Source organism: Populus alba, chromosome 17 (assembly GCF_005239225.2).
Source record: "Populus alba chromosome 17, ASM523922v2, whole genome shotgun sequence".
Lineage (NCBI taxonomy): Eukaryota > Viridiplantae > Streptophyta > Magnoliopsida > Malpighiales > Salicaceae > Populus > Populus alba.
Window position 1 is genome coordinate 18,842,002 of NC_133300.1, and position 72,089 is coordinate 18,914,090.

Here is a 72,089-nt window from a genome sequence, read left to right on the forward strand (position 1 = left end):
TGATGAGGTGTTTGTTGGTGTTGGTGAAATTGTTTGTCATTAATGAGCCTTTTCTTCCTTTTATTTTCTCTTTTTTTCTTTAAAAAATACAATTTAGTCATCTTTATTTTTTATAGTTTAGTTTCAGTTCTTATTCTTTTGAATTTTATTTTTTGCTCTTTTCTCTTTTATAAAAGGTTTATTTGTTTTTTATTCAATCATTCAATTCTAATTTGTCATGTATTATTTTTTTTAATCTAATCCTTATTCTTTTATTTTTAATTTTTTTCCTTGACTATTTTGTTAAAGTTTATTGGTTTTCAATTTTATCATTCAATTAATGTTTATGGTCTATTGGTATTATTTTTTTAAATTTAAGTCTCATTTATTTTATTTTTATTGAAGTTATTTTTATTTTTAATTTAACTCTCCAATTAAGAGTTTTTGGTTGCCTTATAATTTATTTTTTTTTTGATTATCACCCTTATTCTTTATTTTTTTTTATCTTAGATCCTTTTTATAATTATTATTTTTAAAAAATTTTATCCTTTAATATTTAATTTGCTTGGATTGATCCTTTAAATTCAACTCATTCGTATAATAATACATAATAAAACCATATTAAATGCTAAATGTGACTATCCAATTGAGTTCTTATTATCTATTATATTAAATAGTATTTAGTCATATTCTTGAAAAATCGATGACCCCGAATAATCTTGCTCATCAATTCATGTTTTATAGTCAAGGTCAAACAAACGTGTCAAATTATCTTAACTTTTGGGTCAAACAAATGTGTGAAATTATCTTAACTTTTGGGTCAAACCAAACCTAGTATTTGAAGGGTTTTTTTATTATGAGCATCTTAATATATATATATATATATATATATATATATATATATTATATTATATATATATATATATATATATAGAGAGAGAGAGAGAGAGAGAGAGAGTGAGAGAGAGAGGAATAAAAACATTACAATGATAATAATTTTTTTTTAGAAAACTCCATCCAAAAACGACAACCCTCACCCATAGTTTATCAGACCTAATCTAGAAAATTGATCAGGCAAAAAAACCGGGTTCTGCGATTAAACAGGTTGACCTAGTCAACCCGAATTTTAAAAAAATATATTTGAATTTTAATATTTTATATGAAAAAAATAAGAAAGAATCTATGTTAATATAGGTACACATGTTATAAATAATAAAGTTTAAAAGATTATTTCAAAAAGTTTTGTATCTTACAATTAAAAAGATTCTATGGTAGTATGTTATCCTTTTAAGTTAAAATATTTGAACCAAAAAAAGGTTTTTTTATCCCACATTAAAAAAAACATAACTTTTTCTTCGTGAATATAGAATATATATACTAAAGGGCTTCAAATCTCACATTAAAAAAAAAAATTTTCCTCCTTTAAAATATATTAATATATATATATATATTATTTTTAATAATATTAAAATATCAAAATCATAAAAAAACATTAAAAAATAACTTTATTTAATGTTTTTTCAAAAGATAAAACATATATTTAAAAAACATCTAAAGGCGAAAGTTCACCGCATTCTCAAATATGGTATAAATTAATCTTATGTGTTTCCTTAGCAGGTTTGTTAAAGCAAGCATTAACTAATGTAGAAAACTAGTTTCTTGGCATGCAAGATTCAGGAATTAAAAAAACAATATTACTAATTGATCACTAAATCATGACTTCTACCACATACAGTTGTGAGCTACGTGGTGAATACTATAAGAGATGGTACGAGGGAAATTGATCAGGCCTAAAAAGTCAGGTTTTGAGTTACACATATTGACATTGATCAACCCGAATCAACCCAGAAAAATTAAAAAAATATATATATTTAAAATTTTAATATTTCATATGAAAAAATTAAGAAAAATCCATATAAATGTAGGCTAAACATGTTGTAAATAATAAAGTTTAAAAGATTATTTTAAAAAATTTTGTATCCCACAATGAAAAAATATTATGTTAGTATGTTATCATTTTAAATTGAAGTATTTGAAACAAAAAAGATTTTTTATCCCACATTAAAAAACATAACTTTTTTTTTTTACGAATATAGAGTATATATACTAAAGGACTTCAAATCCCAAATTAAAAAAATAATTTTTTTCTTGTGAACATAAAATATATATATTAAAGGATATCAAATTCTATATTGAAAAAATAAAATATTCTTCTAGTATTTATATAGTAAACTTTGAAAAGAGTTAATAACTAACTAAAAAAAATATAAAAAAAGAGGGGTTTTTGGCTAAAAGAAAAACCACATTTGAAAAAAAAAAAAAAAAACGAGTCTCATCCGGGTCTCCCGGATCATGTGTTAATTGGGTTTTGCAGGTTTTTTACTTATCCTGATTTTTTATCTTATCTGGACCGGTCCTGTCACCGAGTTGACTTGCTAGGTCAGTCCAGGTTTAATAACTATACCCTCACCTCTTAATTTTTTTTAACCTTGAGTATGTGTTTTTCTATTTCCATGGCTTATTGTTATTTTGATGGACTAAAAGGTGGCCATGTGATAGTTTATTTTTCTTTTTAATTGAAATGTTTGAATTAATATTTTGATTAATATATGTATTTTTGCACCCATGCCCACATAAGTTTCTCATACAACAACAGAGGAAGTCATTGATTTTTACACCAAGGAGCATGGCTCAAAGCAATTGTAGCGAGTGAAATTCGATCCTGAAATTAATAGGGAGCATAAGCCCAAGATCTTTACCACTAAAATATCCCCTTGAGTTTCAGTCTAAAAAATAATGTTATAATATGTAATCCAAGACATTACAAAACTAACTCTGTACAAATTAATTTGACCTCACAAAACACCTCATTACAAAAAAAATAAAAAGAAAATTATAAACAGCTCTTTTGCAGATTACAGCAGCCATCTTTGAACAAGACCAGTAGTGGCATGAGAAAATCCATTTTTGTAAACGCAAGTCATTATGGATCATAAGAAAGAGTAAGTACATGTTTGAAATTGTGATGTGGTATGTTTTAAAAAATATTTTTTCCTAGAAAATATATATATATATATATATATATATATATATATATTATTTTAATAATATTAAAAATATCAAAATCATAAAAAAACATTAAAAAATAACTTTATTTAATGTTTTTCAAGATAAACATATATTTAAAAAAACAACTAAAGGCGAAAGTTCAGTACGGCATCTCAAATATGGTATAAATTAATCTCATGTGTTTCCTTGGCAGGTTTGTTAAAGCATGCATTAATTAATGTAGAAAACTAGTTTCTTGGCTTGCAAGACTAGTTTCTTGGCATGCAAGATTAAGGAATTAAAAAACAATATTACTAATTGATCACTAAATCATGACTCCTACCACATACAGTTGTGAGCTACGTGGTGAATACTATAAGAGATGGTACGAGGAACATGGGGAGACTGACGGTCGGAGTTAATAGAGAGTGAAGAACTAGAAACATGGGGAGATCAAGGTCCAACATTTTATGTTTCTTGGTGCTCTGTGCAAGTTTTCTAGTCCCAGCAAGCTGCCACAGTTACTCTCATGGTGCTTTATTTATCTTCGGAGATTCCTTTTATGATGCTGGGAATAATATCTATCTCAACACTAACATTCCCAAACTAAATATCTTTCCATATGGAGAGACATATTTTAAGCATCCCACAGGAAGGGCTAGTGATGGTCGATTAATTCCAGATTTTATTTGTAAGTACAGTACTTTGCAATTTTTCTTCTCCCTTTTTAATTTCTGCTCTTTTCTTTCTGTTTTGAATCTCGATATTGATCACTAGTTAATTAATAGATTCTTTTCTTTACAACTTATTATTACTGACACAATATGTTTTTGGCAAAATGATTCTGGTAACTTTGTTCCAGCTGAGTTTGCAAAGCTACCATTAATTCCACTATATTTACAACCCGGCAACCATCATTTCACAGATGGAGTCAACTTTGCATCAGGGGGAGCTGGTGCTCTCGTCGAAACTAATCAAGGACTGGTATGTGCTCCATTGCTAAATCATTCCTGCCTGTTGGACTGGATTTAGCTTGAATAAATCTGTGTGCATAAACCTGAATTCATATAAAGTTATCCATCTCTTAAGTTGCATGATTACTTATACTATATATTTTTTTTCATTTTTCCCGCTTGTTCCTTCATAGATTATGGACCTTAAAACTCAATTAAGTAATTTCAAGAATATGGAGAAGCAGCTAAGGCAAAAACTAGGAGCTTCAGAAGTTAAGACATTGTTATCCACAGCTGTTTACATCTTCAGCATTGGAACTAACGACTACATGGTACCTTTCACGTCAAACTCCACTGTGCTTCAATCCTACTCCAAAAAGGAGTATGTCAAGATGGTTATTGGCAACATAACAACCGTGATCCAAGTAATTAACATGTTAACACCATATGAATTAATTCTTTGTTTCATTTTCTTCCCCAAGTTCATCAAACTAAGATTGCATTAATTTTGGTGTCTCAGGAAATTTATAAAGATAGGGGGAAGGAAATTTGGGCTATCAAAGTTGCTTCCTTTAGGGTTGTCCACCAATCTCTCGAGCACTAGAAATAGTCAGAACAGGTGGCTCTGGCTGCATGGAAGAAGTTACAGTGCTTTCAAAACTACACAACAGAGCACTCCCTAAAGCTCTCAAAGAGCTTAAGAGCCAACTAGAAGGATGTACTTATTCAATTTTTTTGATGCCTACACTGCAGGGAACTGCAATTTTCAATTAACCCTTCAAAATATGGTGAAGCCTATAGCTTACAGAGTTTCCTTTATCTGCTGATATGATGTGAGGACTATCTGATTCCATTTTCACATTTTTGTGTTGAAGGTTTCGAAGAGGTGAAAATGGCATGCTGTGGCAGTGGTCCATTGAGAGCTTCCATTACTTGCGGCCAGAAAGTATACCAACTGTGCGATAACGTTAGCGAATATTTATTCTTTGATGGAATTCATCCAACCGAAAAAGGCCAACTATCAGTTTGCAAAGCTAATGTGGGATGGGAGTCCTAAAATCGTCAAGCCTTACAACCTGAAGACACTGTTCGAGAAATAGTTCGAAACTTATTCCCAGACAGGAGATGACTTTGATTACCCGTTCTGCGCCTCGAATATGATTCAATTTCATGCTTCAAAGCCAAGTTGATTCAGGCTTTAGACTCTACCACTGAATTCTAGATTTGAATTGCTTGAATTGTATTTGTATCGGACAATAAAATTTCTTATGATAATTTGAAAAACTTCATCATGAGTTCTGAGTTGTTGAGGAAACAATATCACTTGGGACAATCCTAGAAGCAAATCAAACTTCTACGCAAAAAATCATTAAAGGTATAAAGGGGTTCAAAACCAGATTGCCTCCTTTGAAGCTAAATTCAAGCAAATAAATGACCCTAATATGCATGATTTAGAACTAGAGGTTAAAGATGGCATGGGGAAGTTCGAGCAATTAATTGGACAATCCTTTTATTTTTTATTATTGTTTGTTTCTCATTTTGACTTGTTTGTCTCACGCTTAACAAAGAATGATACTTGCATTTGAAGCCATCAATTTGATGACAAAATCATTTTTAACTTAAAATATATTAGTTTGATGACAATTTCTTTCAAATAAATTTTTTGGTTTCAAGTAAAACCCGATGGAAACTTTTATTTGAATGGAAACTTTTCAAGCATAGCTTATCAATCAAATATGAACAATAATTTTCCTTCGAATCTTGTTTCAAGTAAAGCTCATCATTTAAATTCCAATTTTCTTTTTAATAGTATTTTATTTTAGAGTAAGTCTATCAATTCGATGGTAATTTATTTTTTATATAATATTTTTTATTTCAAGTAAAGCCTATTAGTTTAATAATAAATTTCCTTAATGTTATATTTTTTTTTTCTCAAATTATGTTTTTTTATTCAAGTAAAGCTCATCAATTCAGTGATAATTTCTCATAAAACACATTTTTATTTCAAGTAAAGTTCATCAATCTAATGAAAATTTTCTCTTAAAAAACATTTTTATTTTTTTAAAAACCTCATTAATAAGTTGACAAGAATAATTTCTTTTAAATTTTCCATAGAGTAAATTCCATCACTTGGATGGAATTTTTTTTTTTCAATTGGCAATTTTTCAAGTGAAGTCTATAATTTCGATGACAGTTTTCTTTTCCATAGCATTTAATAGATTTTGATCCCAATTTGATTATTTCATTCTTTATCCGACGAATCCCAAGTTAATCCTGTCATTTTTATTTATGTGTATCCCAAGTCGAGCCCTTCATTTACATGGATCTTAAGCTGATCATATCATTTCTTATCTGAGAGATCCCAAGTTGATCATATTGTTTTTGTTTGCATAAACTTCAAGTTGATCCCTTTATTTATATGGATTCCAAGTCAATCCTTTTATTTCTCATATGATGGATCATCTCAAGTTGATCAGTTCATTTATATGGATTCAAAATTGATCTTTTCATTTCTCATCCAACAAATCCCAAGTTAATCTTGTTAATCTTGTTTGTGTGGATATCAAATTGATCATTTTCTTTTGCTCTATTGTGGCATTATTAGACACCATGTGTAGCTTTCAAGAAAGAAAATCCCTCTTTTAATGTGATATATATTTTTTTTCTGTATAATTTTTCTACATAAAGTTAAATGAAAAAGATTTTTTAAAATTCTGTATATAGTGAGTATTGTGAAGAGAGGACAATTGTCAAAAACTTGTCTTATTTTTTTAATTTTTATTTAAAGATTAAAAATTTAAAATCGAAAAGGTTTGAAAACAAAAGATAGAGGGGCTTAGTTTCGGAGTAAAGGGGGAGAGAAAACTCCAAGGGGAAAATCAAAAGAAAATTTTGAGAAAGAATATGAGGAAAAAATGAGAGAAGAGATTGATGAGAGCCTAGAGAGAAAACACAGAAACAGAAAAAAGAAAACGAAACAATAGAAAACCATTAAAAAAAAAAAAAATCTTATGTACTAAAAACAAGAAAAAAAGCCGCCCCCTTTCGTTTTTCTTTGACCAGGGTCCAGAATCCATGAATACCCCACTCAACACCAACTCATCCACAAAACACCACCCAGCCTCTAGAGCCTTAATCCCCGACGAGAAAAATAATCTCCGCCCAAATTTACCCACAAACAACCATCAACCCAAAACCAGCAGCAACTCCTCTTCCCCACTGACCAGAAGCAGCCAACAGAAACTATTACAGACCCACCGTACCATTGCTCACTTAGTTTTTGTCTACGTATTATAGGGAGATTGAGGATCAGAGTTGATAGAGAGTGAAGAACTAGAAACATGGGGAGATCAAGGTCCAACATTTTATGTTTCTTGGTGCTCTGTGCAAGTTTTCTAGTCCCAGCAAGCTGCCACAGGTACTCTCATGGTGCTTTATTTATCTTCGGAGATTCCTTTTATGATGCTGGGAATAATATCTATCTCAACACTAACATTCCCAAACTAAATATCTTTCCATATGGAGAGACATATTTTAAGCATCCCACAGGAAGGGCTAGTGATGGTCGATTAATTCCAGATTTTATTTGTAAGTACAATACTTCGCAATTTTTCTTCTCCCTTTTAATCTCTGCTCTTTTCTTTCTGTTTTGAATTTCTATATTGATCACTGATCACTAGTTAATTAATAGATTCTTTTCTCATAAGCCATTTAATGACTGGTTTGACTTGTGAAAAAATACTCTAAAAATTGTAGGAAAAAAAATGAAGCTGAATGTATTATGGAGAATAAGTAGATATTGAGGGAAAGATTTGATCAAGGAACATATTGAGGATTCGTACTGTCTCTCTTGTCATACTGAAACTTGGCATCATAGTGTTTTAGACAGAGGAAGAACAAAATAAATGGGGGCCCGTGAGAAAATTACAAGGATTTATACATTAGGTGAAGGTAAAATAACTGGAGTTTTGGGTGCCCTGTTTGTATTTTTAATTTAAAGACTCCCAAGTCTAAGACTCAAATTCAGCTTTATGAAAAATTTGGAGGGCCAAGGTTCCTTCAAAGCAAGTCTACATACCACGCCCAATTCTAACCGCATCCTTCAAATCTAGTTCGTTTTTGTTTGTTCTTTACAACTTATTATTACTGACACGAAATGTTTCTGGCAAAATGATTTTTGAACTTTGTTGCAGCTGAATTTGCAAAGCTACCATTAATTCCACTATATTTACAACCCGGCAACCATCATTTCACAGATGGAGTCAACTTTGCATCAGGGGGAGCTGGTGCTCTCGTTGAAACTAATCAAGGATTGGTATGTGCTCCTATTGCTAAATCATTCCTGCCTGTTGGACTGGATTTAGCTTGAATAAATCTGTGTGCATAAACCTGAATTCATATAAAGTTATCCATCTCTTAAGTTGCATGATTACTTATACTATATATTTTTTTTCATTCTTCCCGTTTGTTCCTTCATAGATTATGGACCTTAAAACTCAATTAAGTAATTTCAAGAATATGGAGAAGCAGCTAAGGCAAAAACTAGGAGCTTCAGAAGTTAAGGACTTTGTTATCCACAGCTGTTTACATGTTCAGCATTGGAACTAACGACTACATGGTACCTTTCACCTCAAACTCCACTGTGCTTCAATCCTACTCCAAAAAGGAGTATGTCAAGATGGTAATTGGCAACATAACAACCGTGATCCAAGTAATTAACATGTTCAGACCATATGAATTAATTCTTTATTTCATTTTCTTCCCCAAGTTCATCAAACTAAGATTGCATTAATTTTGGTGTCTCAGGAAATTTATAAGATAGGGGGAAGGAAATTTGGGCTATCAAAGTTGCTTCCTTTAGGTTGTCCACCAATCTCTCGAGCACTAGAAATAGTCAGAACAGGTGGCTCTGGCTGCATGGAAGAAGTTACAGTGCTTGCAAAACTACACAACAGAGCACTCCCTAAAGCTCTCAAAGAGCTTAAGAGCCAACTAAAAGGATGTACTTATTCAATTTTTGATGCCTACACTGCCGGAACTGCAATTTTCAATAACCCTTCAAAATATGGTGAAGCCTCTAGCTTACAGAGTTTCCTTTATCTGCTGATATGATGTTAGGACTATCTGATTCCATTTTCACATTTTTGTGTGAAGGTTTCGAAGAGGTGAAAATGGCATGCTGTGGCAGTGGTCCATTGAGAGCTTCCATTACTTGCGGCCAGAAAGTATACCAAATGTGCGATAATGTTAGCGAATATTTCTTCTTTGATGGAATTCATCCAACCGAAAAGGCCAACTATCAATTTGCAAAGCTAATGTGGGATGGGAGTCGTAAAATCGTCAAGCCTTACAACCTGAAGACACTGTTGAAGAAATAGCTCAAAACTTATTCCCAGACAGGAAATAACTTTGTTTACCCGTTCTGCACCTGGAATATGACTGAATTTCATTTTCTTGCTTCGAAGCTAAGTTGATTCAGGCTTTAGACTCTAGCACTGAACTCTAGAATTGTATTTGTATCGACAATAAAATTTCTTATGCCATTGAGATTCGTAAGTTTCTTACTAATAAATGAGCAAGATCAACATACGTAAAGCAAGAATACGATGATCTTCTTTTTAAAGCCAAAACTCTCATTCGGAATTAAACCTCTTAGCTTTTCATTTCTTTAGAATCCATGTGAGCCATGCATTTTCAAAAGATGTCAAAATTTTGGGACAAACAACCAACGCCCATGATAGCAAAACTTCAAAAATTGTATCTTTGTACTTGAATAACATGGTTTTTGTCTTTAACCGAGAAATGAATTTTGCACTTTGTTTCAAATTTACATCTCCACAATTTATTTTATTGATTGGACCTACTTCAACAAGATGGTTACGATTTGTGATTTGATACTAGTTATTCATTTTTGAATTCCCACATAAAAAAATAAGAAAATAAAAAAATATATATTAAAAAAATATTCAAAAGAAATCTAAAAAATAATAGGAACAAGAAAAGTATTCTGGAATGCCCTTAAAATAATTAGAAATTGATTGATGAGGTTCAAAAATATAAGAATTAAAATTTGACAGTATATTTTTGATTGATGAGAGCTTTTTGACAAGGAAAATTCAATTTAAGAAAGAAAAGTTCAAAATCATATGTTTATAAATTCAATTAAATTTTATTGAAAGTTTAATTGAATTTATGGAGGGTTTGATAGCAAGAAACAATTGTTTTTAAGTCAATCTGGTCTTTATTTGTAAGCAATTAAAGTTCAAGGGGTCAAATTATAATTTATCTAAGGACTTCACTACAAAATTGTAGAACTTGAGTGACCAAACTGAAAGTGGCCATTTCACATCCCAAAACGGCGCCGTTTTAAATGACATTATTCATCATCTTCTTCGTTGCACCAGGGAACCGTTTCAGCAGAGGAAACAACTAGCCCCAGCTTCTAATACTGAAACGTATGGCATTTATTCGGCTATAAAGCCAGAGAAAGAAACGCCTGCTAAACGTCCACGAAAGAGACGCCGACCGTTACCGAAAACGCCTGCATCCTTTAGCTATAAAAGCAGAGGAGGGACCGAACCAAAGAGAACAGTGGAGGAGGGAGAAAGAGAGAAAAGAGAGGGAAAAAGAAAAGGAAAACACAGAGAAGGGAGGGGAGGAAAAAGGCAGAAAGAAAAACGGGGAGGCAGAGTGAGCAGGACAGGAGAGAAAGTGGGGAGCAGTAAAAAAAGAAAACAGAGAGGGAGTAGTAGAGGAGAACAAAGGGAAAGAAGAGGAAAAACAGAGGAATGGGAGAGAAAAAGAGTGAGTACAGGGAGAATAAAAAAAGAAACAGAGGCAGACAAGAAGGAGAACTGGGCAACATAGGGAGACGGTAAAAGAGAAACAAAGGAACAGAAGCAAGAGAAACCCAACAGCAACCAGCATCCATCGCTGCTGTCCCTTGACCTGCAGAACCAGAGGCAAGGAAATAAAAGAAAAAGAAACCGAAGCAAAGGAAGAAACACAGAGAGAAAGTCCAGAAGAACAAAAAGAACGCAAGAAACTAAGACCAGAATTGTCATCATCTTCAGTTTTCTAGGAACCAGGTGCGTTCGTTTTCGTTATTCTTTTATCTGCAAATGAGGCTTGGGCCCAGCATGTAGGCCGATTTGGGCCCAACCAGAAAATATATGTGATTTTTCCTCGTATTTTTCTTCTAAATTTTTCTATTAAATTTTGCTTCAGGTGCGACAATTTACATGATCTGAAATTGATCATTTCATTTCTTATCTAACGAACCCCAAGTTGATCCTGTTGTTTTTGTTTGTGTGAATTCTAAATTGATCCCTTTATTTATATGGATTCTAAGTTGATCCTTTTGTTTTTTTGTCCGATGGATCATCTCAAGTTGATCCTTTTATTTACATGGATTCGAAGTTGATCTTTCCATATCTTATCCAACAAATCCTAAGTTAATCTTGGTATATTTGTTTATCCTAAGTCCTACCTGTTGGACTGGAAACTCAATTACGTAATTTCAAGAATATGGAGAAGCAGCTAAGGCAAAAACTAGGAGCTTCAGAAGTCAAGACATTGTTATCCAAAGCTGTTTACATGTTCAGCATTGGAAGCAACGACTACTTGGTACCTTTCATCACAAACTCCACTGTGCTTCAATCCTACTCCAAAAAGGAGTATGTCAAGATGGTTATTGGCAACATAACATCCGTGATCCAAGTAATTAACATGTTCCGACCATATGAATTAATTCTTTATTTCATTTTCTTCCCCAAGTTCATCAAACTAAGATAGCATTAATTTTGGTGTATCAGGAAATTTATGAGATAGGGGGAAGGAAATTTGGGCTATCAAAGTTGCTTCCTTTAGGTTGTCCACCAATCTCTCGAGCACTAGAAATAGTCAGAACAGGTGGCTCTGGTTGCATGGAAGAAATTACAGTGCTTGCAAAACTACACAACAGAGCACTCCATAAAGCTCTGAAAGAGCTTAAGAAGAGTCAACTAAAAGGATATACTTATTCAATTTTTGATGCCTACACTGTAGCAACTGCAATTCTCAATAACCCTTCATAATATGGTGAAGTCTCTAGCTGACATTGTTTCCTTTATCTGCTGATATGATCTGATTCCATTTTCACATTTTTGTGTGAAGGTTTCGAAGAGGTGAAAATGGTATGCTGTGGCAGTGGTTCATTGAGAGGCACCATTGTTACTTGCGGCCTGAAAGTATACCAATTGTGCGATAACGTTAGCGAATATTTCTGATATGTTCTGTTTCGCCACTTCACATGCATGTAATGGCACACATTAGCAGACCACGACATGCAGGCATTACAGAGAAGCAGAGCCACGATGTGCAGTTGTGAAGGGCATGCAAAACCACGATGTGCAGTTGTGTGATGGCAACAGGATTAGCAGAGACCACGACGTGTAGTGGCAAAGTGGAAGACTTAGTCTAATTCCTTTATTTAGTCAATTGTCTGTTGAGTCAGTTATTCTGTTCTAATTTTCAGCATTCCTATTCGGTAGTTATGTTTGTTATTTCATTTCCTATCTGTAATGCTATATCTATATATAGCCTGAAGAATTCAGTAAAAGATATAGAATTATTCTTCTTCAATATTCTTCTCTTATCCTATCTTCTTCTTCACCTTCAAATTAACCATATTAGTGGTATCAGAGCCTGGTTTTCAACCATGGACACTTGCGGTAAAACAAATGCAGAATTCCGCAGTGATGTCAATGACATCTTGGCACGACATGAGAACAGTTTCGATCAGGTAAACGCAGCCTTACAAGCAGTGCTGACGGAACTCCAAGCTCTTCGAGCTTCTCGCAACCCAAACAATAACTCCTCTGAAACAAACCCCTTTGCTCGTGATGAATCCTCACAACCCCATACTTCTCGTTCAAACACCACAAAAGACCACCCTCATCACAACCTCAAATTGTCTTTCCCAAAATTTAATGGTGATGACCCAACGGGATGGATTTACAAGGCAGGGCAATATTTTGAATTTCAAAATATTGTGTTGGATCAACAAGTTCAGCTGGCATCATTCCATTTGGAAGGCATCGCCTTACAATGGCATCGGTGGCTGACGAAATTTCGTGGACCGCTATCATGGGAGGAGTTTACTAATGCTATACAACTTCGATTTGGTCCAACCGACTATGAAGATCCCTCGGAGGCTCTAACACGCCTTAAACAAACCACCACCATTGCAGCCTATCAGGAAGCTTTTGAAAGGCTTTCCCATAGAGTGGACAACTTGCCTGAGAAATTCTTAGTAGGTTGTTTTATTGCAGGACTCAGGGATGATATTCGCATAGATGTGAAGATCAAACAGCCAGTAACATTGGCTGATACAATAGGGGTGGCCCGACTAATTGAGGAACGCAACCAGCTGCAAAGGAGATCAACTCAACCAATCCGTTTCCAGCCAACTTATGCAGCAGCAAAATCCTCTTCCAATCCAGTGGCTGGGGTGCTAGGACCCCCACCAAGTCAGCGACATAACCAAGGTTCTAATAATCCACCAGCAAACTTCCGGAGAATCACCAATCAAGAGGCACGAGAGCGACGAGAGAAAGGATTATGTTATTACTGTGACGAGAAGTTCGTTCCAGGACATCGTTGTGCCAGACCATAACTGTTTATGATTGAAGATTCACCTCAGACGGAGATCGAAGACGTGGAGATCAACCAACCTGATCTGGAACCCTCTGAATTTCTACCTGAAATTTCTTTTCATGCAAATACAGGAACCGAACATCCACAGACTCTACGCGTCCCTGGCAAGTTAAAGAGCAAGAATGTAACAGTGCTGATAGATGGAGGTAGCACTCACAATTTTATTGATCAAGCCTTGGTCTCCAGATTCGTATTACCAGTAACTCAGGGAAAGCAATTACAAGTTATGGTGGCTAACAGGGAAAAGATCAAATGTGCGGGGCAATGTCAGGCACTCACTCTCATCATTCAAGGCCATCCTGTCACCACAGATTACTACATCCTTCCAGTTGCAGCATGCCAGTTGGTATTGGGAGTGCAATGGCTTGCAACTCTCGGTCCAGTCGAGACTGATTACAAGCAACTTACCATGAATTTCAAGCTTGCAGGTATTTCTCACACATTTCAGGGATTAGGGAGAAACGACATTGAAGCCTTGACAGATAAGGAGCTAAATGGATTGCAAGGTTTGGGATTGTTCTTCCAAATAATTCCTTCCAACAACAGCAACAGCAGCAGTGAACCACAGTCCTATCCGCCTGAGATCAGTCAACTTCTATCTCAATTTTCTCAGGTTTTTGAAAACCCGACCAGCTTACCTCCACAACGGTCACATGACCATCACATCCCATTGCTTCCTACAGCCGGACCAGTCACTGTGAGGCCATATCGATATCCTTATTATCAGAAGACTGAAATAGAGAAAATGGTTAAGGAGCTTCTACAATCTGGTTTAATCAGACCCAACCACAATCCGTTTTCCTCCCCAGTTCTATTAGTGAAGAAGGCTGATGGTGCATGGCGATTTTGTGTAGATTATCGGGCACTCAATGACATCACGGTGAAAGATAAGTATCCAATTCCAGTAATTGATGAATTATTAGACGAGTTGCATGGCGCCAAATTTTATTCTAAATTGGATTTGCGTTCGGGATATCATCAAATCCGCGTGCATGATGCTGACATTCATAAAACAGCCTTCAGAACTCATGAAGGGCATTATGAATTTATTGTGATGCCATTTGGTCTCACCAATGCGCCCTCAACATTTCAAAGCCTCATGAATGATCTCTTTCGACCCTACCTTCGACACTTTATCTTGGTTTTTTTTTATGACATTCTACTATATTCAAGATCATGGACGGATCATCTCACTCATCTGCAAACTGTTCTACAGATTTTATCAGCTAACAATTTATTTGCCAAAATGTCCAAGTGTCAATTCGGGGTTTTACGTGTCAGCTACTTGGGCCACATCATTTCTGAGCAGGGAGTAGCGGTTGATCCCGCCAAAATCCAAGCCGTCGTCGACTGGCCACCACCAACAACAGCAAAAGGGGTGCGTGGATTTCTTGGTTTGGCAGGTTACTACCGCAAATTTATCCGTCATTTTGGGGGCATAGCAGCACCTTTAAATTGTCTTTTAGGCAAGGATGGATTTCAGTGGAACCAGGCAGCAGAGAAGGCCTTCCAACAGTTGAAGGAAGCACTGACATCCCCGCCAGTCTTACGCCTTCCTGATTTTACTCAGCAGTTCGTCATTGAGTGTGATGCTAGTGGAATAGGACTTGGTGCCATTTGCTTCAACAGAACCAACCAATTGCCTATTTTAGTGAAGCATTGAAAGGGTCATCCTTATTATTGTCCACATACGAAAAAGAAATGTTGGCGATCGTTAAGGCAATCAAGAAGTGGCGTCCATACCTGTTGGGCAAACCTTTTATAGTTCGCACGGATCACAAAAGCCTCAAATACCTCCTGGAGCAACGAATTACGACACCTGCACATACTCGTTGGCTGCCGAAACTGCTGGGTTACGATTACAAAATTGAGTATAAACGTGGGCCTGAAAATCAAGGTGCTGATTCATTATCACGTGTCATTGAATTCCAGTTTATCTCCATTTCTCAACCACATGCAGATTGGTGGCCACTGCTTCAGAAAGAAATCCAGCAAGACTCTTTTTATGCGGACTTAGCACACAAACATCAACCATCTCAATCCGGACATCAGTTGCTCCTTCGCGATGGCGTTTGGTTCAAGCATAACAAAATTTATTTAAGCCCCAGCTCTCCATTGATTCCAAAGATTCTAGGTGATTGTCATTCATCACCTGTAGGAGGACACTTTGGATTTCATAAGACTCTATCTCGCATCAGACAGAGTTTTTTTTGGTCTCATATGAGGCAGCATGTGAAGGAATTCTTGCAACAGTGTGATGTCTGCCAGCGGTATAAAACAGATTGCATGCAGCCGGCAGGATTGCTTCAACCTCTTCCCATTCCTGCTCAAATCTGGACTGATGTCTCCATGGATTTTGTTGAAGGGTTACCATCTTCCAATGGTTATACTGTTATCATGGTCGTAGTTGACAGATTAACCAAATATGCTCACTTCGTTGCCTTGAAACACCCATTTTCTGCTGTCAGTGTGGCCAAGGAATTCGTTGCTAATGTGGTTCGTCTACATGGGATACCAAATTCCATAGTGAGCGATCGGGACAAGGTTTTTATCAGTGCTTTTTTGGCGCACACTATTCAATCTGCAGGGAACCAAATTATGTATGAGTTCCAGTTACCATCCCCAAACGGATGGCCAAACCGAAGTTGTCAATCGAACGCTGGAACAATATCTACGTTGCTTTGCAGGAGACCAGCCATGCAAATGGGTTGAATGGATTCCCTGGGCTGAATTCAGTTATAATACTTCAATCCATTCCTCCACAAAGATGACCCCCTTTGAAGCTGTTTATGGCATTCCTCCTCCCACCTTACTGACTTATATTCCTGGCACTTCTCGCGTTCAAGCTGTTGATGAATATCTACGTGACAGGGATACCATTCTGCATGATTTGCGCCATAATCTTCAAATGGCCCAAAACAGGATGAAATGCCAAGCTGACCAACACCGGCGTGAGGTAACCTTCAATGTTGGCGATTATGTGTATTTAAAACTTCAGCCCTATCGGCAGACTTCTGTGGCTTTTCGAGCTTCTCTTAAACTCGCCCCGCGTTTCTTTGGTCCCTACAAAGTGATGGAAAAGGTTGGGTTGGTGGCTTATAAACTAGCATTACCTCCGGGTTCTCAAATCCATGATGTATTTCATGTCAGTTTATTACAGAAGCATCTGGGTCCAGTTACTCCTACCTCTCCGGACCTTCCCCCTGTCTCGGTTACATCCGTGGTTCTTCCCCAACCTGAAGTTATCTTAGATCGGCGTGTGATACACAAAGGTAACTATCGTCCTAAATCTGAAATTTTGGTGAAATGAGTTGGGGCACCAGCAGAAGATGCTACTTGGGAAAATGAGTGGCGTTTTTCCAAGTCCTATCCTGACTTTTCCCTTGTGGACAAGGTTCTTTAAGGGGTAGGGAATGATATGTTCTGTTTCGCCACTTCACATGCACGTAATGGCACACATTAGCAGACCACGACATGCAGGCATTACAGAGAAGCAGAGCCACGATGTGCAGTTGTGAAGGGCATGTAAAACCACGATGTGCAGTTGTGTGATGGCAACAGGATTAGCAGAGACCACGACGTGTAGTGGCAAAGTGGAAGACTTAGTCTAATTCCTTTATTTAGTCAATTGTCTGTTGAGTCAGTTATTCTGTTCTAATTTTCAGCATTCCTATTCGGTAGTTATGTTTGTTATTTCATTTCCTATCTGTAATGCTATATCTATATATAGCCTGAAGAATTCAGTAAAAGATATAGAATTATTCTTCTTCAATATTCTTCTCTTATCCTATCTTCTTCTTCACCTTCAAATTAACCATATCAATTTCTTCTTTGATGGAATTCATCCAACCGAAAAGGCCAACTTTCAATTTGCAAAGCTAATGTGGGATGGGAGTCGTAAAATCGTCAAGCCTTACAACCTGAAGACACTGTTCGAGAAATAGTTCGAAACTTATTTTCAGACGGGAGATGACTTTGTTACCCGTTCTGCACCTCGCATATGACTGAATTTCATGCTTCGAAGCTAAGTTGATTCAGGCTTTAGGCTCTACCACTGAACTCTAGTATTAAAGTAAAATCATAAACGAGAACTTAAGAAATTGGGTTAAAATGAAAACCTAGTCCCAACGCTTTATTTCTAGTCTTTCGGGTTGCCCAACACTATTTTTGAGCCTTTATATTTCGTTACCCATATGTTTCTCGGCGAACCAAAAAAAGGGAGAGAAAAAATTATCTATCCCATCAACCATGTCTTCTTCTCCCATATGTTTGTGTGTGTTCGAGCCAAAACAACGAAAGAGGGAAAGTGGAAACCTCTTGAGAAATGAAACCGAAGAGTAATTAATTGAACAATCATTAATTTTCCAAATTAAATTAAAGCATCATGTCTCTTCACTTTACATAGTTGAAGGGGAATGATCAGAAATAAATAAAGCAAAAGACTCGAAATATTCAGAATTGGAAATACCAGACCTTCTTTAAAATGGTGCAAGCAGTTTGCATATCTCAAAAAACAATCTCCTTCCCGTCATTCTTGACAATTTATGAAAACACGAAAATTATCTGTAGTCCTGGTGTACATAATTGCTAGCTGTCACATACCCACATTCCTCTCTCTCTTTTTTTTTTTCATTCATCCGCATCTAAATTATAAATTTTAGTGGGTTTAATATATTTTTAAATATTAGTTTTTATTTAATTACATTATAATAAAAATAAGAACTCACAGAACTAGAGATTGGAAGATGAAATAAAAAAATTAATGCAAAATTTCAATAAAAATAAATATTAAAATATAAAATAAAATAATAATAATAAATAACAGGCGTGATGGCCCAATGGGCCATTGGTTTTTTTTCTTCTTTAAGTTGTTTTCCTCTTATTTCTTATTAAGAAAAAAGATGCATATGATGATGACATATCATCTCATCTACTTCCCAAAAAATATTTTTTAATTTGTTATGTTGAAATGATAGTGAATTTTTGTTATTATTTTTTTTTATGATATTTGAATTAGTTTCCTTACATAGATGCTTTTGAGTGAGCTAGTGTTACCTATCTAAAAAAAAAAATCTCTTACCTCCAAGATTTTTAGGGACTATCTACAAAGAGAGGTTAACATGATAATCCAATGGTGTAATTATATATTATTATTATTTTTAGATTATCTGGTGCTTGGCCCAATAAGGAATGTATAAGTTGCCAAAGGATCTACACAGTTTAAGCCCATAATCTGGTGTAGTGTATTCTCTCACCATGGCTTCGTGGAATGCTAAATAATTCTCCCTTGGAGTTATAAATAATAGTTTATGTTTCCTATGAACTACTTTCTCTATTTATCTATTAAAAATACTGCGTGAAGAGGAAGGAAGGCTAAAACAGAAGAAGAACTTGCAGAAACTTCTCTAGCCATTGAAATGCTCCACCTCCACAAGAGAGGAAATTTGGGACAAAACTAATTTTTGCTTGCTCTTGTTCAGGACAGTCATGATCTTAGGGCAATACCATTAGAAAAGTAGAGCGGCCACTAATTCAACTACCATTATAAAATGTAGAGTTTCGTGGGTGAGTTAGATTTGGATTTCTTCATTAATTAATTACCACTTTCCTAGTTCTGAGCTCTTTTATTTGCTGAATTTTTAATGCAACTGCATGCGTATTGTACAGGGATGACGATTGGCCAATCTTGTGTCACAATTATCAGATTTCAATGTAAAGTTCTCTGTCTTTTCATTCATTCTGAAAGGAAGAATTCAGTCCTCTAAATACATGTAATAATCCCTAATTTGTAGTCTATAATCCCTGATTTGTAGTCTATAATAAATACAATAAATACAATATATTCTGTTACAATTTGGTTGCCATATATTGTTGATATTCTTGCCATATACATTGACATCCCCCCTCAAATTGATGCTGGTCAATCAAGAAGCATCAATTTGTCAATCATGAGTTGATGTCGAGGCCGAGACAAGGCCTTCGTAAAGACATCAACGGTCTGATGCTCGGTGGAAATATGAGGTAGTGTAAGAATATTATGATCAAGAGCTTCACGAATATAGTGACAATCGACTTCAATATGTTTGGTGCGTTCATGAAACACAGGATTAGTAGCAATCTGAATAGCACTTGTGTTATCAGCATGAAGAGGTGTAGGAGTGTGCTGAGGAAAACCAAGTTCACGTAGCAAACCCTGGAGCCACACAATTTCAGAACATGCGGAGGACATAGCTCGATACTCAGATTCTGTGGAAGATTTTGAGATTCGGTCTTGCTTTTTGCTTTTCCATGAAATTAAAGCATTTCCAAGAAACATACACCACCCAGTAACAGATCGACGTGTATCCATGCACCCTGCCCAATCTGCATCACTATAACCTGTTAATTGTAATGAATTATCAGCAGGAAAAAATAATCCTCGCCCAGATGTGCCTTTAAGATAGCGAAGAATTCTTCGAACAACAGCTAAATGAGGTTGACGAGGAGCCTATAGAAACTGACTGACTTGTTGTACTGCAAAAGAAATATCTGGCCGAGTAATGGTTAGATAATTCAAACTGCCCACCAATTGCCTATATATGGAGGGATCAGGTAACAGGTCACCATCATTCTGACAAAGCTTTAAATTAAGCTCAAGAGGTGTAAGAACGCTATTCCCTGATTCAAGACCGCCCAAGAGAAGAATCTCTTGGGTGTATTTGTGCTGATGTAGAGAAATCCCATTAGACATAGAGTGCACCTGGAGACCAAGGAAATAGTGAAGATGTCCCAGATCCTTCATATGAAACTCACTGTTAAGAGAACGCTGTAAATCCTCAATGATTGGAATGTTAGATCCTGTAATGATAATATCATCCACATATACCAGAAGAGCAACAATACCAGTAGTAGTTTGCTGAAGAAACAGAGAGGAATCACATTGGCTCTGAATAAATTTAAGTTTCAGAAGAGTAGTGCGAAATTTTTCAAACCATGCCCGGGGTGCCTGTTTTAGACCATACAGGAACCGTTTCAACCAGCAGACTTTATCAGATGGGTGAGTAAACATACCAGGAGGAGGAGTCATATAAATATTCTCTTTCAGATCTCCATGTAAAAATGCATTTTTTACATCCATTTGACGAAGTGGCCATCTCTTGGAAGCAGCAATTGCCATAATGGTGCGTATGGTAGTCATTTTAGCCACAGGTGCAAAAGTCTCCTCATAATTAATACCATATGCCTGACAATTTCCAAGAGCCACCAACCGTGCTTTATATCGTTCCACAGATCCATTAGGTTGGAATTTAATAGTGTATACCCATTTGCAGCCAATAGGTTTAATACCGGTAGGACAAGAAACAATATCCCATGTGTGATTATCCTGAAGAGCCTGAAGTTCCTCTTTCATGGCCTGTTGCCAGCATTATTGGGTACAAGCCTGCGCATAAGTCTTAGGCACAAAAGTACTATCAATAGTGGTTGCTGAGTATCCATACCTGTTTGGGGCACGTGAAACTCTAGTTGATCGTCTTAGTTGAGTGGAATGATCAGATGTCGGTTCCGTGTCCGGAAGGGGCAAAGTGAGATGGTGGATGACGTCTTTGATTATACAATTCCTTGGCTTAAAATGTTCAAAGATATAAGATGGACCATCATCATCAAATGTAGGAAGCTGGATAGGAGTGGATTCTGTAGAAGGACAAGACGGGAAAAAAATTCTGATTTTCAAAGAAAATCACATTTTCGAGAGATACAAATTTTATGAGCATTTGCATCATAACATACAAACCCTTTATGAGAATTACTATATCCTAGAAAAAGCACAATGAGCAGCTTGGGCTGAGAGTTTATTACGTTTCAGTAAATGGTAAGTGAACAAAACAAACACACCCAAAAACATGGAGAGAATCATACTCAGGAAGAACACCAAATAAAATAGAGTATGGAGATGCAAAGTTTAGAAACTTGAGAAGGTAAACGATTGATTAGATGAACGGCTGTGGATAGAGCTTCTACCCAAAATCGAGTAGGTACTGAAGAATCAATTAATAAAGTGCGAACAACATCTAAACAGATGACGATTCTTAGGCTCAGCAAGTCCATTTTGTTGAGGAGTGTAAGGACAAGATCTTTGAGAGAGAATCCCTTTTGTTTTTGAGATATTCTTGAAATTCTTTGGACACATATTCCCCCCCGGAGTCAGAACGAAGTATTTTAATATGAGCAGAAAATTGATTTTCAACAAATACTACGGAAGTCTGAAATGTTGAGAATACATCAGCTTTAGATCGGAGAAAATATATCCAAGTGAAACGACTGAAATCATCAATAAACGTGACAAAATTATTTATACTGAGCATGAGAGATAACAGGACTTATACCCCATACATCAGTATGAATAATTTTCAAAACATTTAGAAGCACGACTACCATATGAAGGAAATGATAATGCTTTGCTTTTTTTACCCAATTGCAAGAACTACAGTCCAAAAATTTCTGTGGAAAAAGAATTTTTATTCCCCAATATCCATGTTTCATAAGATGAGTCAATACATTAGAATTGGGATGTCCCAATTTCTTATGCCAAAAATGAGGATTATTAATGACAGTAGAATAAGCACAAGAATTAATACTAGGAATAGAAAATTGTATTGGAAATAAACGTCCCACTTTAGGCCCCTTCGCGATCACCTTCCCCGACACTTGATCCTGCACACAACAACCATGACGATTAAAGAGAATTTCACAGTTATTTTCTACCATTTGACCAACAGAGAGTAAACTTGTTAATAATTTCGGTGACACAAAAATATTGTTGAAATAAGACCCCAAATTACCAATTGATAAAATCGGCAGATTATCACCATTTGCAACCTGTATATGTTGATTACCCATGTATTTTCGCACATTACACAAACCATTTTCACTGCTGGTCATATGATTCGACGCTGCTGAATCCATTAACCACGGTTTATTATATGCCAAATCCAAAGAAATGTTAAGTTTATTACCAGAAATTCCAAGTGCAGAGAAGGCAGAGATGATCATCTGCTGCACCATCTCGGGAGTGATCGTGCCCGACGAAGAGCTCACCGACGATGAAGATTCTGGTGCCAACGATGAGGACACGGCTGCGACAGCCATAGAAGTAGCCCCCAATTTTGACTGCACAGTAAACCCTTGGCGATTCTGTGGTCGCAGACGACACTCCCTGATTACATGTCCCCTCCTTCTTACAATAATTGCAGAATTTCTTACTGCAATTTCTGGCAATGTGCCCTAACTCCTTGCAATTGAAACACTGCACGCTCCCACCCCTCTGTCGTCCCCTTCCTTGAGCCATGTAAGCCACATTCATCTCTGTGACAGTGTCCTGGGTCAACTCGTGTTGAGTGGCGAGTCGTTGTTCTTCTCGTAACAATTCCCCCAAACATTCATCCAAGGTGGGTACTGGACTTCGGTTGATTAAGCTAGCTCTCACAGCCTCAAATTCTGGCCGGAGCTTCATCAAGAACTGGTCCCTCTGGCTCTCGGCATAAACAAGGTATAGTGCTTCTAAACTATCCTTCGGTATTTTAGAGTAAATTATGCCAGTATATTCACTCCATAGGTTTAGAAATCCAGCATAGAATTGTTCAATTGAAAGATTACCTTGTTTGTAATTGGCAATACCCATTTCGACCTGAAATTTTTTAGCCGAATTGTTCTGGGAATAAATGCGTCTGAAGTAGTCCCAAATCTCCTTCCCTGTGCCAAACGATCGAAGATTGTTGATCATATTGGGGTTCAACAGACCCCAGTATCCAGGAGACAATTTTGCAACCTTGGTAGTCCATATAACCCAGCTCCTGTGGTTCGGTTGTGCTGGTGAAGATCCATCAAGATGCCCCCATAATTCCTTCCCTTTAACAAACATACGAAACTGAAACTCCCAACTGGCATAGTTTTTTGCCATTGAATCGAGTAAGAAAAGCCTCTCCAGACATCCTAGGAATCTCAAAAAACATATCACCAAATACTGATGAATTCAGTCTATAGACTTAAGAAAAGAACAAAAGATCTAGATTAGAGAATAACCGGCTCTGATTACCATGTCACAATTATCAGATTTCAATGTAAAGTTCTCTGTCTTTTCATTCATTCTGAAAGGAAGAATTCAGTCCTCTAAATACATGTAATAATCCCTAATTTGTAGTCTATAATCCCTGATTTGCAGTCTATAATAAATACAATAAATACAATATATTTTGTTACAATTTGGTTGCCATATATTGTTGATATTCTTGCCATATACATTGCAGTTATGTGGTTTGGATATATTAATTTCCAACAAATCAGTCTTCGATTTGATCCATTGACAGCTTTTGATATCGTAAGCTAGCGTTTCTGTCTTTGAGACCTCGAACCCTATCCTTCTGTGAGGCTGCTGGGAATCAAGATTTTGACTATCGCGTGTCCTTTTGTTTGGTAAGAAATAACAAACAATTTTCATGCATGGAAACTTCATCATTATTCCTTGACAAGGATTTGAACTGGAAAATTCAAATGGTGAGATTACTAGCATGAAAAACACAAGGACAAGATGCATTATTATCATTGAAAAATTTAAAACTCGAGGATAACATTAATCAGATATAAAACTTTCCCAAACCATGCTACATGTGATCCCTCAAAGCAGATGAAATATTCGAAAATAATTTAAAATTATTCAAGAAACCTCGTATAATATTAATAACCAATCTTTCAAGATTATATAGCTATGGTACGTTATTATATCAATCTTAATAACAGCATCTGGTTACTAGAATCTATGTCTTTCTTTCTATTCTTGAAGATTATTCATTCTGGTTTTATCTCAAGCCTATTATCCATGGTCAAGGCGAAACTTCCATGTTGCCAACATTTTCCAACACGTGTTTCTTCAATTTTTATACATGTTATGTTGTAGTTAAATGCTATTCATCTCTGGATTCTCCTCCATCATCGTGGACTCCAATATTTCCTTCGGAAAATCGTACATATTACCAACCAGTGTTCTTTTCAGACATGAACTCGTCGGTTGCCTTTAGGTATAAGTTCTGTAAAATCCCAATATTTCTATATCATTGATTGCTAGTCATCTCATATGTACACGATTTCATGTTACTTGAACCAAAGAATGCATAAACCTAAACCTTATTGGTCATTAGGAAGACCCTAAAATTGGGGAAAATAACTTGTTCAAATCCAACCAATTGCATTGATGGTATTCATCAACTAATTTAGTTTACTTTCCGCCACCAAAATACCTACCATTTCCAATTTTAGTGTCATCTTTCTTTTATTTGTGAATTTGGGACTTTCAATGGTACCTTTTTGGATTCCAATTTGTAAGTGGTCCAACTTGAACCGTGTCAGCTCAGAACTGTTTAGTTACAAGTAAAGAAAATTTAGATCGATTCAAAAATTGCTCCCTGTCCAAGAAACTTCAAAATGGTCAAATTTGGTGATTAAAATGTTAGAAATTTGTTGAAAATGCCAAACACCATGAAGGACTAGAAGTCTATAAATAACTCCACAATCCCCTTGGGAGATTGCAAGCCTTCAACACTGAACTACATTTGAGTATACTAGCTATCTCCCAAGCTCTCAGAAAGTTTAGGCTAAATCTCTCTAATTCTTCCACTTATAGGTCTCTTGATTCCCTCTTTACATTTTTAGCATTTGTTTATCAATATGGTTAATATGCAAACTCCAAGATCTCCTCTTCAACGTCCAGCTCATGGAAACCAAATCACTGTCCTTAGCATCGATGGAGGTGGAATAAGAGGCATTATACCAGGAACTATCCTTGCCTTTTTAGAGTCTGAGCTTCAGGTAGAAAAGAAACAGGGCTCTTTTAACACGTATACTAATGCATGTCAAATAGAAATGCAAGATCTTTGCATGCTTGTGCTTCTGGGCTCAGAAAAAGAAATTAAGTTGAAAGCATGACCTAAGTTTAGCACTTAATAGTTGGACGTGCATCGGTGTATATATAGAGAATTGTAATGTTCGTTTATTTTGTATCTGTTTTTCTCTGACCCTATGGGTTTATTTTTTTTGCCTCCTTCGGGCTCTAATGTATTTGCTTAAGTTTTATCTCCAGCATGTATCACTGAGTAGTTTTTCTTCTCAAATTTACAGAAGCTGGATGGTGCCGATGCAAGGCTTGCAGACTACTTTGATGTGATTTCAGGGACTAGCACTGGCGGCCTCGTGACGGCTATGCTAGCTGCACCGAATAAGCAAAACCGCCCTTTGTTCGCAGCTAAAGACATTAATGAATTCTACCTTGAGAACTGCCCTAAAATATTTCCTCAAGACAGGTAATAAGTAATGCTGATGATGAATTATTTCATTATAACTAATTTTTATTTATCAAGATACTAATTTAAGTACTGTCTGCCAATAGCTCTCCATTTTCTTCAGTTGCAAATCTGGTAAACACTTTGAGAGGGCCAAAGTATGATGGCAACTTCTTGCATAGTATTGTCAAGGAAAAGTTGGGAGATACACGGTTGCACCAGACATTGACAAATATTGTGATCCCAACTTTTGACATCAAGCGCCTCCAGCCAACTATCTTTTCTAGCTATAAGGTGAAGAATAACCCATCAACGGATGCCCTTCTGTCCGATATATGCATTGGAACATCAGCTTGCCCCGACTTATCTCCCTGCCCATTATTTTGAAACCAAAGATCCATCAGGCAAAGTTAGAGAATTTAATCTTATTGATGGTGGTGTGGCAGCAAACAATCCAGTATGTTTATGATTTCCTCAGCATCTTGAATTCATAACTTAATATTACTTACCTAAGGAATCTTATATTTCATTTCTTTTTTGGAATTTGATCAGACTTTAGTTGCCATAAGTGAAGTTTCAAAAGCAATCAATCGGGAGAGTCCTGACTTTTTCCGTATAAACGCAATGGAATATGGCCGATTTCTAGTCCTGTCGCTGGGCACTGGTACAGCAAAATCAGAAGGAAAGTATGACGCAGATGAAGCAGCCAAGTGGGGTATTCTTAGGATGGTTGACTAGTGATAATTCTACTCCATTAGTGGATGTGTTTACACAAGCTAGTGCTGACATGGTTGATTTTCATATTTCCACTGTTTTTCAAGCCCTCAACTCAGAGGAAAATTATCTTCGAATTCAGGTGCTTATTTACCATGCTAATGTTGTCATCCAATGTATTTATTCATGAAGCAAAGTGGGGAAATCTAACTTTATAATACGTGTGAAAAACCAATGCAGGATGACACATTGACCGGAACACTTTCATCTGTGGATGTTGCCACGAAAGAGAACTTGGAGAATCTTGTGAAAGTGGGCGAGGAATTGTTGAAGAAGCCAGTTTCAAGGGTGAATTTGGCTACTGGAGTCTTTGAACCTGTCAATAAGATGACTAATGAAGAGGCTCTCAGAAAGTATAAATGAATGAAATAATACTCTTTGTTTCATCTTGATTATTCTTTTATTTATTATTTCTTAAGGTTTTTTGTTTTGTCGGTGTAGGTTGGCTAAATTACTCTCGAGGGAGAAGCATCTTCGGCGGCAGGCGAAGTCAGCTGTTGGAAATAACAGTGGTAGACATAGTTGTACTTAATTGTTTACTTTGTAAAATAAAGATGCCTTTTCGTGCAGCGAAGTCAGCTGTTGCGAAAGGAATCCAGATTTATGATTTTTTTTTTCAACACATACAAAATGTAATTGTTTCATACCTTGAATAATGAATCATAGAATTCAACCAGAATTTTGTTTTTCCAGTAAAAGCTGATTTTTATTTCTTGGATTGATTATTTTAATAGTATTCAGTAATTTACCCAGTACTGTTTCTTAGGGAAAAAACAAGAACCACTTGATAAAAGTTTCTCCTCTGTCAATTTTTAAACAAATCACTCATATATGGATTTGTATATTCATTAAAAAAAAAAATCTTATTTATGTTCTCTAGGATTTGAATCCTTTAAGCATGGAATAATCCGTTTCATCAACCTGATTAAGTTTCAGGTGTCTTCAATAACATAGATAGAGAGATAGATAGATATTCTTTTAAATTCATTTATTGTCATCAATACTCAAATCCATTTTATCAAAATAACCTAATTGCTATATTATTACGAACTTTGAAGTGGTTTTGAAAAAATAGCTACTAAAACTTGATCGTTGTAAATAATGTAAAAAGGGTAATTAAAATTGAAAAAAAATCTAGGTAAAAACAATTTCGAGGATTAAATTGAAATAAAATTATCATAACTCAATTTTTTGTCCTTATTGTTTTATATATTTCAAAAAATAGAAAATTATCAAAACAACGTGTCTTTCTAATAATTCTAATCAATTTTAAAAAGTCAATTAATGGCTTAATTAAATTATAAATTAAAGTTAAATTAGTTAAAATTACATGATTTTTAGAAACAAGAACTTATAAATTGTAAAAAGCAGCCAAATTAAAGATTTTAATTAATTCAAATAATGATAAAATTAAAAAGAAAATCCAAGATTAAATCCTTATTGAAAGATCCAAGCTTATATAGTTCTAAATTTGTGAATTTTAACCCTTAATTGATCATTAATTTTTTTTTTTATAACTCGAATTCTGATTTTATCAATTTCAGCCTCTATATTCACTTGGTTTTTCCAGTTTGATCCTTAATTTTGGATTTTTTCAATCAAATTTTTTAATTGCTCATTAAACTTTAATATTTATGCAATTAAACCTTTTTACCTCGACCAAACTAACTTCTAAAAATTACAATTCAACCCCAGGACTTTAATTTCCTATAATTAAAACCTAAATTAACTTTTAAAAATCAATTTTTCTTGCAATTAAGCCCTTAATACATTCAAATAAATCTTGAATTCCAACTGAGTCCTTAAACATTTAATTTTAAATTTTCCTCAAAATTGATTTTTCTTTGTTAATAGAGCCTTCATTGGTTAAAAATACACTGTCAACTTTTTTTTTTTTTTTTTTTTATCTTGTATATTTGATCTTCCTTAGCTAATCTTCAATAATTTCTTAGGTGTTTTGTTATACTCTTATATATATTCTTCCAACACTTTTTTATTTTTTATTTTTTTGTATTTAATTTCTCTTTTTCGTTGTTTTAAATTTTTTGTTTATGTAGGCCCCAAAATGGGTAACTATAGATAACAAATATATATATGAAAATTCAGTTGTTGATTATCAAAATGTTTAAATAGATTTGTAACATAATTTTATCATATTTATGATTTTTTTTTTTATCTTTCAATCACACAAAATATAAACATACTATTTGATATTTTTTTTAACTTATTTTAACAATTATAATTTTTTTAAGCAAAAAAGAATGCTTCCAATCAAGAATATTATGTTGGTTAAAATAAATAAGAGATACGCTTGATAAAAAAAACGTATTCTTAAGAAACAAAATTCAAAGCAACTATACTTTTAGATTTAATAACAATATGCCACAGAATTTCCCGAGCTCTGAAAACATGTAGGTACCCCTTAGCATAGCATGCGCATACAACTAGGATAAACTTACATGCGCATACAACTAGTATAAACTTATTTTATTACGGCTATTTAATATTATTTATATTCCGAAAGCCGAATTTTAATGTAGCCGGTTGAGGAAGGTCCTAGGGAAGTGATTGAGGCATCCTTCAAATCTTTTGCAGCAAACGTGTGGGACTTTTTGTTTTTTGTTTTTTCTTTTCATTTGGGTAAGTTAGCATGGAAAAGTTGATATAGACATTTGAATCATACGTAGGTGTTGCCTTTTCCTTGCCCAAGCAATTAGAAAACCAGAAGCGAGTTCACCGAAAAGAATAATATATATGGAAAGACTTGCAGTTGAGGCTGACTTGTAGTTTAGAATAATTAGGTGATGCAACATATCGGATTTGATTTTAGGGTTAACAATCAATATATAGGTCCAACTTCGACCATTCATCCCCAATGTATTGAAAATATTTCTTTAGTAATTTGTTGCTCTTTCTTGTCACTAATCACGTTGAGTTGATATGCTTTGATTAAAATAAAATAAAACATTATATTAAAACACGTGAAATTCAATTGGTAAGAGGCTGCGGTGTCCCTTAATAAAAAAATATATATATAAAAATGATGATGTATTAGAATAATAGTCAAAATTAATATTCTATTCAAACAAAAACATAAATTAATCTTTTTTTGAATGGTATTGTTAGATTGAATCATAAATTTGCAATTTAATTCATAAACAAAAAGTCGTTGGGAGAATGTGAAGATCTTAAGAAATATTCAATCAATTCATTATATATTCCCATTCTTATTAAGATTAAAACATAATAATAGAAAATAATATAGACTCTCTCCTCTGATTCAAATACAATTGATTATATATATATATATATATATATATATATATATATATATATATATATATATATATATATGGGATTGAATTCCAAATAATTAATGTTATTTCATTGAAATTTAGGCATGGTATGTATGGAATTTGGAAGATGTTTCTACAGACGCAAACAAATGAAGCTTGGAAGTGACGGTGTTATAATGAAAAAGTCGCAATGATCAAATTGATAAACACACGCACACATTCTAAGTGTGATAATCAAATTAATTTTCCTTCAATGCATTATTAATATATTCATGGCTAAGACACGTGTCATGAAGCAGCCATTGCATATACTGATGACGAAGGGGAAGGTTGGCTCGTTACGTGGACTTGAAGACTAAACACTCGCAGACTTTCTGTCTAGATTCGGACACCGCTCGCGGGCTGTTCGCTTGCACTGAATCTTCAGACGTGTCCTCCACAATCATGCAGCTTGGTCCTTTGTTCTCTAGGCTCATTCAGACACAAAGCTACTAAAAATCCGAGCTCCTGTCCTAGAAGGTGATTTCAATGGTATATAGCTTGGAAACGAGCAATACAGCTTGGCCTGCTTTTCTGGTTCCACGTGTTAAATAATATTTATGTTGTCTTATTTATTAAGGGTAGAATAGTACTTTCAGTTTAACCTATATATACTTTATTTGTATTTAGTTTAAGACCATGCATTCATAATAAACAGATTATTCAGAACTCTAGCCTCCGTTTTGTATTTGATCTCAATTAGTTTAACATGATATCAGAGCTGGTTTTATGGAACGAGGCTTAATCCCAATTTTTTGGAGTGATATTTTGTCTTCCGCTTCTGCAAAATTAGGTATTTCGACAGTTTTTGCAATTATTGTGGTATTTCGACAGTTTTTGCAATTATTTTGGTATTTTGTCTTCCCTTCAGCATCTGCAATTTGGTATTTGCGTTCAGTTTTTGCAAATTTGTTTTGTGTTTTGGCAGTAATCGTATAATTTTCAAGAAGAGATTTGTTTAGTTTCTGCAATTTAGTATTTTGTTTCCGCTGCTTTTTGCATTCTGGTTATTTGTGATTGCTGATTCATGGCTATTGAAAGAGATGATTCACTCAGTCTGTGAGTGTGAGGTTAGATGAGAAGAATTATTCGTATTGGAGTTATGTGATGAGAAATTTCCTTAAAGGTAAGAAGATGTGGGGGTATGTTAGTGGGACTTATATGTACCTAAGAATGTTGAGGAGGAGATGCTGTTTGATAGATACATGAGAAGCAAATAATGCAAAGATTATTACTTGGATCAAACAATTCTGTTGAGCATTCGATAGGGATGCAGTTGGCGAAGTATGAGACAACAAAAGAGGTTTGGGATCATCTGCAAAGGTTATTCACACAATCAAATTTTACAAAACAGTATCAATTAGAGAATGACATACGAGCTCTTCATCAGAAGAATATGAGTATCCAAGAGTTTTATTCCGCCTATGACAGATCTTGGGATCAATTGGCTCTTACAGAATCGGCAGAATTAAAGGCATGTGGTGCCTATATTGAGCGTAGAGAGCAGCAACGATTGGTATAGTTTTTAACAGCACTTCGCAGTGATTTTGAAGGACTTAGAGGTTCAATTCTGCATCGTTCTCCACTGCCTTCTGTTGACTCTGTTGTTAGTGAGTTATTGGCTGAAGAAATACGTCTTCAGTCTTATTCTGAAAAGGGAATTCTTTCTTCTTCAAATCCTTCAGTATTAGCAGTGCCTTCTAAGCCATTTTCTAATCATCAGAATAAGCCTTACACAAGGGTTGGCTTCGATGAGTGCAGTTTCTGTAAGCAGAAAGGTCATTGGAAGGCTCAGTGTCCTAAGTTGAGACAGCAGAATCAAGCTTGGAAGTTTGGCAATCAGTCACAATCTAATGCTCATAGACCACCTCAGGATTATAAACCATAACACCACAATACTGCAGTAGTAGCTTCCCCAGGTTCTATTACTGATCCTAATATTTTGGCTGAGCAATTTCAGAAGTTTCTCTCGTTCCAGCCACAAGCAATGTCCGCTTTTTCTTCCATAGGTCAGTTGCCTCATAGTTCCTCAAATATGTCACATTCTGAATGGGTCTTGGATTCTGGTGCTTCCCATCATATGTCTCCAAATTCCTCATCTTTTACCTCTGTATCCCCTTTGTCCTCCATTCCTGTTATGACTGCTGATGGCACTCAAATGCCCTTAGCAGGTGTTGGTTCTGTTGTCACACCTCACATGTCTCTCCCTAATGTTTATCTTATTCCACAACTCAAATTGAATCTTGCGTCTGTTGGTCAAATATGTGATTCTTGTGATTATTTAGTCATGTTTTCTGGTTCCTTTTGTTGTATACAGGATCTGCAGTCTCAGAAGATGATTGAGACAGGTCGTAGGGAGAATGGACTATATATTTTGGATGAGTTAAAAGTGTCAGTTGCCGCTGTTGCCGCTGCTACTACTACCGTTGATTTGTCTTCCTTTCGTTTGAGTATTTCATCTTCTAGTTTTTATTTATGGCATTCCCGTCTAGGTCATGTTTCGTCTTCTCGTTTGAGATTTTTGGCATCCACAGGAGCTTTAGGAAATTTGAAAACTTGTGACATTTCTGATTGTAGTGGATGTAAATTGGCAAAATTTTCCGCCTTACCTTTTAATCGAAGTATTTCTGTTTCTTCTTCACCATTTGATTTGATTCATTTTGATGTATGGGGACCTTCTCCTATTGCCACTAAAGGAGGGTCTCGATATTATGTCTCTTTTATTGATGATCATACTCGTTATTGTTGGGTTTATTTAATGAAACATCGTTCTGAATTCTTTGAGATATATGCAGCTTTTCGAGCTTTTATCAAAACTCAATATTCTACTGTGAATAAATGCTTTAGGTGTGATTTGGGTGGGGAATACACTTCTAATAAATTTTTCCAATTGCTTGCCCTAGATGGAACCATCCACCAAACTTCATGTACAGATACTCCTGAGCAAAATGGTGTTGCTGAAAGAAAACATAGGCACTTTATCAAAACTGCTCGTTCTCTCTTGTTGTCTGCTTTTGTTCCTAGTGAGTTTTGGGGAGAAGTTGTTCTTACTGCTGTAAGCTTGATTAATACAATTCCATCTTCTCATAATTCGGGTCTATCTCCTTTTGAAAAGTTATATGGGTATGTCCCTGATTATTCCTCATTTAAAGTCTTTGGTTGTACTTGTTTCGTTCTTCGTCCTCATGTAGAACGAAGTAAGCTATCCTCTCGATCCGCTATTTGTGTCTTTTTGGGCTATGGTGAAGGTAAAAAGGGTTATCGTTGTTTTGATCCAATAACTCAGAAACTTTATGTGTCTCGTCATGTTGTCTTCCTTGAGCATATACCTTTCTTTTCTATTTCATCCACTACTCATAGCCTGACTAAATTTGTTCTTATTAGTATAGATCCATTTTCTGAGGATTCTGATAATGATAGCTCTCCCCATGTTCGATCAATTTGTACTCATAACTCTGCAGGTACTGGTACTTTACTCTCTGGCACACCTGAAGCTCTATTCTCATCTACAGCCCCTAAAGCTTCATCTGAGATTGTGGATCCACCTCCACGTCAGTCCATCCGTATTCATAAGTCCACAAAACTACTAGATTTTGCTTATTCTTGTTATTCTTCATCATTTACTTCCTTTTTAGCCTCTATTCATTGTCTTGTTGAGCCCTCTTCCTATAAAGAGGCAATTCTTGATCCGCTTTGGCAGCAAGCTATAGATGAGGAACTTTCTGCTTTGCATAAGACAGATACTTGGGATCTGGTTCCTCTACCTCCTGGTAAGAGTGTTGTTGGTTGTCGTTGGGTGTATAAGATCAAGACTAATTCTGATGGGTCTATTGAGCGATATAAAGCTAGGTTGGTTGCCAAAGGATACTCTCAACAGTATGGTATGGACTATGAGGAGACATTTGCTCCGGTTGCAAAAATGACTACTATTCGTACTCTTATTGCTGTAGCTTCGATTCGTCAATGGCATATTTCTCAACTTGATGTTAAAAATGCCTTCTTGAATGGAAATCTTCAAGAAGAAGTTTATATGGCACCCCCTTCTGGTATTTCACATGACTCTGGATATGTTTGTAAGCTTAAGAAAGCATTATATGGTCTCAAACAAGCACCCCGTGCTTGGTTTGAGAAATTCTCTATTGTGATCTCGTCACTTGGCTTTGTTTCTAGCAGTCATGATTCTGCTCTTTTTATTAAGTGCACTGATGCAGGTCGTATCATTCTGTCTTTATATGTTGATGACATGATTATTACTGGTGATGACATTGATGGTATTTCAGTTTTGAAGACAGAATTGGCTAGACGATTTGAGATGAAGGATTTGGGTTATCTTAGATATTTCTTGGGTATTGAGGTAGCATACTCACTTAGAGGTTACCTTCTTTCTCAGTCGAAATATGTTGCAGATATTCTTGAGCGGGCTAGACTTACTGATAACAAGACTGTGGATACTCCTATTGAGGTTAACGCAAGGTACTCTTCTTCTGATGGTTTACCTTTGATAGATCCTACTTTATACCGCACTATTGTTGGGAGTTTGGTATATCTCACCATTACTCGTCCAGATATTGCATATGCTGTTCATGTTGTTAGTCAGTTTGTTGCTTCTCCTACTACTGTTCACTGGGCAACTGTTCTTCGTATTTTGCGATATCTTCGGGGTACAGTTTTTCAAAGTCTTTTACTTTCATCCACCTCTTCCTTGGAGTTGCGTGCATACTCTGATGCTGATCATGGTAGTGATCCCACAGATCGCAAGTCTGTTACCGGGTTTTGTATCTTTTTAGGTGATTCTTTTATTTCTTGGAAGAGCAAGAAACAATCTATTGTTTCTCAATCATTCACCGAAGCAGAATATCGTGCCATGACATCTACTACCAAAGAGATTATTTGGTTACGTTGGTTACTTACTGATATGAGAGTTTCCTTTTCCCATCCTACTCGTATGTATTGTGACAACCAGAGTTCTATTCAGATTGCTCACAACTTGGTTTTTCATGAGCGGTCTAAGCACATTGAAATCGATTATCATCTTACTCGTCATCATCTCAAGCATGGAACCATTACTTTGCCTTTTGTTCCTTCTTCATTGCAGATTGCAGATTTCTTTACCAAGGCACATTCCATATCTCGTTTTTGTTTTCTAGTTGGCAAACTCTCGATGCTTGTAGCTGCCGCATCGTGAGTTTGAGGGGAGATGTTACATAATATTTATGTTGTCTTATTTATTAAGGGTAGAATAGTACTTTCAGTTTAACCTACATGTACTTTATTTGTATTTAGGTTAAGACCATGCATTCATAATAAATAGATTATTCAGAACTCTAGCCTCCGTTTTGTATTTGATCTCAATTACTTTAACACCAAGGACCTTTTTCTCTTTGGCTTGGAAACGAATCTCTTTTACACGCATAATCATAAGCTTAGGCCATTGGAAACTTGAATTCAAATTAATTATAACAAAAGAAAAAACTCGTTTTTTTGTTTTTTCCGATTCCAAGTTTACACTTCGAAACTATGGGAAAAAAATCCATTTATTAGATTCTGAAAATTCATAAAAACTGATTGAAAAATAATATTTATAAAGTTGTTAAAATTGACATGTCTATTTAGAAAAAATAAATCAAATTAAACTAACTAGGATAAGCTTGGCAGCGTAACCCCATAGTCACCAAATTATAATTACATCAATTAGTCAAGGGCAAAAGCTCATTTAAGTTTCGTCAGTGTATATAAATTAATTTATCAAGAAAATATAATTAATTTATCGAATAAATGTCTCAAGTACCAATCTTATCAATTTGGGTTCGCATTGTATATCTTTACTTAATTTATATTCAAATAATTAGAGAGAACATTAAACAATACATATGCTTTTCTTAATTTTAAGATGCCAAAATACTAGCTTTCCCTCCATCTGAATATTAGAGAATAATATAAATAATATTTTGAGATATTATCTAATAATTTAAAATTTTTGATTGAATTAATTTTTTAATATAATATTAGAGCTTGATGACTAAACAATCATGATTTCAATTTCGTCATCTTTAATTCTTTCTTCTAATTAATAACACAACGTAATGCATGTCTTTGTAAGTTTAAATCTAAAATGTTTTCACTTGAAATAGTGTGTTAGAAAATAATATAAATCATATCCTGCAGTTTCAACTAATAGTTTAAACTTTTTAATTGAAATGATTTTTTTGTTATATTTTTGTGTCTAAGACAAGAGATGGAAATAGAAGAAGAAAGATAACATTTCTTTTTATATTCAAAATTGTCCCAAGAACATATCTATTAACACTTTTATTTGTTAATAAACACATGATTTTAGCACATGCACCCTTCAAAACTATCCTAAGAATATATTTATTAACACTATTATCCGTTAATAAACACATGATTTTAACATATGAACCTTTTTTAAGGCCGTTCGTGTCCTGTTTTAGATTGCAGGAAGGTATAAATTAAAAGCTAATATATCTCGGAATAATTGGATTATTGCACTGAAACGTTTCCTTTTCAAAATTATACATCGATAACTTTGCCTCGATGACTTTTCCATCCATGAAGTTGTCTCTTCTCTTGTTGCTAACTTCTGCAAAATCCCACTTAATGTAATTGATTACTTCTCGTGTCATAACTCCTCACTTCCTAAAAAACCTACAATTCTCACTGATTGCCATCCTTCAATTTAATTTTATCCTTTGACCCAATTTGTAATTAAGTTGTCCAACTTGAATCGTGTCAGCTAAGAAATGTGTAGCGATAAGTACAGAAAAACTTGGATCCATTCAAATTTGTTCCCCATCCAAGAAACTTCAAAATGGTCAAATATTTTGGTAAGTAAATTCTTAGGAATTTTTAAAAAACTCAAAGAAAAAAATCATGAAGGACAGAAGTCTATAAATACCTCCACATCTCCTTTGAGAGATTGCAAGGTTTTAACACTTGAATACATTTGAGTACAAGCTATCTCTCAAGCTCTCCGAAAGTTTAAGCTAAACCCTCTCAACTCTATCTTCTACTTCTAGGACTCTCTACATTTTAGCATTTGTTTATCATATGGCGAACATTCAAACTCCATCATCACCTCCTCAACCTCCAACACATGTAAACCAAATCACCATTCTTAGCATCGATGGAGGTGGAATAAGAGGAATTATACCAGGAACTATCCTTGCCTTTCTAGAGTCTGAGCTTCAGGTAGACAAGAAAATCGTGCTCTTTCAGCACGTATACTAATGCATGTCAAGTAGGCATGCAAGATATTGCTTTCTTTTTCATCATCATATATACTAAAACAAAAAAATAAATTAAGTTGAATGCCTGAAGTAAGGTTAACACTTACTAGTTTTACATGCATCTGTGTATATATGTAGAAATGTAATGTTAGTTTATTTTTCACGCACTAAAAGTTTTATCTCCTGTATGTATCATTGAGTAGTTTCTTTTTGTTCAAATTTACAGAAGCTGGATGGTGCAGATGCAAGGCTTGCAGACTACTTTGATGTGATTTCAGGGACTAGCACTGGCGGCCTCGTGACGGCTATGCTAGCTGCACCGAATAAGCAAAACCGCCCTTTGTTTGCTGCTAAAGACATCAATGACTTCTACCTTGAGAACTGCCCTAAAATATTTCCTCAAGACAGGTGATGATTAATTCTGACGGTGAATTATTGCATTACAACTGATTTTTATCCATGAAGATACTAATTTAACTATCGTGTGCTAATAGCTCTCCGTTTGCCTCTGCTGCAAATCTTGTCAAGACATTGAGAGGGCCAAAATATGATGGGAAATTCTTGCATAGCATTGTCAAGGAAAAGTTGGGACATACAGAGTTGCACCAGACATTGACAAATATTGTGATCCCAACTTTTGACATCAAGCGCCTCCAGCCAACTATCTTTTCTAGCTATAATGTGAAGAATAACCCATCAACGGATGCCCTTTTGTCCGATATCTGCATTGGAACTTCAGCTGCTCCAACTTATCTCCCTGCCTATTATTTTGAAACCAAAGATCCATCAGGCAAAGTTAGAGAATTCAATCTTATTGATGGTGGTGTGGCAGCAAACAATCCAGTATGTTTATGATTTATCAATCTTCAAACGCATCTTGAGCTTGTATAACTAAAGAATCTTATATCATTCATTTCTTTTTGGAATTTGATCAGACTTTAGTTGCCATCAGTGAAGTTTCAAAAAGCAATCAATCGGAGGGACCTGACTCCTACCGCATGAACCCAATGGAATATGGCCGCTTTCTAGTCCTGTCCCTGGGCACTGGTACAGCAAAATCAGAAGAAAAGTACGATGCAGAAGAAGCAGCTAAATGGGGTATCTTGGGATGGTTGACTAGTGATCATTCTACTCCATTAGTGGATGTTTTCACACAAGCTAGTGCTGACATGGTTGATTTTCATATTTCCACTGTTTTTCAAGCCCTTAACTGTGAAGAAAATTATCTTCGAATTCAGGTGCTTCTTGATCATGTTATCCAATATATATATTTATTCATGAAGCAAAGTGGGGAAATCTAACCTTATACTACTTGTGAAAAAATTAATGCAGGATGACACATTGACTGGAACGCTTTCATCTGTGGATGTTGCCACGAAAGAGAACTTGGAGAATCTTGTGAAAGTGGGCGAGGAATTGTTGAAGAAGCAAGTTTCAAGGGTGAATTTGGCTACTGGTGTCTTTGAACCCATCAATAAGATGACCAATGAAGAGGCTCTCAGAAAGTATAAATGAATGAATAAGACTCCTTGTTTCATCTTGATTATTCTTTTATTTATTTATTTATTAAGTTTTTGTTTTGTTGGTGTAGGTTGGCTAAATTACTCTCGAGGGAAAAGCATCTTCGCGACGCTAAGTCAGCTGTTGGAAATTAAAGCTACCACTCCAAGACATGATTAATAAATAATTTGACTATTCATTTGTTGTTTTATTATTGAAAATTAAATTATTAGACGCAAATAAAATTTGGAAGAAGTAATTTTTTACTTTGTAAGATAGTCTTCGAATAAAGATGCTATGCACATAGCATCCTAGATTTGTAATATTATGTAATTCAATCAGACTTTAAATATTTTATTTTTTCCAGGTAAAGCTGGTTTTTGTTTTATTTTTATTTTGTTCATACTATTTAATAATTACCTAGATTTTCTTAGAAAAAAATAGCAAATTTTCAAATCAACCTTTATATATCAAAAAAAAGCTTCAAAGGTAGAATTAGTGGCCATCATGAACTGCAATCCAGCAAGAAGCTCATGCTCTCCTCCACTCTCGCAACATTGGATTTTGCAATGCAAAAATTCAAAAATTCATCAATATTAAAATATTATTATTTTCCATGTCTAATTGTTTACTTTATTGTATTTTTTTTTTATGTGAGGATGTGACAGTTTAAAATAATGTTTTAATATGTCATCCAAGACATTACAAAAATAATTGTATTCAAACTAAAATACTGCTACTTGTTGGAGTGGATTTTGGTTATGTATAATAATACTGCTACTTGTATTATATATTATTAGTTTATCAAAAAACTAAAACTTCTCTTACCCCCAAGATTTTGAGGCACTATCTACAAAGGGAGGTTGACGTGATGATTCAAGGGCGTAATTACATATTATTATTTTTTCAGATTATCTTGCCTGTAATTAAATGTGTTTCGGTGCTTGGCCCAATAAGGAAAGTATAAGTTGCCAAGGGATCTTCACAGTTTAAGCCCATCATCTGGTGGAGTGTATTCTCTGGACTTGGAGACTAGAGTGAAAAACACGATAAACTTTGATGGTGTTTTTAAAATTAGCATGAAAAGTTAATATTGATTCTCCTAAAAACTACTTTTCTCTGTGTCCAGTAAAAATACAATGAGTTACTTTCTTCATATCTTTTTAATTACTGATAAATTTGGTGCCAATAAGTATAATATAAAAGTTTAATAGTTTTTTCTTCTTAAAGAAAGTTTCTTTTTAAATGTAAGAGTAATTCCTTTACTTATTTCAAACTTAGTTTATTTCTACTCAATAACATTTACAATTTATGTTATTGCGGATAAATATATTTATAAATTGATTTCACCTAAAAATAGAAAAATAATTGAATAAGAGACATATTTACCCTTCAATTATCATGTAATTCTCAATTGGCTCAACACAACAAGAATTCACATTTTTACGGACGGAAATATTCCGTCGGTATATTATTGAGAGTACGTCGGAAAAAATTTTACTACTAAATTGCCGACGGAATAAGTCCGTCGACTTACCTTTCGTCGGTGATTCCCCATTCTGTCGCTATATCGGTCGGAAAAACAAAAAAACCATTTACCGATGATTTTACAGACGGAATTTGCGCGCAAAAAAAAAAAGTTTCCCGCTTCAAAAATACCGACGGATTGTTATTCCGTCGGTGATATACAATTCACCGACGGTTACATTCCGTCGGTAAAGTAGTCGGTGAATTGTTGGAATATCGACATAATGTACCGTCTGTAAATGCGTCGGTAAGTTATAATACCGACGGAATTAATCCATCGGTGAATCTGTTGGTGAGTCATGAAAACACCGACCGAATTTCTCCGTTTGGAAATTTGTCGGTCATGGTCGCTGCTAGTGTCTAATGTCGACGGATGTTTTCCGTCGGTAAATCCCTTTATAATAATTTTTTTTAATAATTATTTAGAATACATAATATAAAATGATATAAATTAATGGTAATAAAAACTAATTATGCAAATAAAAATTATATTAAGCATCAAAAACAAAAAATGAAAGATAAATAATATTCATTACAAAATGAAATTGTTCAAAAAAACATTAAATGAAATTTTAAATGTAAATAATATTTATAAAAAATTAATATAAAGGAGGTTGAGGAGGATCAGGAGGAGGAGGAGGTGCACATGTTCCACCTTGTGACATGTTTATGACCATTTGACGAAGCTCTTCATAGGCCGCTCTTTGTTGTGCAGATTCTGTTGTGTATTGTTATTTGAGTTGTGTGTACACCTCTGATAGGTGGTGGCACCTTTGCTGCGAGGCCACAAACTCCTTAGATTTGGAGCTCGATACTGATTGGGAGCTCCCAACAGTTGAAGCAGTACGGGTCGTCCGCAAGGTGTCGGCCCTAGTGTTGGAGAGCCCGTAAACCCGATTCTTATCGGGTCCACCTGACGATCCAGCCTCCATCCATAAATCCGGATCGAATTCCGGATAGGTCGAAGGGTCGTCCCCGTATGTCTCCCTCAACCGATTATTATAGGTGTCCTGAAAATAAAAAAAGTAATCATCATATTCAATTCAATAAACATAATAATAACTTACAAAATAAAATGGATGAATAAACATACCACAAAATGTTGAGCGCGACTGTCAACGAACTGTTGCACCCCCTTTTGGCGGTCTTGACTCCGCACGTGCGTCTCCACAAACAGCTCCATAGGGCTCGGCTCACGTCCAAGAGACGTAGCCTATAATGAAAAAAATTTATTAACAACAAATTAATTGAACGATATATTTCATTTAAATTAATCTTACCATCCGTTTCGTATGAGCAGCAAACGGAACGGAGCCGCCGATGTGCGATGTGACCGAGCCATGAATTGGTCTATTCCGATTCCCAGCATCGGACTGTGAGCGTCGTGTGAACCGCTCCGACGTCACGTGCTCAAGATAGTGCGGCCATATATCCTCTGGGATGTATATTGATTTGAAATCCCTCCAAACCGCAACATCGTTCCAGCCTTGGAACCTCCTATCCCTCGTAGTTTTTTTTGCCTTTTTTTGGGCTTCGTACCAAAAATCACGCAACCTACTTGTTGCTACCCAATTTTTGACCCATGTTTTGATATATTTTCAAAAAATCCAAAAAAAATTGAGAAAAGCAAAGAAAATCAAAAATATGTTTTTTAATATATTTTCGTTATTTTAGCATTTTCAACGTCGTCTAAAAAAGAATTTAAATTGTTAAAAGATTTTCAAACGCGTTCGACTTTTCACGCGTCATTTTTAAATCATTGATTTTCCGCATTTGAGTCGACGTTGATATTGCTCGTTTTCAAAAAATACAAAAAAATAAGAAAAATCAAAATTTACAAAAAAGAAAGAAGTTGAGGGACCAAGTTGAAAAACCTAGCAACATTTTGCCTATAAATACTAGTTTCCTCAACACATTCAAGGGGGGGTCAATTTGGACACATTCAAAAAAACACAAAAACCCTAAAACCCAACTTTTTCTCCCCACTCAAAAAAAAAATTGGCCGGGAGCGCCTCCCCCCTTGATTTTGAATTTTTTCCCCCGGGGTCCTTGGATTTTTCTCTCTCAGAACCAGAGAGCCAAGGACCCCTCACCATTTTTGAGATCCCCGCATTTTTTACCCAGCCGCTCACCCGAGGAGCACTTCTTCTCCTTCATCTACAACAAACCGAACCGGCCCCCCCCTGGGTTTTAATTTTTTCAACAACCGCCGGCCACAAACACAAGCCAAAACAGCTGCTCCCCACCCGGTCTTGATTTTCTTTCTTCGGAACCAACCCCTTTCCCCTTCTCTCCTTCTAATTTTTCCCCGCCGCTCCTTCATCCCTCTCTTCCTCCGGTTTCCCCAGCCAATCGCCGATCTGCTCTCTTCCATTCGGCCCCTAGCGGTGGCAGCAGCAGCGGCGTCCATCTCTGCTCTCACTCTTCTCAGCCGACAACACAGACGCCTCCACCACCAGCAGCCCCTCTCTCACTCACGGCGATCAGGCAGCAACGCCTTCCTCCAACACCGGACGAGTTCAGCCTCCAGTAGCAGCGGTCAGAGCAACCGACCCAGAGCAGCCCCAAGACAGCCTCTCCCTCTGCTGCGACACAGAGCAGCCACCGCTGCCACCGACCGGAGTGAAGACCACACAGCAGCAACCCCAGCAGCGCCGTCCATAGATCGGCTGCCACCGCCACAGACACCGCCCGATCTGCCATCCTGAAGCAGAGAAGAAGAAGAAGAAGAAACCCACGGACTGATCTGCAGATAAGAGCAGATCCGAAACGGGCAGAAGAAAATTAAAAACAGATCTAAAAAAACTAAAACCGACTGCTCTTTGTGCGTGTTTCGTGTGTTTGCAGGTGACCGGACCCTCACCGCCGGCAGAAAAATGAACGGGGGAGGAAGGCGCTCCATGCACCCCTGGTTGCCAGTTTTTCCAGTGGCGGTGCGTGAACCCACGCGCCGCCAGTAGCGGGGGCGCGTGGGAAGACGCGCCGCTACTGTTCAGTCGGGTTTAGGTTGCTTCCCAGAGTCGTTTTTCTTGAATTTTGGGGATTATGGTGTAATTTTCAATTGTTGATGTAATATTTATTTAATTTGAATTTTATTTGTATTTTGTAAATATGGATGTAAAAGAAAAGAAAAGAAAAGGAGAAAGAAAAAGAAAAAGAAACAAAAAATAGTGAAAGTGTATGGGTGTGTTTATTTTTTTTATTGAATTATTTATTTATTTTCTTTTTTAATGATAGAATTGCAAATATACTAAAGAAGAATTTAATATTTTGATCGGATCTCGGTTAAGAATTATTAACTTATACGTAAGTGATATTTCTAATTTCCGATGAAAAGACAATTATTAAAACTTCTTTAACACATCAAATTCGCTAAGCAGCTTACCTCAGGTAGGGTGTGTTAGGGGTGCTAATACCTTCCCTAACCACAACCAGTCCCGTACCTGAGAATCTTTGACGAGACCAGTACATCCGGTTTCCTAGTAGCCCGCAATCAATTACTAGGTGGCGACTCCAACGAACCAAATTCCAGCAAACCACAACGAGACTTAAATCGCCAGCCCGATGCCGCGCGCCTGATTTTTTTTTGGGGTGTGACAGAATGGCGACTCCGCTGGGGAAGGTACTGTTTCTGACATTATTGGACTAAGCTTTGTATATTTGATGTGTTTAAGTTTTTGCATTTTTATCTTTTTTGTTAATATTTATTTTCATGCATTTTATAGAATTGTCTCATGCATCACCTGTATTTATTTTTGAAAGCACACACAAACTTCTAGGTTAGGTGGGGAACTAGCGATCTGCCCTAAGACTATTGGTCAGGGTTCAGATGCGTGAAACACCCAACTCATATCTGAGTGCCTGCTTGGTAATGGTGGGTATACGTACCTTAACCATTCCTTGCAACGCCCCCATACTGTCTTTACGAAGAACGTCACTGGGCAGATATGAGACCCTTTTGAGACCAGATAGAAAACCTACCCATGTTCACATAATGAATAGAACCTGTCCTTAGGTTGTATGTGCGATCGTTTTTTGCATAAGGACAAACTCTTCTTGAAGCATCTTGAACTCAAGACTTGTGGGTGACACGTTGGTCGTTGCTCCGAAAATTTTCATTGTAGAGTTTGGGCAAAAATCACGATTCTTGTCCATCATACAAGAGTTACGACCATATTGTCACCTCTCGAAGGGTGCGTTCATCATATAGATTACATGTTCATACATTTATCATGCATGAACCGGGTCGAAACGTAGGTCCCCTGTACAAGTTGTGCTGCACGAGATTGAAGAAAGATAATGGAAGTGAACAAAGGAGTCAGATATAGGTTCAGTATCAGATTAAGGTTGAGAGCATCAAGGGTGAAGTAGCGGGACTCAGATCTGCTCGAACAAGTGTTGAGCATCAAATGGAAAGAGAGTGTCTGCATAGTTTTCTGTGGGAACACTGCTTGTTCCTATCCCATTGAAGTTGTATCTCTCCTTTTCCGTCATGAACAATATCAACAATGCCTTCAATCATCAACTAATGACAATTCTGATTCTTGTCCAGTTGCACTGTTAAGTGTTCATCGCATCCACCTCATCTAATATAATCAAACGACCACTAGCCTCATGTTCATGGTGCATTAGTCTGCTTGGAAGCTGCCCTGATTATGAGCTCAATTTCATTTCAGCAGCACAAGATGCTGGTCTGAAAAACCATGATTAAACACTGAACTTCAATGTGGCAGAGCTCCCTCTATAAAAATCCATTTATGGCTTTGCAAATTGGGAATGCAAGAGGGAATTTATAAGTTGCATATGCTACAAATATTTCTCTCATCAGTTTCAGCACGAAGACATCTTAGTAGGTTGAAGAGCCAGACCTGGTCTGAAAAAATACAAGCAGACATCAAACTTCAACGTAGCAGAGCTCTCTCGGCAGGAATTTGTTTGTGGATCCGCAAGTGGGAAATCCAAGAAGAAATACAGTAGTTTCAGATCATCTAGGATTTTCCTTCAACAGTGTCAGTATTAAAATGCAAAAGTAGAGAGAAGAGACATGCCTAGACTGAAAAACATGAAGAAGACTGAAACTTCAACAGAGCAGAACTCCCTCTATTGGTGCTTGTTTGATGCATCGTTCAAGAAGAATCGAAGAGGAAATAGAGGAGATTCATGTTCATCATTTTCTCCCATAGAAGAGATAAGGCATGATTCCACATGTCGGTAGTGGCGATACTACAAGTTTCTGGGCGCTGCCAAGATTACCAAGCTGTTGGAAAGTTTTCTGACAATCCTCAACCAACCACAACAACATTGGAAGATTGAAATGATGTTGTGAGTATTTGCCGAAGAATTGAACAAGCTATGAAGATGGGAAAGATTGAATGATCTGTCATGAATTCTAGAACAATGATGAGAGGTGAATCAGGAGATGACTTTGACAGTGTGAACCCTTAATTATGTGGTATAGCCAGGTCTCACGGCAGCATCAATTGCCCAAATATCTTTGCCAAGATGGGACATTCCTCTGCCGTTTAAGTTGTCGACCAGCATCCGCAAGATTCCAGAATTTTGCTTGACTCCGACAAATTCCCATGCAACCACCAATTTCTCAGTGGTATAATCCAGATAAGAGATGTAATGTCATGGTGGGATCCTCAACCATTTCAAGTGAACAGTTTCAAGAATTGCAAGAATGGAGTCTGAAAGTTGGTGAGAAAGAGACAGGTGGAGTCGTTGAAGAAGGGTGTCATTGGCTATATTGTTCCCCGAACAACTTCAGAATCACATGTGATCGATAATGTTTTGCAAAACACAGATATTGCCAGAAAAGCTGATTCGAGAATGGTGATGAACAGTCAATCATATTGTTATGGAATTCTGCATTTTGTTTTGTGATCACATCTCATCCTTCAACGAAACATGCTTTGCTTTTGTCTCTTTGTTGTTTTGAAATCAACAGATGTTTAGCATTTTATTCTGACAAAATATTTTGATCAAACTCCAACATGCGATAAAGGTTAATCAATCCGGAAGATTAAAAGTGTTTTGATTACAGAAATGACTTGATGCTTGTTGAAATGACATGAGGTGACTAAACAATTTTGAACTCATACCTCCTGAAACTGAACCACACATCATATAGCTATGTTTTAACAGTATGCATAATGACATGTAGTGGATTCGGTAGTTATGGACTCGTGAATCATGATTATTACAAGTCCCAATCATTACACTGGATGAGGTCAAAATTTATCGGTTCTAACCGACCTTGCTTGAAATGAGAAAAGGCCATCTTTGATATCCCTTCACTTTCTAAAGATTATATCCCTTGTAGTCCCATTTTGAGCTTGGTGAAATACTTTCTTTCAAAAGGAAACCCTGACTAGGATCACACCCCACATTGGGGGCAAATGAGAGATATTTTGGAGACATTGATATAATTAATGGATAAAGGGGAAGGCTTAGAACAAAGGTCCAATGATTGAGAGAAAGCTAAAAGAAAACACATAGACATGGGGGCATATCAGAAAATTTTGAGGAAGGCTATGAAAAAAAAAGAGAATGAAAAAAAAAAAAAAGAAGAAGTTGAAATTGCCCTCACTTAAATACAAGTCAAAGATAAAGGAAGGAGAACGCCTATCAAGTCTATGAAGAGCAAAAGAAATTTCAATCAAGCAAAGGCACAACAAAAGTCAATACCAGAAAAAGACTAAGCTATAAGCGTTGACTTTTGGTATCCATTATAAAACCTACGATGTTATCAGATGATTTAGATTAGTTATTCATCAAAGAAAAGTTGGATTTGGATTATGACCTATGTTAAGAGAATTCTATTTGAAGATCAACAAGGTTATATGTCACTCTCTTTACAATGACAACAAGAGAAAGAGAATCGATGAATAGTTAATGTTGGTCCTAGGTCGTTGAAACCCTCAAACACCTTTTGAGCCTATGGAATTCCTTTCTTTCATAGCCATGAACCATAGCCTGCATTACGTGCTTTTTAAAAGCCCTTTTTAATCAAGCAAGCAATCTGAACCAATAAATGGCGATCTCAAAACTTGAAGAGTTTTTTCTATAAGATTCGTGGCTTCATTGAATCAGGCTACTGGTTATTATGCATGCTGATAAAATAAATACTGAGAAAAGAAACAACCTTTCTTTATCAAGCCTAAGCATCTAGTCATTTGAGATTCACAAAAATATCACCTCACCACAAACCATCAAAAGATATACCCAAAATCAGAGTTTAAAGTGGACGCAAAGAACCATGAAAAAGTCATTTTAAATCTTACAACGGGTCAATTTTGTTTTCAAAATACAAGACAATCAAAGGACTGCATTGAATAGTGTGTTGGGTCTTTGACCAAAGGAGCTCAAATTTCAAAAATAACTTTTCAAAAAAACTGATATCTCTCTGATTTCATTTCAACAATTATACTTGAATAGACATGATCGTTGAAATGTTGAGATTTGATTCCAGAACAAGAAAGATTTTCAAACAAGAACATCAATTGAGTTTGCAAAATTCTTGACAAAAATGACATCAACATTTCTCGACACTCCTTGAAACGTTGACCACCTGGGGGTAATACAGTGGGCCCTTAGAAGAAAAGCAAACAATATCCAGATCAGCTGGGGGCAAAGAAAGAATCAGAAGATGAGTCGTCAAAGTTCGTCAAAGTTATGTTTAACATATGACGATGATAAAGAAAAACCTTCTTGAGTATAAACCGATGAGCGAACCTTCAGATCATTTTAGGGGCAATTTTGTTCAAAGACAATTCATGATCTAGTGCATTTCAGCAGCAATTGACGAGCAACGCTACACTTGAAGGATATTTTCATATCTTCATCTTGGGTTACCCTGTAAAACATGGCTATGACTCCTGACAGATGTTATCGGGTGAATGCATTTGAATGAACATTGAACATATGCGTACCACTAAGATTGACTATGGGACCATCTATTCTGAAGCTCAAAATGCGCACTTCACCGCATGAATATGGGTGATAACATGAACATCATTGATGATGCCAAAGCAGTTATTTTCACGATTTGATTTGACAAGCTAAGAGGAATCCATAGAGAAATACATCGCGCTTACAATGATGAGTTGTTTACTGCAAAGAATGAGATGCATGTCGGGATCACGCGGCAGTTCCATGATTATGATTGACCACATATACTTGAATGATGTTTCAACTAGAGGCAAGTTCATGACTGATTAACAATCTTGATGGGTGTTGACATGATGCACACAATCAATCAAAGGATAATTCTCAGAAGAATCCAAGAGAGAAAATCCTTCATAATGAATCAAGCAGCACCACACTTGGGGGCAGGGTCAAGCTTGATGAACGATGCGAGTAGTAATTGTCGAAGACCGCCTAGGATGGGCACTGCATTTACAGCTGAGTGGATGGCTAACACATGAATGAGCCAATACATCGGAAGAACAAAGAAAGCTTTGGGATACAAACAAGGGCACCCTATGACGATGGAGCATCAAAGAGGGGGGACCTATATTTCAAATCAGGTAAGGATGCATGCATATCATCTAACCTCAAAAAAAAAAAAAAAACATTTGCACATATTTTTGAATTGTTAAAGGAAAATCTATAATGAAGTCCAGCAAGATGGTGGAAAGAGAAAGAAGCATTGTGGTGATGATAAATAAAGAATCAGTTTTGATCATGGAATAAAAGGACGATGGGATGAACCCTACCATTAGGAAAATCCCAAAGAAATGAATAGATCAACCTTGCAACCGGGAAGCCTCGAGTTTTCAACCCTTGCAGTTGTCGATACACGACGTCGGGCGACGGCTCCGCTCATTTTGTTTATTTAAACAAAAAAAGATTGGTTTATTGGTTGGGGAAATTAAGTTTTATTGGAGTCGCCATCTAGTAATTTGAGGGAACTAGAAATCCCAAATTAAACACTGGTTCCAGAGATTCAGGTACTGGGTTAGTTATGATTAAGGGAAGGTAGACACCACCCTTAAAACATCCTTTCAAAAGAAAGGTTACCCTTACTTGTGTGTTTTTATATTTGATTCGAATTGTATTATATTTTGAGCTTATTTGCAATTTTTTTATTTGTAAAATAGTTAACGTCGGTCCCTAAAAATAGGAGACACGTTAAAAATGACATCATAAGGGATTCGAGCTTATTTGTAATTTTTGTTTTTTTATAAAATAGTTAACGTCGGTCCCTAAATTAGGAGACACGTTAAAAATGACATCAGTCCCTAAAAATAGGAGACTCGTCTAAAATATTGACGTTTAATCCTAAAAAGAGATTTACGTCCGAGTTACCAAAACAAAATTTTGGACATAATCCATATTTGTTTGGTATTTAAACCTTTTTATTTGACATCGGTCCTTTTCTATAAAAAGAGACGTGTCGACAAACAATATTTGTTTATAAAAACAAATATTTTGATATCGTTGAGATATGAGTATAACTATACTTGAAAATTGGGCTTTGGACCCACGAATTACGACATAATAGGATTGGTGTTGGACCCGCGTTGTTATTTTATTTTATTTTATTTTTTACAACATGCAAGAAAATTTATATACAAAATAAAAAAAAATATTAGCAATCTAAAAAAAAATTACATGAGTGACACAGTATAGGTAAAAAACTGAAATACCCTCGGATTTATCAGAAATTCACGAAAATGCCACTGGCGGCGCGTGTGACTCACGCGCGGCTACTGTTGGCACTGGCGAAATTTTCCGGCTAGCTTTCTGGGAAACGAACCGTCGATCCTGGTAGATCTGAGGGAGAGGATTCCGATGGTGGTGGTCTCGACGTCCGTTGATGGCTGACGAGGGAGAATCGACGACTTGAAGCTTCGGTGGCCGGCGAGGATCGCGGCCTTTTTCCGGCCAGATGAGGCGGTGAAAACGGTTAAAACCGACGGGGTTTTGCTTTAAACCGGTGGATCTACCTTTCTGTGGTGTTGCGGAGGCTTTATATGGCCGGAAAGTGGAGATCGGATGAGAGAGAGGGAGTCGCCGGCGAGAAGAGAGAGAAGCTCTGAGTCACGCTATTATGTGAACGCGTGCGCGGTACACCTGTACTGCAAAACTCTATACGCCGTTGGATCTCGGATGAAACGATCGGATGGCTGTGATTGGCTTGATCTGTAAGTTGATTGAACGGCCCGGATTGTCTGGGTTTGGATCCTGTGTATCGTGGTGCACCGAAAGATCGGTACACCTGATGATGTGGCGCAACAGGATTCAATCTCAGATTATTTCAACGGCTGAGATTTGTTGGGACATGTTTGGTATTTTCCAAATTGTTTTTTTTTTAAATCAATATCTTACTCTGGTATACAAAAAGCAAAACAAAAATGAATAGTGACAAATATAAATCAATTCTTTCACTTCTTTTCGTCCTCTGCGTCCTCCCCTTTTTTTTCTTTCTCTCTTTTTTCCTTTTTTTTTCCTCCCCCTTCACTCGCGATTGTCACTGGCTATTTATAGCCAGTGACCAGGGACATAAGCCTAACTATTGCCTAATTATAAGGAAAAAACCGTCCCTGCCTTTGATTTCTGCCTAATTGTAAGAAAAAAATAATCCCTGCCTAACTTTGCCTAATATGATAAAAATGCTTTTGTTTTATTATATATAATAATAAATATTTACATAGATAAAATTAAAAACTCAAATCAGTATTAGAAAAAGCCCGACTCAACCGCTAAAAATCAATTTTAATTACCAAAAATTATGTCGAAACATAAAAAAAAAACTTTCAATGGGTATCGACTCGGTGGACCGGTTTTGACCGAAAATAACAGATTTTGACCCAAAATGGCTTGAAACTCATTTTTCATCCCGGTCGACATGGTTAGACCCGTATTGACCCGGTGAACTCGGTTTTTGGTCGAAAATGACGGTTTTGACCCGAAACAGCCCGAAAACTCATTTTTTACCCTGGTCGACATGGTTTGACCCGTATTGACCCGGTGAACTCGGTTTTGATGGAAAGATACGGTTGACTCGAGAAAAAAATATTTTTTTTGAATTTTAAACTTTTTTATTTTTTTGGATTTTTATAAATAATAATAGAAATAAAATAACATTTAAGAAAAACTTGGTGAATCCAAAATTGGGTTACAACAGTTGCCCCCTCTTTACAATGCTTACGGTGCAAAGACATTGGAAAATTCATTTTTTTTTTACTTTGCATAGTAAGTTTTGTAAAGAAAAACAATGGCGATGTTGAAAAACTGCCCGATGGTGAAAATGGAATCAAAGAATTTTGTGAGTGGTCTAATTGTTCCAGGCGACCTGCCCGATGATGAAAATGGAAGCAAAGAATTTTGTGAGTGGTCTAATTGTTCCAGGCGACCTGCCCGATGGTGAAAATGGAAGCAAAGAATTTTGTGAGTGGTCTAATTGTTCCAGACGACCTGCCCGATAAATGAAAAAAAATGCGAGGGAACTCGCAAGTGGTCTAATTGTTCGAGGCGACCTGCCCGATGATAAAATGCGAGGGAACTCGCAAGTGGTCAAATTGTTCCAGGCGACCTGCCCGATGATAAAATGCGAGGGAACTCGCAAGTGGTCAAATTGTTCCAGGCGACCTGCCCGATAAATAATAATAAAAATGCGAGGAAACTCGCAAGTGGTCTAATTGTTCCAGGCGACCTGCCCGATAAATGAAAAAAAATGCGAGGGAACTCGCAAGTGGTCTAATTGTTCCAGGCGACCTGCCCGATGATAAAATGCGAGGGAACTCGCAAGTGGTCAAATTGTTCCAGGCGACCTGCCCGATGATAAAATGCGAGGGAACTCGCAAGTGGTCAAATTGTTCCAGGCGACCTGCCCGATAAATGAAAAAAAAATGCGAGGAAACTCGCAAGTGGTCTAATTGTTCCAGGCGACCTGCCCGATAAATGAAAAAAAAATGCGAGGGAACTCGCAAGTGGTCTAATTGTTCCAGGCGACCTGCCCGATGATAAAATGCGAGGGAACTCGCAAGTGGTCAAATTGTTCCAGGCGACCTGCCCGATAAATGAAAAAAAATGCGAGGAAACTCACAAGTGGTCTAATTGTTCCAGGCGACCTGCCCGATAAATAATAAAAAAAATGCGAGGAAACTCGCAAGTGGTCTAATTGTTCCAGGCGACCTGCCTGATAAATGAAAAAAAATGCGAGGAAACTCGCAAGTGGTCTAATTGTTCCAGGCGACCTGCCCGATGATAAAATGCGAGAAAACTCGCAAGTGGTCTAATTGTTCCAGGCGACCTGCCCGATGCTAAAATGCGAGGAAACTCGCAAGTGGTCAAATTGTTCCAGGCGACCTGCCCGATGCTAAAATACGAGGAAACTCGCAAGTGGTCAAATTGTTCCAGGCGACCTGCCCGATGAATGAAAAAAAATGCGAGGAAACTCGCAAGTGGTCAAATTGTTCCAGGCGACCTCCCGATGGTGAAATGCTTGAAAGTGATTTCAATATAGGTTTTGTGAAATACATGAAAGTGATTTCAGCAATGAGCTTTAAGATTGATGAAAATTTTTTAAAGGAAGTCATACCTGTATGGTTGAGATCTGATTTGTAAATCGATCTCAGAGATGATGAAAGCTTCTCAAGAAAGTCTTGTATGTACGATTGAGATTTGATTTGTAAATGGATCAGGAAAGCTTCTCAAGAAAGTCTTATATGTACGGTTGGGATTTGATTTGGAAATGGATCCCAAAAGATGAGGAAGACTTCCCAAGGAAGTTTTGTATCTACGACTAAGATCTCATCGTCTGTTCAAAATGATGGTAGGAGCAGATTCCCTATAAATCACGCAGTATTGGGCAAAAGACATCATCAACTTCTCGCATTTTCAATACTCTCAAAGTTCTTAACTTTTGAAGTTTTAACCATGTCTTCTTCTTCTTCCAATGCTAATCCAAACCTTGTTCCTGAGGCAGAGCCTGTAGTTTGGCGTACTACCTTTGAAGTGAATGGTCGTCCAGTTACAATAGAGGATACTGTAATGGATGATGAAGATACCGCTATAGCTGTGGCTAGAGACATGACCCTTCCTCGTGATGAAATGATACTGGCAGCGAGGACCGATATTGAAGCAGTGAATCAGTCACTTGCTCTCAGTATCAGAACTACTTTGTCTTTGGTGAATGTTGCGGAGCGTCTTCATGCCAGAAGACTTGAGTTGAATACTCAAATTCCTGAGCTCCATAATCAGATTGAGAATTTAAGGAAAAGACTTCGTGATGAGAGACGTCACAGGAACGAATTGGAAAGGAGAAACCAAGAGCTCAATGCACGTGTTGACTTTTGGAGGGACTATGTTAACACCCGACACCTCGAGTTCGAGGAAGAGATGGAGCGCATGCATAAGCAATTTGAGGAATTCCGAGGCATGATTGGCCATCAAGATGAAAATATCCCTAATCGTCCTCGCAGTGTTTAACGTTTGTACTTGTAAACCATTATGCCTATGAATAAAAATCCATCTTCTCGTCTTCATTCATGAATTTTGCCTTTGTGGAATTGCCATACTTGATATGATTTAGAAGGACGTCATTTCATCCGAGTCTCGTTGGATCCCGTGAGGAGTTTTGTTTCGAGAGATATCTGCAAAACAAATATGCGATGCTTGTGAAGTGAGATGATATGCAATGCATCTTACCTATTTTTGAAATATAGATCCCCGTTCATCTTGTTTGAGGGTTTTGACTTTGAGTGAGCTCTTTTGATTTACGCGTACTTCAAGTCTACTCAAGCTGACCCATGTTGTCCATTTTTTGAGTTTCCCAACAGTCACTGCACGTTTCTCTATTGGTAACTTCACTAAAAGAATCAGCTTCTCCGTGGCCCGACATTGTCCTGAGATTTCATCTGCATTTCTCTTACTGAAGATGTATCAGTTATCTTGTTGTCTAACTGATCATATTGTAAGAGTCAACAATCTCCTTTCGTAGATACTGAAAATCATACTATTTCAGTTCGCATGCTAGAAGAAGCCCACAGTTTATCACGTGTATTTTCCACTAAGGAAGCAAATTTCTTTGTGCCATTACGGATCTGGTCCATTACGGATCTGGTAACCGCTTCTCTGCCCCCTGGGAGAATTAACTGCCTCATTTCATTTCCTCCTTTGCTCTTGTTGTCATTAGAATCTCTGATTTTATAATGGTGCCTCGTGTGTGCCATATATCCATTTTTCTTACAAAGAAAACCTTTTTTCAAAAATGATTCTTTAAAAGATCTGTTTTGTTCCAGAAAACTGAAACTCTCAATGTCTGTTTATAACAATGTTCAGGCAATTCTGGGGCTTTATGTCAAATCTCTTGGTAAAAGTAATCTAAGATGAAGGTAAGTGATGAGATGACCTTCTGCTTTGGTTTTCAAAGTGTTCAAGCGATTGCTTGAAGGTATTTTGAGAGAAAAGAAACAATTTGCCTTTTATCTTTAGAAACACTCTTTTTAACAGCATGAATAATAATGAGTAATTATTTGCTATGCTATGACTCTTTGTGGAAAAGTCTCTTACATTTTGAGAACGCCGTTTATTGATCCAGGTCGCTTACTTGATTAGAAAGGACTTCAAAGGCACGTAATGTATTTCATGGCTCAAGGCTATAAAAGAAAAAGTATTCCATAAGCTCAAAAAAGTGTTTAAGGGCTTATAAACTATAGATCACTATTCTCTTGTCTTGGCATTTTCTTTTGCTACCTTGACAACAAAAATGACGATAAATATTCAAATGAAGAACTTCTGTTTTCTTTTGTTATTCCCATATTTGTCAGGAATTCTCTCAATTGTTTGGAGTTTTATTGCATTCTTTGTTGTCAGACTTTCTTTGTAAGCTCACATGCCTTCAAGACAATTTCTTTAGTCATATTTCTCTTTTTGCCCCCTAGTGTAGGGTGTGATCTTAGTTAAGGTTCTTGTGAAAGAAAAGGCTTTAAATAGACTCGGCTCAAATTGGGACTGCAAAGGATAATTTTAAAGAAAGTGAAAGGAATATCAAAGATGGCCTTTCCTCATTTCAAGTAAGATCAGTTAAAACCAATAAACTTTGTCCACATCCAATGTAATGCTTTGGATTTGTAAGAGACCATGTTTTGGAGTCCATGACAAACTAATGTACTACCAACCATTATTCATGCTGATAAAATGTGGATCCAAGACATGATTTGGGTTATAGTTGTTCCGATTGCATGTTTTTGACTTGTTTGGTCATCTCTTTCAAGGGAGTTGTTCTGAACATTATTCCAAACAAAATCATTGATTTATTTCATTGAAATCACAAACAAAATCAGTTCTTTTAAAACCCCATTTAAGAAGAATGGATTCTCTTGTAAAAAAAGTTTGAAATATCAAATTGTTGAGCCATTGAGATCATGCATGGGCTTTTTGGTGAGGTATAATGCAAAGAGAATTTCCTGGCCAAAACTTTATTGATTTGATTGGATGAAACCATCATACATAATACTTTTTCACAGAATCAGAGTTCACAGGCCTAGGTAAATCATCTCCATCCATCTTACTTAACAACAGAGCTCCTCCAGATAGTGTTTTCTTCACTACATATGGGCCTTCATAGTTTGGTGCCCACTTGCTTCGGTCTTCACTTGGTAATGGCAAGATTTTCATAGTACAAGATCCCCTTCTTTGAATTGTCTTGCATGATTGGGCAAGAGTTGGACTTCACATTTGGTGCATCATCAAAAGATATCCATCCAGCTTTTATCAATTGCAAAAGCTTGTTCTTAAATGCATTACAACTTTCAATGTTATGCCCAGCAAGCGCCAGCATGATACTCACATTTCAGATCTGGCTTATACCAATTTGGGTATGGAGGTTGCAGTGGGGTTAAGGGAATAGGGGCTATTTGCCCAATACTCAACAACTTTGAGTACATTTCTCCTAAGGGAAGTGGTAATGGTGGCAATCGTTCCTGGGTTCTTTGAAAGATCCTTCTTGGAGGATTAACAATCTGGTTACTTTGTTGGTCATTTTGGTTGGCTTTGTTGGTTGTTAGGGAAAGGTTTAGTGAAGTTGACACTTGCAACTTGTTGGGTAGGCATTTGGAAGTTATAATGGTGGTAATTTGTTTTCTTACCCTTATACACTCCTTCCACGTTGTTCACCTCAGAATCCTTCTTCCCTGTAAAGCCTTTCTTCTCAGTAGGCTCTGACATTCTCCCCGCTCTTATCGCTTGTTCTATTCTCTCAGCGATAGTTACAGCATCATAGAAATGCTGAGCTGAACTACCCACCAGGTGTTCAAAGTATGGAGATTTAAAAGTGTTAGAAAACAGAGTGACCATTTCTTTTTCTAACAAAGAGGGTTGCACATGAGATGCTTTTTCACGCCATCTCAAAGCGTATTCTCTGACAGTCTCTTTGTTGCCCTTCTCCATGACTAACAAGCTTGACCTGTCTGGGGCTACCTCCATGTTGAATTTATACTGCTCCACAAAGGCTTTTACCAAATCTTTCCACTTTCTGATCTTGGTGTTATCCAGCCTTGTATACCAGCTTAATGCTGATCCAGAAAGACTGTCTTGAAAGAAATGGATGAGAAGTTTCTCATCATTCACTACTTCTGCCATCTTATTGCAATAAGATTTAAGATGAGTGACTGGGCATTCAGTTCCAGTATACTTGATGAATTCTGGTACCCTAAATTTTCTAGGTACAACTACATTTGGAACTAAACACATTTCTGCAGCATAAACAGGATCATATAAGTCTGCCCCTTCTACTGCCTTCAATCTTTCTTCTAGAGCGGTCAATTTATCATAATCGACATTTTCAGAGAATTTCATCCTTTGCGGGTCATCAGTTGCCAGATTTACAGTAACTGGCACTTGTGCTGGTGGAACATTGGCAGTGAACTGTTGTTCAAATGAAGAGGGATTTGCCCCTAAATTTTGAGGCGGGAATACAAAGGGAGCTGCTGGCATAGATATAGATGGAGTTGCAACTGCTGGCTGAGTAGAGGTACCTTCCCCAGACTTGGCTACTAGGGCCTGCTCGAGTAGACTCGTAAGTCGTGCTATATCATTTTTCATGTTCTCCAACTCTCTTTGATAATGAGCCTCCAGGTGTGCCTTTTCTTCGTTCTTCATTATCTTCCTTTGTAATCGAGTGTAATGAATTTTGTGGCCTTTTGGGGGACCTATATTTCAACCTGAGTGAATGCAAGTAAACTAAATGAAATGCACAAATGGATGCAAATTGTCATATGGTGTATGCATGATTGTTATTGGTTTCAAATTTTACTTTAACTTATGACGAGGAACAGACCAGATCAAATTCTCTTAAAAAAGTTCTCACTGAGGACTCCAAACCTACAGGGACTTGAACCGATTTAGGGGAGAAATTTGATGTCATGTTCCGATGGCAAACAATCCCCTTTATCATGTTGGTTCAATTTTGATCTGGTCAAAAATTCCTCAATAGTAATGTTTTTTTTTTTTTTTTTTTCACACTTCCTATAAGGATCGGTGGAGATTTAATGAGAATATGAAAATATATATATAAACATGCATGTTAATGCATTGACATTTGTTTGTGTCCTAAAAGGTTATCTTAATTGATAGGATCTAGCTCATAAGATTTGGCTTAGTTTAGTCTATCCCTGAAGATATTTTTTTGGTTCTTAGATTGCCCGAATTACCCATGGGGTAGTCGGCCTCTTAACCTTATACAACATGAGTATGGGAAGAAAATTCCACAATACCCGTTATATAGGGTGAGTTACAATCCAAGCGAAAGTCCATATGAGCATCAGTGGACATATATCACACTTGCCACCTGAATCTTTCTTTTCTAATCTTAAAAAGGACGAGCTCGGGTCCAGAGCTTTTATGGGTTCACTGTTAAGTGTGTGAATACACAAATAAATAACATGCATGTGTAATTAAAAAATGAAATGATTTACAATTGATATTGCATAAAATAAATAGTGCAAATAAAATAAATACTCAAAAAATAAATAGCAATAAAAAAAAATGAAAAGCACACACAAGCAGTTGGTTCAACCCTATCCCCAGTGGAGTCGCCATTCTGTCGATACACGACGTCGGGCGACGGCTCCGCTCATTTTGTTTATTTAAACAAAAAAAGATTGGTTTATTGGTTGGGGAAATTAAGTTTTATTGGAGTCGCCATCTAGTAATTTGAGGGAACTAGAAATCCCAAATTAAACACTGGTTCCAGAGATTCAGGTACTGGGTTAGTTATGATTAAGGGAAGGTAGACACCACCCTTAAAACATCCTTTCAAAAGAAAGGTTACCCTTACTTGTGTGTTTTTATATTTGATTCGAATTGTATTATATTTTGAGCTTATTTGCAATTTTTTTATTTGTAAAATAGTTAACGTCGGTCCCTAAAAATAGGAGACACGTTAAAAATGACATCATAAGGGATTCGAGCTTATTTGTAATTTTTGTTTTTTTATAAAATAGTTAACGTCGGTCCCTAAATTAGGAGACACGTTAAAAATGACATCAGTCCCTAAAAATAGGAGACTCGTCTAAAATATTGACGTTTAATCCTAAAAAGAGATTTACGTCCGAGTTACCAAAACAAAATTTTGGACATAATCCATATTTGTTTGGTATTTAAACCTTTTTATTTGACATCGGTCCTTTTCTATAAAAAGAGACGTGTCGACAAAACAATATTTGTTTATAAAAACAAATATTTTGATATCGTTGAGATATGAGTATAACTATACTTGAAAATTGGGCTTTGGACCCACGAATTACGACATAATAGGATTGGTGTTGGACCCGCGTTGTTATTTTATTTTATTTTATTTTTTACAACATGCAAGAAAATTTATATACAAAATAAAAAAAAATATTAGCAATCTAAAAAAAAATTACATGAGTGACACAGTATAGGTAAAAAACTGAAATACCCTCGGATTTATCAGAAATTCACGAAAATGCCACTGGCGGCGCGTGTGACTCACGCGCGGCTACTGTTGGCACTGGCGAAATTTTCCGGCTAGCTTTCTGGGAAACGAACCGTCGATCCTGGTAGATCTGAGGGAGAGGATTCCGATGTGGTGGTCTCGACGTCCGTTGATGGCTGACGAGGGAGAATCGACGACTTGAAGCTTCGGTGGCCGGCGAGGATGCGGCCTTTTTCCGGCCAGATGAGGCGGTGAAAAACGGTTAAAACCGACGGGGTTTTGCTTTAAACCGGTGGATCTACCTTTCTGTGGTGTTGCGGAGGCTTTATATGGCCGGAAAGTGGAGATCGGATGAGAGAGAGGGAGTCGCCGGCGAGAAGAGAGAGAAGCTCTGAGTCACGCTATTATGTGAACGCGTGCGCGGTACACCTGTACTGCAAAACTCTATACGCCGTTGGATCTCGGATGAAACGATCGGATGGCTGTGATTGGCTTGATCTGTAAGTTGATTGAACGGCCCGGATTGTCTGGGTTTGGATCCTGTGTATCGTGGTGCACCGAAAGATCGGTTACACCTGATGATGTGGCGCAACAGGATTCAATCTCAGATTATTTCAAACGGCTGAGATTTGTTGGGACATGTTTGGTATTTTCCAAATTGTTTTTTTTTTTAAATCAATATCTTACTCTGGTATACAAAAAGCAAAACAAAAAATGAATAGTGACAAATATAAATCAATTCTTTTCACTTCTTTTCGTCCTCTGCGTCCTCCCCTTTTTTTTTCTTTCTCTCTTTTTCCTTTTTTTTTTCCTCCCCCTTCACTCGCGATTGTCACTGGCTATTTATAGCCAGTGACCAGGGACATAAGCCTAACTATTGCCTAATTATAAGGAAAAAACCGTCCCTGCCTTTGATTTCTGCCTAATTGTAAGAAAAAAATAATCCCTGCCTAACTTTGCCTAATATGATAAAAATGCTTTTGTTTTATTATAATATAATAATAAATATTTACATAGATAAAATTAAAAACTCAAATCAGTATTAGAAAAAGCCCGACTCAACCGCTAAAAATCAATTTTAATTACCAAAAATTATGTCGAAACATAAAAAAAAAACTTTCAATGGGTATCGACTCGGTGGACCGGGTTTTGACCGAAAATAACAGATTTTGACCCAAAATGGCTTGAAACTCATTTTTCATCCCGGTCGACATGGTTAGACCCGTATTGACCCGGTGAACTCGGTTTTTGGTCGAAAATGACGGTTTTGACCCGAAACAGCCCGAAAACTCATTTTTTACCCTGGTCGACATGGTTTGACCCGTATTGACCCGGTGAACTCGGTTTTGATGGAAAGATACGGTTGACTCGAGAAAAAAAATATTTTTTTGAATTTTAAACTTTTTTATTTTTTTGGATTTTTATAAATAATAATAGAAATAAAATAACATTTAAGAAAAAACTTGGTGAATCCAAAATTGGGTTACAACAGCAGTCAGGAAACACCGAGTTTTCAAACCCCATGATCGGGAATTATCAGGAAGCACCAAGTTTTCTAGCCCTTTCTTCTGTCATCCCTTCAGAACTTCACCAGGTAAGTCCTATTTTTCACACTTGTCATATCACATTTTTTTCCCATCTGGGTAGGTCGCCCATCATAATAAGACCGTTTTTCATATTTTTTCCATCTGGGTTGGTCACCCATTACAATGAGACCACACTTCATATTTTTTCCATTTTTGGGTAGGTCACCCATTACAATGAGACCGCACTTCATATTCTTTCTATTTGGGTAGGTCGCCCATCACAACGAGACCGTTCATCATATTTTTTCCATCTGGGTAGGTCACCCATTACAATGAGACCCCACTTCATATTTTTTCCATTTTCGGGTAGGTCACCCATGACAATGAGACCGCACTTCATCATATTTTTTCCATCTGGGTAGGTCACCCATTACAATGAGACCACACTTCATCATATTTTTTCCATTTGGGTAGGTCACCCATTATAATGAGACCGCACATCACATTCTTTCTATTTGGGTAGGTCGCCCATCACAACGAGACCACCTTTTCATATTCTTTCCACGTGGGTAGGTCACCCATTACAATGAGACCACACTTCTTCACATTTTTTCCATTTTTGGGTCGGTCACCCATACAATGAGACTAGCATTTTTCTAGGGTTCGTCACCTGTACAATGAGACCAGCACTAGGGTTCGTCACCCGTACAATGAGACCAACATAGGGTTCGTCACCCGTACAATGAGACCAGCTTTTTTCTAGGGTTCGTCACCCGTACAATGAGACCAGCACTAGGGTTCGTCACCCGTACAATGAGACCAGCAGCACCAGGGTTTGTCACCCGTACAATGAGACCAGCTTTTTTATAGGGTTAGTCACCCGTACAATGAGACCAGAATGAGGTCGCCAGATGGGATCTCATGTAGCTTTGGTTAAAGGGAATCGCCAGATGGGATTTCAGGTTAACCGAGTTACACATATTTCGTTCCAGTTGAATGAGGTCGCCAGATGGGATTTCAGGTTAACCGAGTTACGCATAATTCGTTCCAGTTGAATGAGGTCGCCAGATGGGATCTCAGGTAAACCCAATGTGTGGGCAGGTCGCCCGTGAAAATAGACTATTGGGAGAGTGTGGGTCGGTCGCTCGTGAAAATAGACTAGGGTGAGTATGTGTGGGCAGGTCGCCCGTGAAAATAGACTTGAGTGAGTACGTGTGGGTAGGTCGCCCGTGAAAATAGACCAAAACAGATCAGTGTGGGTCGGTCGCCCGTGAAAATAGACTAGGGTGAGTATGTGTGGGCAGGTCGCCCGTGAAAATAGACTTGAGTGAGTACGTGTGGGTAGGTCGCCCGTGAAAATAGACCAAAACAGATCAGTGTGAGTGTGTGGGCAGGTCGCCCAAGATAATGAAATCATTTTCCTTTTGTTTTCTTTACACAGCTTACTATGCAAAATTTTGAGGAGTTTTGCTTCGTAAGCATTGTAAAGAGGGGGCATCTGTTGCTACCCAATTTTTGACCCATGTTTTGATATATTTTAAAAAAATCCAAAAAAAATTGAGAAAAGCAAAGAAAATCAAAAATATGTTTTTTAATATATTTTCGTCATTTTAGCATTTTCAACGTCGTCTAAAAAAGAATTTAAATTGTTAAAAGATTTTCAAACGCGTTCGACTTTTCACGCGTCATTTTTAAATCATTGATTTTCCGCATTTGAGTCGACGTTGATATTGCTCGTTTTCAAAAAATACAAAAAAATAAGAAAAATCAAAATTTACAAAAAAAGAAGAAGTTGAGGGACCAAGTTGAAAAACCTAGCAACATTTTGCCTATAAATACTAGTTTCCTCAACACATTCAAGGGGGGGTCAATTTGGACACATTCAAAAAAACACAAAAACCCTAAAACCCAACTTTTTCTCCCCACTCAAAAAACAAATTGGCCGGGAGCGCCTCCCCCCTTGATTTTGAATTTTTTCCCCCGGGGTCCTTGGATTTTTCTCTCTCAGAACCAGAGAGCCAAGGACCCCTCACCATTTTTGAGATCCCCGCATTTTTTACCCAGCCGCTCACCCGAGGAGCACTTCTTCTCCTTCATCTACAACAAACCGAACCGGCCCCCCCCTGGGTTTTAATTTTTTCAACAACCGCCGGCCACAAACACAAGCCAAAACAGCTGCTCCCCACCCGGTCTTGATTTTCTTTCTTCGGAACCAGCCCCTTTCCCCTTCTCTCCTTCTCATTTTTCCCCGCCGCTCCTTCATCCCTCTCTTCCTCCGGTTTCCCCAGCCAATCGCCGATCTGCTCTCTTCCATTCGGCCCCCAGCGGCGGCAGCAGCAGCGGCGTCCATCTCTGCTCTCACTCTTCTCAGCCGACAACACAGACGCCTCCACCACCAGCAGCCCCTCTCTCACTCACGGCGATCAGGCAGCAACGCCTTCCTCCAACACCGGACGAGTTCAGCCTCCAGTAGCAGCGGTCAGAGCAACCGACCCAGAGCAGCCCCAAGACAGCCTCTCCCTCTGCTGCGACCCAGAGCAGCCACCGCTGCCACCGACCGGAGTGAAGACCACACAGCAGCAACCCCAGCAGCGCCGTCCATAGATCGGCTGCCACCGCCACAGACACCGCCCGATCTGCCATCCTGAAGCAGAGAAGAAGAAGAAGAAGAAACCCACGGACTGATCTGCAGATAAGAGCAGATCCGAAACGGGCAGAAGAAAATTAAAAACAGATCTAAAAAAACTAAAACCGACTGCTCTTTGTGCGTGTTTCGTGTGTTTGCAGGTGACCGGACCCTCACCGCCGGCAGAAAAATGAACGGGGGAGGAAGGCGCTCCATGCACTCCTGGTTGCCAGTTTTTCCAGTGGGGGCGCGTGGGAAGACGCGCCGCTACTGTTCAGTCGGGTTTAGGTTGCTTCCCAGAGTCGTTTTTCTTGAATTTTGGGGATTATGGTGTAATTTTCAATTGTTGATGTAATATTTATTTAATTTGAATTTTATTTGTATTTTGTAAATATGGATGTAAAAGAAAAGAAAAGAAAAGGAGAAAGAAAAAGAAAAAGAAACAAAAAATAGTGAAAGTGTATGGGTGTGTTTATTTTTTTTATTGAATTATTTATTTATTTTCTTTTTTAATGATAGAATTGCAAATATACTAAAGAAGAATTTAATATTTTGATCGGATCTCGGTTAAGAATTATTAACTTATACGTAAGTGATATTTCTAATTTCCGATGAAAAGACAATTATTAAAACTTCTTTAACACATCAAATTCGCTAAGCAGCTTACCTCAGGTAGGGTGTGTTAGGGGTGCTAATACCTTCCCTAACCACAACCAGTCCCGTACCTGCGAATCTCTGACGAGACCAGTACATCCGGTTTTCTAGTAGCCCGCAATCAATTACTAGGTGGCGACTCCAACGAACCAAATTCCAGCAAACCACAACGAGACTTAAATCGCCAGCCCGATGCCGCACGCCTGATTTTTTTTGGGGTGTGACACTACTTAACGTAATAAAAAATTACATTTCAAAACATAAATTTTTTTGTAAAAAAAAGTTGTATTGTTTTGGATGTTACCTAGTTGCCGCGTGATTTTCCCACACCCTCCTCACAACATTGTTATGTTCCTCGTCCCAGCAAAATCGATTCTTTGTATAAAAAATAATTTTTAAAAATGTTAATAATTTATTTACAATTATATTAAGAATTTACTAGAAATAAGCTGAAAATTATATATTAACACGAACCTCAAATCTGGAAAACCATGCATTGATTTGAGGCATCCATTCAGGATGCCCGGATATCTGACTCCATTGAAACAATGGAATCTCCATCGACGCTTTAAACGCCGATGATATTACTCGGGCGGCCTCAATGTTTGTGAACCTGAAAAGAATTGAAATTAATTAAATAGTGACTTCATAAATTTATTTTAAATTTGTTTTTTTTAAAAAAATTAAAACTTTAACAAACTTACATTGAAAGATCGTCCTTCCATTGTGCCTCGTACTTGCGGGTCCATCGATTCCGCTGCGAAGGCATGCCACTTCTGCGACGTGAAACATCGCTGGAAGAGGCAGCATCAGCTGACAGCGCAAGTGGTGTAGGTGCCTCTTCTTCAGAGGCACCTAAGGAAATGTCTTCGTCGCTGCTAGACGAACTAGCTGCGACCGCACGAGAAGCTCTGGTTTTATTCTCTGCATCTAACTAATTTTATATAAATAATTATATAATTCAATTGAAATGTTAAAAAAAATTCGGCAGCACGTCCCTATACTTGGATACTACCCAAATCCACAAACCTGCAAATATTAACAATAGCCACAACCAATTGACCCAATCTATACTAATTATTCCAACATATTCAATTATTAATCCTAAGGTAAATTCTACATTAACAATTACAATTCAACAAATTATTCAATAATTATGTCAATACAACAAAACATAAATTCAAAATAAATAGAAACAATTAAACACAAATCATCAAGTTAGAGTTAAATTAATAATTCTTCCAACATATTCAATTACTAAATCTAAGATAAATTCAACATTAACAATATTAATTCAACAAATTATTAAATATTCATTATGGCAATACAACAATAAAATTATTCTAAGGTAAATTCAATATTTACAATATTAATTCAACAAATTAATCAATAATTATATATGGCAATAAAACAATAAATTATATTCAATAAATTAAAAAAAATATAGACTAACAATTAAAATCAATGGAAATAATTAAATACAAATCATGCAATAATAGAGTAAAATTACTAATTCTAAGTTAGATTCAACTTTAACAACAAACATCCAATAAATTAACTAATACCAATTATAACAACACAACAATAAAAAGTATTCAAAAAATTAAAAAAAAGAAACGAAATATACATACCTTAATAATATGTCCAATTCAAAATTTTATCTACATTATAAAAAAAATACAACAAAACAACAAAAATAAAAACAACTACAACTAAAATAAAATAAAATAAAATAAAATAGAAAACACCACATACCTTTATTCAAATCTTGCAAGAGATTCAAGGTGAAGGATTGAGAGCAAAAAACTGGAAATCACAGCGCAGCGGAGGAGAAGAAAAACGGAGGAGAAGAAAAAAATGAGGGAAGCGGCGGGCGCTAGAAGTTATAGGTCATTTGGCAGATTTACCGACGGATATTAAAAAATATTATTAATTTTTTTTAAATTCATCGGTAACAGTTAAACAATCCGTCGGTAATTTTTGAATTTCGCACCGAATTTTTTAATTGCGCTCCGAAATTTTCGCGGTCCGTCGGTAATCTGACACGGTCAAAGGTGCATTTAATTCACACCCTTTGGAATTCGCGCATTCCGTCGGTATTTTTTGTCGGTAAAATTTGCCACCGACAACTTACCGACGGGTAAATTCTGTCGGTACGGACGTTGATAAGTCCGTCGGTATGGACGTCGGTTAATGTGCAATGTACAAAGGTGTTGTGTTTGTATTTTCTATTTACCTTCCTGCAAAAAAATCAATGATAAACTGTCCATCGCACAAAACAATAGCAACAATGCTTAAACAATATATATATATATATATATATATATATATATATATATATATATCATGTTACAAAATATATCATCCATAATGTAAATTACATGAAGAAAAGGGTTTTACACAGGGCTTCATTTCGATAGTTCGTCAGAATTATCTTCTTCTTCGTCATCAGTTGAATAGTCATCACCTTTATCGCAATCTTCAATATGGATATCATCTTCATCGACATTTGCTTGTCCGCTAGAGCTCAAAACAACGTTCAACTCCTTTACATCAACATCAACAAGACTATCATCGGAAACACGAAAATTTGAATTTTCTTCCAATTCAATCGAAGGAGCAATTCGATATGGTTCAACCAACTCACTAACTTGAAAGACTTCATCCTGCACACTTGTTTCTTCATTCTCATCCTGAACAACCTCGACACGACCCCGTGGTTTCGTTTTTAAAACGGACAACCAATCAACTCTTGATCGATCCTTTCTAAATGAAGGGGTGTATGTGTAATAAACTTGTTGACATTGCTTTGCAAAAACAAAGACATCGTTTATGTTGCAGAGTCTAGCTTTTGAGTTGATTTCGACCAGACCATGGTGCGGATCAACTCTGATTCCTCTGTCCGTCATGTCATACCAATAGCATTTGAATAAAAATAATGTATTCTACTCGCTATGATATTGTAGTTCGACCACCTCTTCTAATCTACCATAGTAGTCAACTTCTAACTCACTACTTGTGGATCCTTTAACACAAACACCGCAGTTGAATGTCTTTCTTCCTTGCCCGTATTCTTCAGTATGGAAAACGTATCCATTGACAAAATACCCGTTGTAGCACTTAACTTTTCTTTCAGGCCCGAGGTTTAGTGAAGACAATGACTTAGACGCACTTCTTCCCATTTGATAAACCTTGTATATATACATGTAATGTACATCAATAAACGGTAAATGAATGAGAATCTCGTAATGGCATGCATACGTACAGTAATTTTGCAAGTTAGAATGAGTTTGTGATAGTGCTTACATGTGTTCTGAACCATGTGGCAAATTGTTCATCTTGTAATTGAAAGATCTGAGAGTCGGTCAGCTGCGAGTTATTGGAGAGCAAATATTGTCGATGTTGCCTGCAAGTGATAATGAGTGTATGATTTCACAATATATAATTACCAATATTTTACTGACAAAACACATATATAAACTTACTGGATAAATGGTCTCAGCTCATCACAGTTAAATAGAACATAGTTGTGTGCTTGTTTGAATTCTATTTCCGACAAATATCTTCCTCGTACGGTATTTTTAGGTGTGGGTCGTCCAGTTTTGGAGAATATTGACAAGTTCCCACTAGAAGGCACTTCACCGCCATCGTCATGCCGTGGAACGCGATTGATTCTTGTTCTCATATGAGGTTCGAAATAATACGAGATAAATGTTGATATCTCTTCAACAATATAGGCCTCACATATCGAAGCCTCAACATGCGCCTTGTTCTTAACCTTTTTCTTGAGATTAAACAAGTACCTGCATTGAATTACAATTCAAGTATTTCAAATTAAGAAAAACATAGGAAAAACTTTTAGATATGAATTCTATTGCAACTGTAATATCTCACCGTTCGAATGGGTACATCCATCTATACTGGACCGCTCCTCCAGCTTTTACCTCGAACGGTAGATGTATAGGGAGATGCTCCATTGAGTCAAAAAATAAAGGAGGGAATATCATCTCAAGTTTGCATAGTGTCTTGATAATATTCGTTTGAAGCCTCTCAATGTGCTCAACATTCAACTTGCTGGAACATATATCTCTGAAGAAATGACCGATCTCCGTTAGTGCATCCCATATTCCCTTTGGCAACAAATAACGAAAAGCTAATGGGATGAGTGTTTGCATAAACACGTGGCAATCATGACTCTTCATTCCATACAATCTGCAGTCCTCTAAGTTAACAAGCCTTGATATGTTCAATGCATGTCCATCCGGAAAACACAGACTCTTAAGCCATTTGTAGACTAGCAGCTGTGCGTTTTTTTCTAACACGAAGCTTGCCCTTGGTTTTGCGACCCGTGACTCCTCATAAACCAACTCCATATTTTTACGGTTATAGTATAAAGCTATATCCAATCTAGCCTTGATGTTATCCTTTGTCTTCCCCTTCACATCCATGACGATGTTGAAAATATTCTCAAACACGTTCTTTTCGATGTGCATGACGTCAAGGTTATGGCGGATGTCGCACCCTTGCGGCGGAGCGCGGCGGAGCGACGACTTTCGATTGATTTCAGGGTCTTTTGTTTTTTTTGTAAAGGGAGTCGCCACCTAGTATTATGGTCACTAGGAACCCTAACTGGTCTTTCAGAGATTCTAAGGCAAGGGACTGGTTGCGTAAAGGGAAGGTATTAGCACCCCTAGTACGCCCTACCTAAGGTAAGCTGCTTGGTGTTTGGTTTGCTCTATAATTGCTATGGTGTTGGTGTTTTCTAATCCCATCAGTTTTTTTAGGTTTGATTCAAATAAAATTTCATAAGATAGAAATCCAAGGAGATTCCATGTGCTTCGAAAACTCATTTTTCCCTTAGTATTTCAAGAGCTTGCGACTCGTAAATCGCAAGGAGGAGGAAAAAAAAAATAGAAATCTAGGGCGCTAAAAAAACCTATATTTTTTAGTATTTTTATACTTTCATGGCTCGTAAACCGTGGAGTAAAAAAAATGAAATGTCTTCGATTAGAATCAAGGTTTCTCTCACGGATGCGTGCGGATTTATTACTCCCAATAATATTTTTGGATATTCATCCTTTAAGGATTTCTTTATCCAAACATTAGCGGTGAATAATAAATGAATTCCCCCCCCAAAAAATAGGATTTTTATATTTTTTGAAATATTGGCCAATACCCTTTGGAGTTTTACAAACATGTTGTAAAATCCAGAAATGCAAGAAAATAATTTTTGTTGTGTTTACGAAATCCATGCGAAAACACCTTTTGTCGAAACTTCAAATATTTTTTTTATATATATATCAAAAAAGGAATTCAAAACATGTTAGGGTATTGGCCGTATGCAACACACAAGAAAACTTTTAAAATTTTTTTATCGAAACACATAGCATCACAATTAAACGTAAACACAAAAATGGAAAATAGCAAGCCATCATTCATATTACAAGAACTACAAGAAACTAAAAAAAAATTCGTAACAAAAATCTTTCAAAGCCAAATCAACTTAAAATTCTATACATTGGAAAGGACCAAGCACGTATGGATGAGGGAGCCAAAGTTTTGAAACTGAAATTTTTAAATCGAAATCCTACTACATATGACCATGACTCCATGCAAATTTCATACAAAAAAAAGGAGCTTGGGACGGCATGCTTTCATAACACATATATGTCATAGACTAGAAACCAAAGCAAGACCTGGCCGGCTATTAGAATAAAATGGAAGGACACGAACAAAAAAGGGGGAGCTGCTGATGAAGAAAACAAACAGCCCCCTTCCCCGGTTCCTTAATTTTGTCATGCTAGTTTCCTACAGAAAAAGAAAAGCTTGGGACCACATGCTCTTATAACACATATATATCATAGACTATGAAAACAAAGCAAGACCTGGCCGGCTATTTCACTAAAAATGGAAGGAACACAAACAGAAAAAGGAGCTGCTGATGAAGAAAACAACAGCCCCTTCCCCGGTTCCTTAATTCTGTCATGCTACTTTCATAAAAAAAAAAAAGGCTTGGGACGGCATGCTTTTATAACACATATATAACATTGACTATGAAAACAAAGCAAGACCTGGTCGGCTATTTCAATAAAAATGGAAAGAACATGAATAGAAAAGGGAGCTGCTGATGAAGAAAACAACAGCCCCCTTCCCCGGTTCCTTAACTTTGAACATAGTGAAGGACAGGAGATAAAAAAGAAACACCAAAGGCTAACCAAAGCTTAACATCGTCAACTATCCAAGACTCAAAATCACGGCAGGAACAACACAAAGCAAACGGGTATTATACAGTCTAAAATGGAAAACGAATGTGCAAAACAAAAAAACGAAACAGATACAAACGATTTAAAGGCAGCAAAGGAGGAGAAAACTAGGACTTACCTGCAGGTCTCGCTGAAATGGTTTTACTGCAACAGCTGCGGGTCTCCTGCAATGGTTTACTGCAACAAATCTATTCTGCGTTTTTTTTTTTACTCTGCACTCTCTTGCGTTTTTCCTTTATTTTTCTGCTCTCTTTCTGCTATCTTTTTTTTTTCGGGCATGCTTAGGTCATTAGAGGGGCTTATATATAGTCTAAATATGTCTCCATTTAGGAAGGATTCAAGGCATTAATCCTAAGACATAAATCCCTACTGGTTGGCAGTAAAAAAAACGCAAAAAGGAAGCTGCAATATTCTGATTTTATGCTGGTGCTTTACGTCTGATTTCTTTCCAGTTTTAGAGGAGGGTGTGGCTATTTTCTTTCCTTCCATAGGACCAGCTGCTCCATTTGAAATGAGGCAAGAAAAAACGTGGTTGCAGCTCTGAAATTCAGGCATGATGACAACGAAAAAAGGAAAGAAATCAGATGGAGGGTGCAGCTGCAAAGTCTCATTTTCCTTATTTCGGTGTGGAAAAAATCATGTCATTTATGATGATCCAGCCCCCTCTCCAGCTTTCAATATCCTTCTTCAATTAAATCCCTCATTTTAACAATTTTCGATTCAGTCCTTGGTCCCAAACAAATCCTTCGAATCAGCCCCGCGAACTTGGGCTATATCCTTCCTGCGGCAGAGTTTTCTGCCTTCACGTTAGATATTCAAATGGGAATATCTTGAGCTTCTGATATCAGAATCAAGTGATTCAAAACCCAAAATTATTCTATGCATCTAGGACTACAACTTTGATGAAGGAGTCGAAGTCAGATAAAATCTTTTTACAGAACAGAATCTAGCAGTAATGTGGTTGGTCAAAAGGGATCTCCGAGTCTAACTCAAAAACTGACGAATGCCGAGAATCCTGATATGACTAAGAGTTTGAACTAAGAACAAAAATCACAAAAACTAGGCCAAAAATAGAGTTTTGTTAGTGCAGACTCGAGTCAATATCTTTCTCGCGGCAGAATTCTCTGCCTTCACGTTAGATATTCAAACGGGAACATCTTGAGCCTCTGATATCGGAATCAAGTGATTCAAAACCCAAAATTATTTTATGCATCTAGGACTACAGCTTTGATGAAGGAGTCGAAGTCAGATAAAAATCTTTTTACAGAACAGAATCTAGCAGTAATGTGGTTGGTCAGAAGGGATCTCCGGGTCTAACTCAAAAACTGACGAATGCCGAGAATCCTGATATGAATGAGAGTTTGAACTAAGAACAAAAATCACAGAAACTAGGCCAAAAATAGAGTTCTTTTAGTGCAGACTTGAGTCAATATCCTTCTCGCCGCAGAATTCTCTGCCTTCACGTTAGATATTCAAACAGGAATATTTTGAGCTTCTGATATTGAAATCAAGCGATTCAAAAGCCCAAATTTATCTATGCGTCCAGGACTACATCTTTGATGAAGGAGTCGAAGTGAGATAAAATCGTTTTAGAGAACAGGATCTGGCAGTAATCTCGTTGGTCAAAAAGGTTCTTGATCCGACAATGTTGAGCATCCAACTCTGACTGAGAATCTGCTCTAAGAACAATGATCCCTAGGACCTATTAAAGGTGTACGTCAAATTTTTTTTTTTTTTTTTTTT

General features: G+C 36.8%; 3 protein-coding genes and 3 pseudogenes across 3 annotated transcripts; all 6 read left to right on the top strand.

Moving 5' to 3' along the window:
- The first annotated feature begins 3,334 nt into the window (after positions 1-3,334).
- On the top strand, positions 3,335-5,272 carry LOC118037080 (GDSL esterase/lipase 1-like; annotated as a pseudogene).
- Positions 5,273-6,956: 1,684 nt separating this feature from the next.
- Positions 6,957-9,521, top strand: LOC118037079 (GDSL esterase/lipase 1-like; annotated as a pseudogene).
- A 1,247-nt stretch (positions 9,522-10,768) lies between these two features.
- LOC118037073 (GDSL esterase/lipase 4-like) lies at positions 10,769-12,070 on the top strand. The gene is made up of 3 exons (XM_073405567.1): positions 10,769-10,784; positions 11,464-11,699; positions 11,795-12,070. The coding sequence occupies exons 1-3, from the start codon at positions 10,769-10,771 to the stop codon at positions 12,053-12,055; spliced, it is 513 nt and encodes a 170-aa protein (XP_073261668.1). The 3' UTR covers positions 12,056-12,070.
- A 608-nt stretch (positions 12,071-12,678) lies between these two features.
- LOC118037074 (uncharacterized) lies at positions 12,679-15,339 on the top strand. Its single transcript, XM_035042958.1, has 2 exons — positions 12,679-13,618; positions 13,748-15,339. Exons 1-2 carry the CDS (start codon positions 12,679-12,681, stop codon positions 15,337-15,339), a joined length of 2,532 nt encoding a protein of 843 aa, XP_034898849.1.
- A 9,910-nt stretch (positions 15,340-25,249) lies between these two features.
- LOC118037075 (patatin-like protein 2) lies at positions 25,250-27,444 on the top strand (annotated as a pseudogene).
- Positions 27,445-37,053: 9,609 nt separating this feature from the next.
- On the top strand, positions 37,054-39,192 carry LOC118037078 (patatin-like protein 2). Its single transcript, XM_035042960.2, has 6 exons — positions 37,054-37,302; positions 37,567-37,748; positions 37,835-38,183; positions 38,276-38,578; positions 38,673-38,845; positions 38,932-39,192. Exons 1-6 carry the CDS (start codon positions 37,162-37,164, stop codon positions 38,993-38,995), a joined length of 1,212 nt encoding a protein of 403 aa, XP_034898851.1. The 5' UTR covers positions 37,054-37,161; the 3' UTR covers positions 38,996-39,192.
- The last annotated feature ends 32,897 nt before the right edge of the window (positions 39,193-72,089 follow it).

Coding starts and splice junctions, on each gene's coding strand:
- LOC118037078 (XM_035042960.2), top strand. CDS start 37,162: ATGGCGAACATTCAAACTCCATCATCACCTCCTCAACCTCCAACACAT. Junction 38,184..38,275: donor GTGTGGCAGCAAACAATCCA/GTATGTTTATGA, acceptor GAATTTGATCAG/ACTTTAGTTGCCATCAGTGA. Junction 38,579..38,672: donor AAAATTATCTTCGAATTCAG/GTGCTTCTTGAT, acceptor AAATTAATGCAG/GATGACACATTGACTGGAAC.
- LOC118037073 (XM_073405567.1), top strand. Junction 11,700..11,794: donor ACATAACATCCGTGATCCAA/GTAATTAACATG, acceptor TTGGTGTATCAG/GAAATTTATGAGATAGGGGG.
- LOC118037074 (XM_035042958.1), top strand. CDS start 12,679: ATGGACACTTGCGGTAAAACAAATGCAGAATTCCGCAGTGATGTCAAT. Junction 13,619..13,747: donor GAAGTTCGTTCCAGGACATC/GTTGTGCCAGAC, acceptor ATGCAAATACAG/GAACCGAACATCCACAGACT.